The following is a 68,378-nucleotide window of genomic DNA, read 5'->3' as shown; positions in this document are numbered from 1 at the left end:
CAATGAGAAGATTTATAGTTTCCAGCAAAGCGGATTTAGTTATCAAATTTTTAAATCTTCCATTTTAATGTAAAGAAACTAAATTCACTCGCAGCAAAATCATCTCCATTAAGATAAGTGACGTATACTCCAAAGAGACAAATTATAAAATGTGCTCAGCTCCTCCTGCTGTATAACATGCTGCCTGCAGATAGGACACTATGTACAATGTGCTCAGCTCCTCCTGCTCTATAACATGCTGCCTGCAGATAGGACACTATGTACAATCCGCTCAGCTCCTCCTGCTCTATAACATGCTGCCTGCAGATAGGACACTATGTACAATGTGCTCAGCTCCTCCTGCTCTATAACATGCTGCCTGCAGATAGGACACTATGTAAAATGAGCTCAGCTCCTCCTGCTCTTTAACATGTTGCCTGCAGATAGGACACTATGTACAATCTGCTCAGCTCCTCCTGCTCTTTAACATGTTGCCTGCAGATAGGACACTATGTACAATGTGCTCAGCTCCTCCTGCTCTATAACATGCTGCCTGCAGATAGAACACTATGTACAATGTGCTCAGCTCCTCCTGCTCTATAACATGCTGCCTGCAGATAGGACACTATGTACAATCTGCTCAGCTCCTCCTGCTCTATAACATGCTGCCTGCAGATAGGACACTATGTACAATGTGCTCAGCTCCTCCTGCTCTATAACATGCTGCCTGCAGATAGGACACTATGTACAATGTGCTCAGCTCCTCCTGCTCTATAACATGTTGCCTGCAGATAGGACACTATGTACAAAAGGCTCAGCTCCTCCTGCTCTATAACATGCTGCCTGCAGATAGGACACCATGTACAATCTGCTCAGCTCCTCCTGCTCAATAACATGCTGCCTGCAGATAGGACACTATGTAAAATAGGTTCAGCTCCTCCTGCTCTATAATATGCTGCCTGCAGATAGGACACCATGTACAATCTGCTCAGCTCCTCCTGCTCTATAACATGCTGCCTACAGATAGGACACTATGTACAATCTGCACAGCTCCTCCTGCTCTATAACATGCTGCCTGCAGATAGGACACTATGTACAATCTGCACAGCTCCTCCTGCTCTTTAACATGCTGCCTGCAGATAGGACACTATGTACAATCTGCTCAGCTCCTCCTGCTCTATAACATGCTGCCTGCAGATAGGACACCATGTACAATCTGCTCAGCTCCTCCTGCTCTATAACATGCTGCCTGCAGATAGGACACTATGTACAATCCGCTCAGCTCCTGCTCTATAACATGCTGCCTGCAGATAGGACACTATGTACAATGTGCTCAGCTCCTCCTGCTCTATAACATGCTGCCTGCAGATAGGACACTATGTACAATGTGCTCAGCTCCTCCTGCTCTATAACATGCTGCCTGCAGATAGGACGCTATGTATAATCTGCTCAGCTCCTCCTGCTCTATAACATGCTGCCTGCAGATAGGACACTATTTAAAATAGGTTCAGCTCCTCCTGCTCTATAATATGCTGCCTGTAGATAGGACACTACGTACAATCTGCTCAGCTCCTCCTGCTCTATAATATGCTGCCTACAGATAGGACACTATATACAATCTGCTCAGCTCCTCCTGCTCTATAACATGCTGCCTGCAGATAGGACATTATGTAAAATAGGTTCAGCTCCTCCTGCTCTATAACATGCTGCCTGCAGATAGGACACTATGTACAATCTGCACAGCTCCTCCTGCTCTTTAACATGCTGCCTGCAGATAGGACACTATGTACAATCTGCTCAGCTCCTCCTGCTCTATAACATGCTGCCTGCAGATAGGACACCATGTACAATCTGCTCAGCTCCTCCTGCTCTATAACATGCTGCCTGCAGATAGGACACTATGTACAATCCGCTCAGCTCCTGCTCTATAACATGCTGCCTGCAGATAGGACACTATGTACAATGTGCTCAGCTCCTCCTGCTCTATAACATGCTGCCTGCAGATAGGACACTATGTACAATGTGCTCAGCTCCTCCTGCTCTATAACATGCTGCCTGCAGATAGGACGCTATGTATAATCTGCTCAGCTCCTCCTGCTCTATAACATGCTGCCTGCAGATAGGACACTATTTAAAATAGGTTCAGCTCCTCCTGCTCTATAATATGCTGCCTGTAGATAGGACACTACGTACAATCTGCTCAGCTCCTCCTGCTCTATAATATGCTGCCTACAGATAGGACACTATATACAATCTGCTCAGCTCCTACTGCTCTATAACATGCTGCCTGCAGATAGGACATTATGTAAAATAGGTTCAGCTCCTCCTGCTCTATAACATGCTGCCTGCAGATAGGACACTATGTACAATCTGCTCAGCTCCTCCTGCTCTATAACATGCTGCCTGCAGATAGGACACTATGTAAAATAGGTTCAGCTCCTCCTGCTCTATAACATGCTGCCTGCAGATAGGACACTATGTACAATCTGCTCAGCTCCTCCTGCTCTATAACATGCTGCCTACAGATAGGACACCATGTACAATCTGCTCAGCTCCTCCTGCTCTATAACATGCTGCCTGCAGATAGGACATTATGTAAAATAGGTTCAGCTCCTCCTGCTCTATAACATGCTGCCTGCAGATAGGACACTATGTACAATGTGCTCAGCTCCTCCTGCTCTATAACATGCTGCCTGCAGATAGGACACTATGTAAAATAGGTTCAGCTCCTCCTGCTCTATAACATGTGCCTGCAGATAGGACACTACGTACAATCTGCTCAGCTCCTCCTGCTCTATAACATGCTGCCTACAGATAGGACACTATGTACAATCTGCACAGCTCCTCCTGCTCTATAACATGCTGCCTGCAGATAGGACACTATGTACAATCTGCACAGCTCCTCCTGCTCTTTAACATGCTGCCTGCAGATAGGACACTATGTACAATCTGCTCAGCTCCTCCTGCTCTATAACATGCTGCCTGCAGATAGGACACCATGTACAATCTGCTCAGCTCCTCCTGCTCTATAACATGCTGCCTGCAGATAGGACACTATGTACAATCCGCTCAGCTCCTTCTCTATAACATGCTGCCTGCAGATAGGACACTATGTACAATGTGCTCAGCTCCTCCTGCTCTATAACATGCTGCCTGCAGATAGGACACTATGTACAATGTGCTCAGCTCCTCCTGCTCTATAACATGCTGCCTGCAGATAGGACACCATGTACAATCTGCTCAGCTCCTCCTGCTCTATAACATGCTGCCTGCAGATAGGACATTATGTAAAATAGGTTCAGCTCCTCCTGCTCTATAACATGCTGCCTGCAGATAGGACACTATGTACAATGTACTCAGCTCCTCCTGCTCTATAACATGCTGCCTGCAGATAGGACACTATGTAAAATAGGTTCAGCTCCTCCTGCTCTATAACATGTGCCTGCAGATAGGACACTATGTACAATGTGCTCAGCTCCTCCTGCTCTATAACATGCTGCCTACAGATAGGACACTATGTAAAATAGGTTCAGCTCCTCCTGCTCTATAACATGCTGCCTGCAGGTAGGACACTACGTACAATCTGCTCAGCTCCTCCTGCTCTATAACATGCTGCCTGCAGGTAGGACACTATGTACAATCTGCTCAGCTCCTCCTGCTCTATAACATGCTGCCTGCAGATAGGACACTATGTACAATGTGCTCAGCTCATCCTGCTCTATAACATGCTGCCTGCAGATAGGACACTATGTACAATCTGCTCAGCTCCTCCTGCTCTATAACATGCTGCCTGCATCAAGAACTACAATGTATCTCTATCATGAATTTAAAAACATCTCTTAAAAGAAAACAAAAATGGAAACATTTTTTGGCAGAATTTCTCTATTTTAATTGGTAACAATCCTGAAAATAAATATAACAATTGTGCAAGAAAGAAAGAAGAAGCAAAATGTCCCCCGATCACCACGGCCCCTCGTCATTATCTACATAATATCTGTCCAATAAAGATTACACGAGACCCCTCCCCCTCCGTGACATCACAGCGCTGCCGCAGATTGGCGAGTGGTGACCCCTCCCCCTCCGTGACATCACAGCGGGTAGTAGAGAAAGGCTTTATATAGGGTAAATCTATAGAATTATACGCGCCTTGTATGGAGGAACCACAAGTCCCAGCATGCCCCATCGCTTACCGCTGCAGTCTATATACACTATTTATACATCTCATAAACTATCGATCCAGACGTAACGCCCGAGCGGATCCATGGAAGGCGAAAATAAAGCGGAACATAAAACTGGGAAAATAATGAGGGGGCGGAGCCTCCGGTGCCACCGTGTAGTGGAACCCCCCAATATTCTGGATATCGATTGGATACAAGATTAGATTCGATTGGTCGTCTTAATCCAAAAACAGCTCCACCTCCTCGCGAGGCCGTGCCTGGTACTGCAGGCTGACGTGTACAGGGCTCGCTGTAATACCATCCACAGCCTGGGAATACGTGGGGCGCTGTTTCTGGGGAAATCAAATAAAAATCCTCCCTGCATCTTAAATCTACTAAAACGTAGCGCCCCCGCTGTCTGCAGGTTGTGTGCGGTACTGCAGCTTTTGTACCGTTCACTCCAGAGCTGCAGAACCAAACAGAACCCGTGGAGCAGAGGGAAGCGGCGATCCGGCACCAGACACTTTCAGGACATTCGGTTTTCCATAAGGTGCAATTTGTTTTACTTCACACCGACGCTCCCACATTCATCCAATACGTACGCAAAATATAAATCAGGCAGAGCAGGTCCCGGACCAGAACCAGAACCAGAACCATGACAGAGAATGTCCGGAGAGCACAAAACAATCACTCAACAATCAAAGTACAAAAATTATGGGATACAAACAGCGCCCCCCGCTGGCTAAAAAAGATTCAAAAAGTTGTGGGCGGATACATCACAGTCCAGTGATTCAGTGGGGGTGGAGCCATAGACATCAGGGGGAGGAGCCACGGTCGTCCTCAGCCCTTGTTTATGGCAGAATCCCCGTCCACCCAACATGTCTCACGACGCCTCCTTATGTATCAGCTCCTTAAAAAGCTTGTCCCCGATAACTATATAGCGCCCCCCTGACCCATATTCTGTGCCGGGTATTACAGCTCTGTCCCAACAAAACCAAGGAAAGACCTGGACAATGATGATAAATCTGGAGTCCAGTGTCCCCCCGGAATGAATCATTCCACAAGCTCCGGCAGAGCAGCGCTGCATTCACACTGCAGGACCCGGGGCCCCGGGGTGCAGGGGCCCATCCAAACACTTCTCAGCTATTCCATGGAAAGTACCTTGAAGGATGCAGTACCCCAAACAGACCACTGGGGCGACCTACATGGAGATTATTCCCATCCTTTATCATCTACATTCAACAAATTCAGGAAATTATGGAGTTTGTTTGTGTAATGAAAAGTTATACAATTTTCCAATATACTTTGTGTCAATCCCTCCGTTTTCTACATCTCTGCTCCTCGTGCACCTGTGTGACATCACATGACCAGGGATATAACTAGCCCTGCATCTGTGTGACATCACATGACCAGGAATATAAGAAGCCGTGCACCTGTGTGACATCACATGACCAGGGATATAAGGAGCCGTGCACCTGTGTGACATCACATGACCAGGGATATAACGAACTGTGCACCTGTGTGACATCACATGACCAGGGATATAACGAGCCGTGCACCTGTGTGACGTCACATGACAGGGATATAATGAGCCGTGCACCTGTGTGACATCACATGACCAGGGAGATATAATGAGCCGTGCACCTGTGTGACATCACATGACCAGGGATATATAATGAGCCGTGCACCTGTGTGACATCACATGACCAGGGATATAATGAGCCGTGCACCTGTGTGACATCACATGACCAGGGATATAACGAGCCGAGCACCTGTGTGACATCACATGACCAGGGATATAACAAGCCGTGCACCTGTGTGACATCACATGACCAGGGATATAACGAGCCGAGCACCTGTGTGACATCACATGACTAGGTATATAACGAGCCGTGCACCTGTGTGACATCACATGACCAGGGATATAATGAGCCGTGCACCTGTGTGACCTCACATGACCAGGGATATAACGAGCCGTGCACCTGTGTGACCTCACATGACCAGGGATATATAACGAGCTCTGCACCTGTGTGACATCACATGACCAGGGATATAACGAGCCGTGCACCTGTGTGACATCACATGACCAGGGCTATAACGAGCCGTGCACCTGTGTGACATCACATGACCAGGGATATAAGGAGCCCTGCACCTGTGTGACATCACATGACCAGGGATATAAGGAGCCCTGCACCTGTGTGACATCACATGACCAGGGATATAAGGAGCCCTGCACCTGTGTGACATCACATGACCAGGGATATATCAAGTAATGATGGGGGGGGGGGGGGGGGGGTCCAACACCTGCTCCCCCACACATCCACTGGTAATATTTTAACCTGGAAAACAACTCCCGGTTTTGGGTCTTAGTCATAGTATCGGCAGAATAAGTCACGTCACACAGATATAGCTCCCTCCCCCGTGTAGTGGCCATGAGCGGTAACGCAGCCTTTTCTCTCTATTTGTTCCTTGGATTTTGCTCCTCATTTATTCAGCAGAAATGTCGCGGCTTCCGGCAATAAGAGTCTGACTCCTCCTTCTTCTGCCCCCTCATTGTACATCCCTGCAATAACATCTCAGAAACACATAGAAATACACAGCGAGTCACAAGAAGCTGCCCCTTATGCTGCAAGACACTTTGTAATGTTTCCTTCTCCACTTACTTGGCTCTTATTCTCCAACTTTACAGTCTAACCTGATACTCACTCTGCTGAATTTCATCCTCTAGCAACAGGCGTCAGATTACATAGAAGTCTATGCAGAGGGGAGGGGAAGGGGAGCCATGAGTCACGGCAGCCGGGAGGGAGGAGCCATGAGTCACGGCAGCCGGGAGGGAGGAGCCATGAGTCACGGCAGCCGGGAGGGAGGAGCCATGAGTCACGGCAGCCGGGAGGGAGGAGCCATGAGTCACGGCAGCCGGGAGGGAGGAGCCATGAGTCACGGCAGCCGGGAGGGGGCAGCCATGAGTCACGGAAGCCGGGAGGGGGCAGCCATGAGTCACGGAAGCCGGGAGGGGGCAGCCATGAGTCACGGCAGCCGGGAGGGGGCAGCCATGAGTCACGGCAGCCGGGAGGGGGCAGCCATGAGTCACAGCAGCCAGGAGGGGGCAGCCATGAGTCACAGCAGCCAGGAGGGGGCAGCCATGAGTCACAGCAGCCAGGAGGGGGCAGCCATGAGTCACAGCAGCCAGGAGGGGGCAGCCATGAGTCACAGCAGCCAGGAGGGGGCAGCCATGAGTCACAGCAGCCAGGAGGGGGCAGCCATGAGTCACAGCAGCCAGGAGGGGGCAGCCATGAGTCACAGCAGCTAGGAGGGGGCAGCCATGAGTCACAGCAGCTAGGAGGGGGCAGCCATGAGTCACAGCAGCCAGGAGGGGGCAGCCATGAGTCACAGCAGCTAGGAGGGGGCAGCCATGAGTCACAGCAGCTAGGAGGGGGCAGCCATGAGTCACAGCAGCCAGGAGGGGGCAGCCATGAGTCACAGCAGCTAGGAGGGGGTAGCCATGAATCATAGCAGCTAGGAGGGGGCAGCCACGAGTCACAGCAGCTAGGAGGGGGCAGCCACGAGTCACAGCAGCTAGGAGGGGGCAGCCATGAGTCACAGCAGGTGGGACTTTATTATGGTCCAAACAAATTACGGATTCCATTAAAAAGGGAACGATTTCAAAAGTGCAGGGGATTATTTCATAGGTAAAGAGGGTAAGGAGCAAGAATTCATGTCACTTTATGTTCAGATGAATAACTAGCAGGACCCATATGTAGGGTCATAGTAATAATAAGGTAGTCCAAGGCCTCTATGACACCTACCTGGCTCCCGTTACATATATATTCCATACTATGAGAGAGAATAACCCGGCACAGACTACGCGTTACCAGGGGAATAAGAACCGGATCCACCTCTCCCGCCTTGTAGCTTTTATAGCGCGATACATAAAAGCTCAGCTATTTATAAGTCGTCTTAACTGAACCAGTTGTTAAAATTCTGCTCAGGTAATTACTACGTAAACCTTCTGCAGCTGGAACCGACAGTCAGCATTGTATCGGGCCCATAGTCACGGGAAGCGCTGCAGATTATCGGATACGCCCCAGCGCCTGCAGGAGAAAGCGCAATGCACACGGAATGCTGGAGTCTCAGGCTGGATTGTGGCTGATTCTACAAAGTGATATCCTGATCCACTGGGGGGCTGGGACTTAAAGGGGGTCATTATCAATTATCACATATGCACAGGATTGGTGCTAGACACGGTGGGGGCAACCTTTGGGACCCCCACTGAGCGGATAACCGGACTACCCACTTAGAGTGCGCTCTGCCTCTCTCGGGTATAATGAGATGAGTAACTTTGCAAATGCCTGGTTTTGCTTATTCTGCACCGATCCCCCTTCCTGCAGTCATGTGACCTGTGTCGTTTTTTAATCGGTGGAATAAATAAGAAGCGATGCATTTGCAAAGTTACTTTTTTGTGAGTAACTAAACTGCGGAATGTAGTAAAACGTCAGAACGTTTGCCTTTAAGAGACTGATGCACACAACAATCAGATGCACAGAGGTCTTTAAAGGGTCACAGTCTCAGAGCAGGGGCTGCTGGTAGTAATTTGGGGCCTGTTGGGGGATAGCGTGTAAAGGGGCGGCCATTGTGTAGCCAGGTCCTGGAGGCAAAGAAGTCGTAGTGTTCTGATAGGCTGACATGTCTGCGGACATTCCCATTGGCTGGCCGTAATTTGAATATGGGGGGTTGGAACCTGCGTCGTGTCCGGTGCTGAAAATAGAAGAAAAAACATTCTTACAGGGGCGCAGATGAATAAAAGGGGTTGTCCAGGCCTTCTCTCCCACTGCACCCCTGGGAGGGACATATGGAGGCCCCGATATGCTGCAGCTCAGGGAATGTCCCAGATTGGGAGTCAGGAGGGGCCTGGACAACCCCTGTAAGGTGATACATTCAGGGATACACGACCGGTGACTTACCTGAGATATGGCGTATGAGCGGACTGGGTGGTGACTGTGGAGTTGATGTGGGGGGGTAGAGATCGCAGGGGGCCGATCTGATCAGGGGTCATGCTGTAGGATGGAGGATGCACCTGGGGCAGCCCCTGCACCATATAGCTGCTGGCCTGAGGCTGACCGGGATAGCCCTAGGAAGAGAACGGGAGACAGTCACATGACATCATCATCATCACGTATTCCATATAGTCTTACATCCATCAGTACAGAGACTTATACCTACCCACAGGGTCAGGGGGGCCTGGATATTATAATTCTACTACCGTTTTGTGCATACAGCTCCTATGCCGAGCCTTGTGTCTTCATGGCAACAAACTAACCCTAAGGTAAGTCTGAGGTATACCGGGGGTGGTACATTACCATTTATTGGGTCGTACCAAGACCCATCCTGATAACCAGGGACATTACTCATAGATCCAGGAGGCACCAGGACTGTGGGATCTTCTTATATGTGTTTTCCATGACCTACTTTCTCCTAAAATCAACGTTTATAATTATGCTAAGTGTTTCCAGAGCAACCTCCATGCTTCTGTGCAGGAGCACTTCCCCCTCCCACTGTATGAGATTACAGCAGGCAGATGGAGGGGGAGACCGTGTAGCAGCCTGTGAAGACTGAGCATGGAGGGGCTCTGGTAACATCCCCCTCCAGCAATCAGACCTGGTTTATCCCCTTTGATATCAGTGCTGCATTGCTATTTGATGGGGTAGGACCAGGTGTCTCTTGTTAACCAGCGCGGCGCCAGAGTCACCGTCACCTGTTGCTTTAAAACTGCAGAACAAGATGAAAGCAGCCGTCACCCGTCAGGTGTATGAAAGGGTCGGGCTCTTTCGGGTCGGCGCTGGAGCCGCCGTGAGAATTCTCCTTTATTATTCATCTGGCTCATGACCTACACGGGTCAAATCTTCCGAGACTTACCTTGGGAAAGGGAGTGGTGAGGGCAGATACTGCCCCATGTACCTGGACTGGGGTGTAGCAGGATAAAGAAGGGTCATGAGAACTTACCCCAAATATGCTGGTGAATTATAGCTCAGAGGCAGGAGCTGTGCACAATGATTAACCCCTGTGCTCTCATTGGGGGAAGCCTCACAAGTTATAAAAGACACAGTTTAGGATCCGGCACCAGGTTTTTGTTTTTTTAATAAAAATAACAGTTGAATGAATTATTCTAATGTTCTCCAGCAGTGAAAGAATCAGAATCAGCCCCTCCCCCCTGCGGGTGCCTGACAGCGGGAACAGCTCCGCATGCAAAAACTCCTCCAATCCTCCAAATACATCGGAGAAGCCAATCCAGAGACCTGGGAATGTGCGAGGACTGGACTTCTAGAGCTAAAAATAATGTGAGTGACGTCCCTCCTGCAAATGCTGCAGAAAACAATTCTGTTTCCAGCGCTGACAATGAAGGTGAAGGCTACGCCCGGAGGTGGTTACATTGTGTCCATATGGAGCAGAAGGGAAGACAGTGTAACATCATGTGATGCTACAGCAAGGAGGGGCTCTGGTAATCATCAAGACCCCTTCAGACTCATTAGCATAATGTTAAAAGTTGATGTTACATGGCAGGAGGCCACGGATAACAGAAATAAGAAGATCCCACAGTCCCGGTGCCTGGGTCTATGAGTAATGTCTCGGGTTTATCAGGACAGACTTTTCCAGATTTCATTTATTGATCCCTGAACTTAGGACAAGGTATCAATAAGAGATTGGCAGATTCTCAGCCGCACAGCGATCCGGCGTAATACCAAAACCAGCCACTATACTTTATATGGCGCTGTGTTAGGTAGACTGGAAAAAGGCTCCAGGTCTTCGGGTGGTGGTTCCAGGTGTCGGACACCATCATGACACTGACCACTTACCCTAAAGGTAGGTGATCAGTGAAAATCTATGAGAAGACCCTCTACAACGTGAGACAGACCGTGCACCGAACCATTGACACATTCAGCTTCTGGATAAAAGTGAGAAAGTTGCCCAAACCTGCATGGAGACCCCGAGGGATGTGGGGGTGTAATGTGTCTGTGCCGGGGGCTTGCTGTACATAGAATACATCGGAGCTTCATTCACCAGTTTGTTGTAGAGCTCCAGAGCTTCCAGGACCTTCACATTCAGCTCAGAAAGCTCAGAATGTTTCCTGCAGAGAGAAGACAATAACGACCGGAACAATAGAGCTTCTCCGCTGATACCGGACTGTCAGCGGCCTCCAGAGGATCTCATAGCTTAGTGCGCCCCCACCCTTTCACAGGTAGCGTGTAGTACTGCAGATCAGCCCCAGTGAGGCGACAGGGACCCCACGCCCAGGAACTGGCTGTATACAGGTCGTACATAATTCTCACGACAACCCCTTTAAATCTTTATGTGTGCGAATTGATGCCATTTGACGACTCACCTGTCAATCTCCTCTAACTTCTCGTCAATCATCGGGCCCATCTGCTGACAGATGTCTAGAAAGCAAAAGATAAAGCATGTAAATACGTGGCGCGTCCTCGCCAGCACAGAGGGGCTCTGGTAATACATCCCAGAGACCTTCTGACTCCACGGATAACACATACAGGAAAGATCCCACAGTCCCGGTGCCGGGATCTAGGAGTAATGTCCCCGGTTATCAGGATGGGTTGTGATGGGGGATTTCCTATCCACAGAATTAATAGGTAATGGGGGGGGGGGGGGGGGGGGGGGGGTCGCACATTATAAGTGGAGGCAGACAAGTGAATGGTGCCTGTAGCTGCTACATGATGTAGAATCATAGACTGGGATGGAAGTAATGTTGGGGAACAGGGAAGCCCTTCTACCTCATTATTCTGTGTAGGAGACTTCTGTATCCACAGAGCAGCACATCCCCAAGCTCTCCTGCCGGCTAATGTCAAATGACCTCCCCTCCTATGGGGGATCATGGAGCAGCCCCCCCTCTGGGAGTATGTATAGTTGCTTACAGGACAGTTTCACGGGTATAAGCAGCACAGCCAGGAGACACAGCTACCGCAGGGGCCGGCTAAACCGAGGAGGCCACAGCTACCGCAGGGGCCGGCTAAACCTAAGAGGACACAGCTACCGCAGGGGCCGGCTAAACCTAAGAGGACACAGCTACCGCAGGGGCCGGCTAAACCTAAGAGGACACAGCTACCGCAGGGGCCGGCTAAACCGAGGAGGACACAGCTACAGCAGGGGCCGGCTAAACCTAAGAGGACACAGCTACAGCAGGGGCCGGCTAAACCTAAGAGGACACAGCTACCGCAGGGGGCGGCTAAACCGAGGAGGACACAGCTACCGCAGGGGGCGGCTAAACCGAGGAGGACACAGCTACCGCAGGGGGCGGCTAAACCGAGGAGGACACAGCTACCGCAGGGGGCGGCTAAACCGAGGAGGACACAGCTACCGCAGGGGGCGGCTAAACCGAGGAGGACACAGCTACCGCAGGGGGCGGCTAAACCGAGGAGGACACAGCTACCGCAGGGGGCGGCTAAACCGAGGAGGACACAGCTACCGCAGGGGGCGGCTAAACCGAGGAGGACACAGCTACCGCAGGGGGCGGCTAAACCGAGGAGGACACAGCTACCGCAGGGGGCGGCTAAACCGAGGAGGACACAGCTACAGCAGGGGCAGGCTAAACCGAGGAGGACACAGCTACAGCAGGGGCAGGCTAAACCGAGGAGGACACAGCTACAGCAGGGGCAGCTAAACCGAGGAGGACACAGCTACAGCAGGGGCAGGCTAAACCAAGGAGGACACAGCTACAGCAGGGGCAGGCTAAACCAAGGAGGACACAGCTACAGCAGGGGCAGGCTAAACCAAGGAGGACACAGCTACAGCAGGGGCAGGCTAAACCAAGGAGGACACAGCTACAGCAGGGGCAGGCTAAACCGAGGAGGACACAGCTACAGCAGGGGCCGGCTAAACCAAGGAGGACACAGCTACAGCAGGGGCAGGCTAAACCGAGGAGGACACAGCTACAGCAGGGGCAGGCTAAACCGAGGAGGACACAGCTACAGCAGGGGCAGGCTAAACCGAGGAGGACACAGCTACAGCAGGGGCAGGCTAAACCGAGGAGGACACAGCTACAGCAGGGGCAGGCTAAACCAAGGAGGACACAGCTACTGCAGGGGCCAGCTAAACCAAAGAGGACACAGCTACAGCAGGGGCAGGCTAAACCGAGGAGGACACAGCTACAGCAGGGGCAGGCTAAACCGAGGAGGACACAGCTACTGCAGGGGCAGGCTAAACTGAGGAGGATAGCAAAGAAACTGCTGCACATAGGTAATCAAGATAATAGACAAAGTTGCTCTACATCCCTAGAGGTTTTGATCTGTGGAAATAACCGAACCACTATATCTGCATAGAGGACAATACCTTCTAAATCAAGGAGATGGATGGAATCTGGCTTGGGGTCTGTTGGATCGATGCTCTGAAGTAAATGTAGAGTCTGGTCCATTTTTTCCTGTAAAAGAGGATCTGTTATTTCAGAATAGACTTTCCTGTACCCACGCCTCGTGTTCTGGTGTTGTCCGTGGGCACCAGGCTAGTGGCTGAATTGCGGCCACGTTTATTTCTATGGACTTGGGACTTGTGTAATGCTGTGCATGTAATGATGCGCTCGGCTGCTGCGCCACTGCCAAGGACAATGTATGACTCTATAGATCAGCTATAGATTAGATAGATCAGCTATAGATCAGCTATAGATTAGATAGATCAGCTATAGATTAGATAGATCAGCTATAGATCAGCTATAGATCGCTCTATCGCTTCTTACAGACTACACAACACACTAATAGTGAACCTACTTCATCGATGCAGACGGGCTCAGGCTCAGATTTTGTGGCAGCTTCAGGGGCCTCTTCAGAGGAGGAGGAAATGTCAGCAACTACAAGAGAAATGGAAAAATGAATGAAGATGATAAACGCCATCATGTATCATATACAAGCCGTGAGGCATAGGAGCTTGCAATCTAAAATGAAGTTTGGACAAATAAGCCTCCTGTGGCAGACCTCCCGCACCCTGTCAGGGGGGATGCGGCAGACCTCTTGCACCCTGTCAGGGGGGGGGTGCGGCAGACCTCCTGCACCCTGTCAGGGGGGGGGTGCGGCAGACCTCCTGCACCCTGTCAGGGGGGGGGTGCGGCAGACCTCCTGCACCCTGTCAGGGGGGGGGTGCGGCAGACCTCCTGCACCCTGTCAGGGGGGGGGGGTGCGGCAGACCTCCTGCACCCTGTCAGGGGGGATGCGGCAGACCTCCTGCACCCTGTCAGGGGGGATGCGGCAGACCTCTTGCACCCTGTCAGGGGGGATGCGGCAGACCTCTTGCACCCTGTCAGGGGGGATGCGGCAGACCTCTTGCACCCTGTCAGGGGGGATGCGGCAGACCTCTTGCACCCTGTCAGGGGGGATGCGGCAGACCTCTTGCACCCTGTCAGGGGGGGGTGCGGCAGACCTCTTGCACCCTGTCAGGGGGGGGTGCGGCAGACCTCCTGCACCCTGTCAGGGGGGGGGTGCGGCAGACCTCCTGCACCCTGTCAGGGGGGGGGTGCGGCAGACCTCCTGCACCCTGTCAGGGGGGGGGTGCGGCAGACCTCCTGCACCCTGTCAGGGGGGGGGGGGTGCGGCAGACCTCCTGCACCCTGTCAGGGGGGGTGTGGCAGACCTCCCGCACTGTATTAGGGGGTGCGGCAGACCTCCTGCACCCTGTCAGGAGGGGGGGTGCGGCAGACCTCCTGCACCCTGTCAGGGGGGGTGTGGCAGACCTCCCGCACTGTATTAGGGGGTGCGGCAGACCTCCTGCACCCTGTCAGGGGGTTGCGGCAGACCTCCCGCACTGTATTAGGGGGTGCGGCAGACCTCCCACACTGTATTAGGGGGTGCGGCAGACCTCCCACACTGTATTAGGGGGTGCGGCAGACCTCCCACACTGTATTAGGGGGTGCGGCAGACCTCCCACACTGTATTAGGGGGTGCGGCAGACCTCCCACACTGTATTAGGGGGTGCGGCAGACCTCCCACACTGTATTAGGGGGTGCGGCAGACCTCCCACACTGTATTAGGGGCTGCGGCAGACCTCCCACACTGTATTAGGGGCTGCGGCAGACCTCCCACACTGTATTAGGGGCTGCGGCAGACCTCCTGCACCCTGTCAGGGGGGGTGTGGCAGACCTCCCGCACTGTATTAGGGGGTGCGGCAGACCTCCTGCACCCTGTCAGGGGGTTGCGGCAGACCTCCCGCACTGTATTAGGGGGTGCGGCAGACCTCCCACACTGTATTAGGGGGTGCGGCAGACCTCCCGCACTGTATTAGGGGGTGCGGCAGACCTCCCACACTGTATTAGGGGCTGCGGCAGACCTCCCACACTGTATTAGGGGGTGCGGCAGACCTCCCACACTGTATTAGGGGGTGCGGCAGACCTCCCACACTGTATTAGGGGGTGCGGCAGACCTCCCACACTGTATTAGGGGGTGCGGCAGACCTCCCACACTGTATTAGGGGGTGCGGCAGACCTCCCACACTGTATTAGGGGGTGCGGCAGACCTCCCACACTGTATTAGGGGCTGCAGCAGACCTCCCGCACTGTATTAGGGGCTGCGGCAGACCTCCCGCACTGTATTAGGGGGTGCGGCAGACCTCCTGCACCCTGTCAGGGGGTTGCGGCAGACCTCCCACACTGTATTAGGGGGTGCGGCAGACCTCCCACACTGTATTAGGGGGTGCGGCAGACCTCCCACACTGTATTAGGGGGTGCGGCAGACCTCCCACACTGTATTAGGGGGTGCGGCAGACCTCCCACACTGTATTAGGGGGTGCGGCAGACCTCCCACACTGTATTAGGGGGTGCGGCAGACCTCCCACACTGTATTAGGGGGTGCGGCAGACCTCCCACACTGTATTAGGGGGTGCGGCAGACCTCCCACACTGTATTAGGGGGTGCGGCAGACCTCCCACACTGTATTAGGGGCTGCGGCAGACCTCCCGCACTGTATTAGGGGGTGCGGCAGACCTCCCGCACTGTATTAGGGGGTGCGGCAGACCTCCTGCACCCTGTCAGAGGGTTGCGGCAGACCTCCCGCACTGTATTAGGGGGTGCGGCAGACCTCCTGCACCCTGTCAGGGGGGGAGGGGTGCGGCAGACCTCCCGAACTGTATTAGGGGCTGCGGCAGACCTCCTGCACCCTGTCAGGGGGGGTGCGGCAGACCTCCCGCACTGTATTAGGGGGTGCGGCAGACCTCCTGCACCCTGTCAGGGGGGGGTGCGGCAGACCTCCCGCACCCTGTCAGGGGGGGAGGGGTGCGGCAGACCTCCCGCACTGTATTAGGGGCTGCGGCAGACCTCTGCACAGGCGTGAAGCCCCCGTTATAAGATGCGGCACTTTGCAGGGTTGTAGGATGTTCTCCTTAGAATAGCAGCTCATTAAGCAAACATCAATTAACATTTTGTGCTCAGGAAGCGGAGAGAACGGAGAACACAGCAGCCATCTGTCGGGCGCTGCTCACGCTCCTATTTGCATTGTCACAGACTGCAGCTACTGGGGACATTTATAAAGCTAATTATGTCCCATAAGGCTTCCTAGAACAAATCCACAAGATGAGCCCCCAACGTCTCATGAGGGACCCGTCCGCATAATCCCGCATGATAAACCAGGGACACTCAGGCCCCATTCACACAACCATCAGGGCAACGAGTGCTGACCGTACCGAGCCGTGGCAGATGAAAAGATAGAGCATGCTCCATCTCCGGATGTAGGAGCGCCGTGCGGCTCTATTTTCTACGGAGAGAGGAGGGGTGAGCAGCGTAGGGTATATGTCCGTGTGAATTCACCCTTAAGTCTTATATCCAGGTACAGTAACTGACGTAATCTTCTTATGTTTGTTATCCATGGCCTCGTTCCTTAACAAAATCTACTTTTATAACTATGCTAATGCTGTGCTGTAGCTTCACAAGCTGTTACACTGTGCACGATCACATCTCACGCTTCCATCTGCCTGCTATTGTCTCACACCAGCACAAAGTGGGAGGGAGCAGAGGGAGGGGTAGACAGTGTAACAGCATGTGAAGCTACAGCACGGAGGGACGCTGATAACTGCCCCAGAGCCCATATGGTCCAATAGCATAATTTTAACAGTTGTTTTTAGAAGGAAGGAGGCGATGGATAACAAATATAGGAAGATACCACAGTCAGGGTGCCTGGATCTAGGAGTAATGTCCCTGGTTTATTTCCTTAAAAGGGGTTGGCCACCCAAGTATACGACCCCAGGGTCACCCAAATCATACTTCCCCAGGTAATGTTGGTTGGTAGCCACAGGGAGCCGTAGGTTACACAACCCCTGGGCAGCAAGGCTTGGGACCTCCTGTGTCCTGCTAGCTTCTGGCAGATGGAGGGGTCTTACAGACATTGTTGAGTAATGCCTGCACACTCCCGGGGCAAGTATGATATGGACGACCCCTTCACCATTCTGACATCAACCCAATGCTGAGCCCAAGCCATAACATACATAAGCCTGAGCCGAGGAGGCAGAGCGGCCCAACCATCATGTAGACCCCCGTTACCTGCATCAGGCTCCACATTTAAGGCTGAAGAGACAAAATTAGACGGGAACAATCCGATGCCTCTGTGATTTTCTCCCTTCCACCAGTTTGTGTCACTACAAATGAATGGAAGATAAAACCTCTTACATAAAGAATGAAAGGCGAATCCTACATCAGCAAACTGACATTTTATAAAACATTATTTATGGGCGATTACAATCCATTCCATCAGGAGGCGCTAGCACGGAGCACACGGTCAGGAGACACCAGTATGGAGCACACGGTCAGGAGACACCAGTATGGAGCACACGGTCAGGAGACACTAGTACGGAGCACACGGTCAGGAGACACTAGTACGGAGCACACGGTCAGGAGACACCAGTACGGAGCACACGGTCAGGAGACACTAGTCCGGAGCACACGGTCAGGAGACACTAGTCCGGAGCACACGGTCAGGAGACACTAGTCTGGAGCACATGGTCAGGAGACACTAGTATGGAGCACATGGTCAGGAGACACCAGTATGGAGCACATGGTCAGGAGACACTAGTACGGAGCACACGGTCAGGAGACACTAGTACGGAGCACATGGTCAGGAGACACTAGTACGGAGCACATGGTCAGGAGACACTAGTACGGAGCACATGGTCAGGAGACACTAGTACGGAGCACATGGTCAGGAGACACTAGTACGGAGCGCATGGTCAGGAGACACTAGTACGGAGCGCATGGTCAGGAGACACTAGTATGGAGCACATGGTCAGGAGACACTAGTCTGGAGCACATGGTCAGGAGACACCAGTACGGAGCACACGGTCAGGAGACACTAGTCTGGAGCACATGGTCAGGAGACACCAGTACGGAGCACATGGTCAGGAGACACTAGTATGGAGCACATGGTCAGGAGACACCAGTACGGAGCACATGGTCAGGAGACACTAGTATGGAGCACATGGTCAGGAGACACTAGTATGGAGCACATGGTCAGGAGACACCAGTATGGAGCACATGGTCAGGAGACACTAGTACGGAGCACATGGTCAGGAGACACCAGTACGGAGCGCATGGTCAGGAGACACCAGTATGGAGCACATGGTCAGGAGACACTAGTCTGGAGCACATGGTCAGGAGACACTAGTATGGAGCACATGGTCAGGAGACACCAGTATGGAGCACATGGTCAGGAGACACTAGTATGGAGCACATGGTCAGGAGACACCAGTACGGAGCACATGGTCAGGAGACACTAGTATGGAGCACATGGTCAGGAGACACCAGTACGGAGCACATGGTCAGGAGACACTAGTCTGGAGCACATGGTCAGGAGACACTAGTATGGAGCACATGGTCAGGAGACACCAGTATGGAGCACATGGTCAGGAGACACTAGTACGGAGCACATGGTCAGGAGACACCAGTACGGAGCGCATGGTCAGGAGACACCAGTATGGAGCACATGGTCAGGAGACACTAGTACGGAGCACATGGTCAGGAGACACTAGTCTGGAGCACATGGTCAGGAGACACTAGTCTGGAGCACATGGTCAGGAGACACTAGTATGGAGCACATGGTAATGGCCTCGCACCTGTCATCCAGCACCAGGATGATTTCTCCGCTCTTGAACGTCAGCTCATTGTCCTCCACGGCTTCAAAGTCATAGAGGGCTCGCACTTTCCTGGCCGTCTTCTGACTGTCGTGCTGCGCGTCCACGGTCGGGTACAAGGTTTTGATCTCTGATGGTTGCGTCTTTTGTTCTTGAAGAGATAACTCGATTGCTGTGATATGGATGCAGAAAGATCTTACATTTATACTGACTTCATGACCCCCCCCCCCAATAACCCAAATATAAGATGCACCCAGATATCAGCCACAGCCCCCAATCTACAATGCCCACACCAACATCTGGCACCCACAGAATATGGGACCTACTTCTATCAGGTATTGGGACCCCCTGACAGCTCTCCTCATAGATTGGGAGCTTTTGTGTTATTTTGTCTGTATTTGTACCCCGCGGTTAGTAAAGTGCTAGTAATCCATCATCCTTATGCAGTTACCATAGACAAGGTTTAGGCTCTTAGAAGATCAGGCAGGATATACAGGCAGTCCCCGGGCTACGTACAGGAGACCTTCTGTAGGTTTGTTCTTAAGTTGAATTTGTATGCAAGTTGGATCTGTATATTTTATAATTGTAACCCCAGAGAATTTTTTGGGTGTCTGTGACAATTTGATTTTAAAACTTTTGGAATGTCATTAGAACGAGGAGTAACAATAAATCTTCATTGCAGACGCCTGTGATAACGGTTACGGCTGATCATTGTAGCCTGGGACTAAAGTACAGGAAATTACCAACATCCAGAGGTCCCTTTGTAACTAGGGGTTGACTGTAAGTCGGGTGTTCTTAAGTCGGGGACCGTCTGTACTGTGAATAGAAATATGCCGTGGAATCCTGGATTACAAGCGAAATCTGCTGCGGGAACATGCTTGTAATCCACATCACTCGTATATCAAAGCAAGTTTTTCCATAGGAAATCACTGAAATGCAGTCGATTCGTTCCAGACGCTGAAAATATTTACTCAAGTGTAGTGAGAAATGGAGGGCGGGGGGCGCACATGATGATTGTGTTATGACATGACAAAGTCAGTTTTTGTAAAATACAATCTGCAAAACACTTGCAGACCAAATTACTGGTAATCCCAGGGGTCCGTGTATTATGTGTCCACCAGTCCCACGCCATAGGTGACAATACGGCATAACTTATTCCTGTACACAGCTCCATCAGCCAGTAATGCCCGACATAGGACCTACCTTTAGCCAGATCTTCATCCTCTTTGCTTTTGGGGTTCCCGGTCCCATTCTTGGGCGTGTTTGAAGCGCCCTGAGGAATTACGAGAAGATTTTGTGTTATCAGCAGTAAAGTTCCAGCAGCTCATCGCCCGGACACAAGATAAGATCACAACGTCACCTGTACCTGAGGGGCGGCTGCGGGGAAAGATACTCCTTCCTCCTTCAGAGATTTTATGGTGGCCGATATTAAGCTGAACTGCGGATCCTTCTGAAATTCTTCAGACCATTCCGTCATCATGGCTTTAAGCTTCTCCGATACTTTTGGGTGCGCCTACAATTAGCAATCCATTTTATTCCATTGTAGAGACATAGACTATGAAATATGCAGGGCATTGGGATGGTGAGACTGTTGCTATATGCGGGGGCACTGGGATGGTGAGACTGTTGCTATATGCGGGGGCACTGGGATGGTGAGACTGCTGCTATATGCGGGGGCACTGGGATGGTGAGACTGTTGCTATATGCGGGGGCACTGGGATGGTGAGACTGCTGCTATATGCGGGGGCACTGGGATGGTGAGACTGCTGCTATATGCGGGGGCACTGGGATGGTGAGACTGTTGCTATATGCGGGGGCACTGGGATGGTGAGACTGTTGCTATATGCGGGGGCACTGGGATGGTGAGACTGCTGCTATATGCGGGGGCACTGGGATGGTGAGACTGCTGCTATATGCGGGGCACTGGGATGGTGAGACTGTTGCTATATGCGGGGGCACTGGGATGGTGAGACTGTTGCTATATGCGGGGGCACTGGGATGGTGAGACTGTTGCTATATGCGGGGGCACTGGGATGGTGAGACTGCTGCTATATGCGGGGGCACTGGGATGGTGAGACTGTTGCTATATGCGGGGCACTGGGATGGTGAGACTGTTGCTATATGCGGGGGCACTGGGATGGTGAGACTGCTGCTATATGCGGGGGCACTGGGATGGTGAGACTGCTGCTATATGCGGGGGCACTGGGATGGTGAGACTGCTGCTATATGCGGGGGCACTGGGATGGTGAGACTGTTGCTATATGCGGGGGCACTGGGATGGTGAGACTGTTGCTATATGCGGGGGCACTGGGATGGTGAGACTGTTGCTATATGCGGGGGCACTGGGATGGTGAGACTGTTGCTATATGCTATAAGTCGGGGACCGTCTGTACTGTGACTAGAAATATGCCGTGGATATAATGTCCCCGGTGCCGGGATCTGCGGGTAATGTCCCCGGTGCCTGGATCTATGGGTAATGTCCCCGGTGCCGGATCTATGGGTAATGTCCCCGGTGCCGGGATCTATGGGTAATGTCCCCGGTGCCGGGATCTGTGGGTAATGTCCCCGGTGCCGGGATCTGCGAGTAATGTCCCCGGTGCCGGGATCTGTGAGTAATGTCCCCGGTGCCGGGATCTGTGAGTAATGTCCCCGGTGCCGGGATCTGTGGGTAATGTCCCCGGTGCCGGGATCTGTGGGTAATGTCCCCGGTGCCGGGATCTGTGGGTAATGTCCCCGGTGCCGGGATCTGTGGGTAATGTCCCCGGTGCCGGGATCTGTGGGTAATGTCCCCGGTGCCGGATCTATGAGTAATGTCCCCGGTGCCGGGATCTATGAGTAATGTCCCCGGTGCCGGGATCTGTGAGTAATGTCCCCGGTGCCGGGATCTGTGGGTAATGTCCCCGGTGCCGGGATCTATGAGTAATGTCCCCGGTGCCGGGATCTGTGAGTAATGTCCCCGGTGCCGGGATCTGTGGGTAATGTCCCCGGTGCCGGGATCTGTGGGTAATGTCCCCGGTGCCGGGATCTGTGAGTAATGTCCCCGGTGCCGGGATCTGTGGGTAATGTCCCCGGTGCCGGGATCTGTGGGTAATGTCCCCGGTGCCTGGATCTGTGGGTAATGTCCCCGGTGCCGGGATCTGTGAGTAATGTCCCCGGTGCCGGGATCTGTGGGTAATGTCCCCGGTGCCGGGATCTATGAGTAATGTCCCCGGTGCCGGGATCTGTGAGTAATGTCCCCGGTGCCGGGATCTGTGGGTAATGTCCCCGGTGCCTGGATCTGTGGGTAATGTCCCCGGTTATCAGGATGGATTCTAACCTTTTGATGCTTTGTTATAATTTATATCCAGGACATTATACAGCCCGAGCTATCGTGTACATAATGTGGACTCATGGTCTTTATCGCCAGTGTCCAGAGTTCAGTATAAATCAATAACTTCATTGTAAGAAGTGGAGGCCACGTGTGGACGCACCTTACTGATCACTCCGCGCACCTCGCTGGCGAAATCTCTGGAACATATTTCTAGATGAAACGCCTTCCCGCAGTTGGAGACGCAGGCCCCTAATAACTGAGGAGGCGCAGGAGAAAGAGGCGACACGTGAGACACATCTCATAGCGCAGAACGGTAAGTAACTGCCGTGTATGGCGGATGGTGGAAGCTACTTACAGTCAGGGCGTGCAGCGCCACGTGGGGAACCTTGTGATTAACCCTTTTCATGATCGCCTTCAGGCCGTCCTTCGCTCTAGAAGACAAAATACAACAGTCCAGGTCACTGATGGCCGACTAAAGCGTACACCCCGTGTCTTCTATATACACACCCAACTCCACCCGGTGTGATCTGTCCCCATCCCTCCTCTGCAGACTCTGCCATAGCCACTTCCCTCTCTGTACACATATACACAACCCGTGTGACCTACCCCATCCGGTGTGATCTGTCCCCATCCCTCCTCTGCAGACTCTGCCATAGCCGCTTCCCTCTCTGTACACATATACACAACCCGTGTGACCTACTCCATCCGGTGTGATCTGTCCCCATCCCTCCTCTGCAGACTCTGCCATAGCCGCTTCCCTCTCTGTACACATATACACAACCCGTGTGACCTACTCCATCCGGTGTGACCTGTCCCCATCCCTCCTCTGCAGACTCTGCCATAGCCGCTTCCCTCTCTGTACACATATACACAACCCATGTGACCTACTCCATCCGGTGTGATCTGTCCCCATCCCTCCTCTGCAGACTCTGCCATAGCCGCTTCCCTCTCTGTACATATATACACAACCCGTGTGACCTACTCCATCCGGTGTGACCTGTCCCCATCCCTCCTCTGCAGACTCTGCCATAGCCGCTTCCCTCTCTGTACACATATACACAACCCGTGTGACCTGTCCCCATCCCTCCTCTGCAGACTCTGCCATAGCCGCTTCCCTCTCTGTACACATATACACAACCCGTGTGACCTACTCCATCCGGTGTGATCTGTCCCCATCCCTCCTCTGCAGACTCTGCCATAGCCACTTCCCTCTCTGTACACATATACACAACCCGTGTGACCTACTACATCCGGTGTGACCTGTCCCCATCCCTCCTCTGCAGACTCTGCCATAGCCACTTCCCTCTCTGTACACATATACACAACCCGTGTGACCTACTCCATCCGGTGTGATCTGTCCCCATCCCTCCTCTGCAGACTCTGCCATAGCCACTTCCCTCTCTGTACACATATACACAACCCGTGTGACCTACTACATCCGGTGTGATCTGTCCCCATCCCTCCTCTGCAGACTCTGCCATAGCCGCTTCCCTCTCTGTACACATATACACAACCCGTGTGACCTACCCCATCCGGTGTGATCTGTCCCCATCCCTCCTCTGCAGACTCTGCCTTAGCCGCTTCCCTCTCTGTACACATATACACAACCCGTGTGACCTACTCCATCCGGTGTGATCTGTCCCCATCCCTCCTCTGCAGACTCTGCCATAGCCGCTTCCCTCTCTGTACACATATACACAACCCGTGTGACCTACTCCATCTGGTGTGACCTGTCCCCATCCCTCCTCTGCAGACTCTGCCATAGCCACTTCCCTCTCTGTACACATATACACAACCCGTGTGACCTACTCCATCCGGTGTGATCTGTCCCCATCCCTCCTCTGCAGACTCTGCCATAGCCGCTTCCCTCTCTGTACACATATACACAACCCGTGTGTTCTACTCCATCCGGTGTGATCTGTCCCCATCCCTCCTCTGCAGACTCTGCCATAGCCACTTCCCTCTCTGTACACATATACACAACCCGTGTGACCTACTCCATCCGGTGTGATCTGTCCCCATCCCTCCTCTGCAGACTCTGCCATAGCCGCTTCCCTCTCTGTACACATATACACAACCCGTGTGACCTACTCCATCCGGTGTGATCTGTCCCCATCCCTCCTCTGCAGACTCTGCCATAGCCACTTCCCTCTCTGTACACATATACACAACCCGTGTGACCTACTCCATCCGGTGTGATCTGTCCCCATCCCTCCTCTGCAGACTCTGCCATAGCCACTTCCCTCTCTGTACACATATACATAACCCGTGTGACCTACTCCATCCGGTGTGATCTGTCCCCATCCCTCCTCTGCAGACTCTGCCATAGCCACTTCCCTCTCTGTACACATATACACAACCCGTGTGATCTACTCCATCCGGTGTGATCTGTCCCCATCCCTCCTCTGCAGACTCTGCCATAGCCGCTTCCCTCTCTGTACACATATACACAACCCGTGTGATCTACTCCATCCGGTGTGATCTGTCCCCATCCCTCCTCTGCAGACTCTGCCATAGCCGCTTCCCTCTCTGTACACATATACACAACCCGTGTGACCTACTCCATCTGGTGTGACCTGTCCCCATCCCTCCTCTGCAGACTCTGCCATAGCCACTTCCCTCTCTGTACACATATACACAACCCGTGTGACCTACTCCATCCGGTGTGATTGGTCCCCATCCCTCCTCTGCAGACTCTGCCATAGCCGCTTCCCTCTCTGTACACATATACACAACCCGTGTGACCTACTCCATCCGGTGTGATCTGTCCCCATCCCTCCTCTGCAGACTCTGCCATAGCCACTTCCCTCTCTGTACACATATACACAACCCGTGTGACCTACTCCATCCGGTGTGATCTGTCCCCATCCCTCCTCTGCAGACTCTGCCATAGCCACTTCCCTCTCTGTACACATATACACAACCCGTGTGACCTACTCCATCCGGTGTGATCTGTCCCCATCCCTCCTCTGCAGACTCTGCCATAGCCGCTTCCCTCTCTGTACACATATACACAACCCGTGTGACCTACTCCATCCGGTGTGATCTGTCCCCATCCCTCCTCTGCAGACTCTGCCATTGCCGCTTCCCTCTCTGTACACATATACACAACCCGTGTGTTCTACTCCATCCGGTGTGATCTGTCCCCATCCCTCCTCTGCAGACTCTGCCATAGCCACTTCCCTCTCTGTACACATATACACAACCCGTGTGACCTACTCCATCCGGTGTGACCTGTCCCCATCCCTCCTCTGCAGACTCTGCCATAGCCGCTTCCCTCTCTGTACACATATACACAACCCGTGTGACCTACTCCATCCGGTGTGATCTGTCCCCATCCCTCCTCTGCAGACTCTGCCATTGCCGCTTCCCTCTCTGTACACATATACACAACCCGTGTGTTCTACTCCATCCGGTGTGATCTGTCCCCATCCCTCCTCTGCAGACTCTGCCATAGCCACTTCCCTCTCTGTACACATATACACAACCCGTGTGACCTACTCCATCCGGTGTGACCTGTCCCCATCCCTCCTCTGCAGACTCTGCCATAGCCGCTTCCCTCTCTGTACACATATACACAACCCGTGTGACCTACTCCATCCGGTGTGATCTGTCCCCATCCCTCCTCTGCAGACTCTGCCATAGCCGCTTCCCTCTCTGTACACATATACACAACCCGTGTGACCTACTCCATCCGGTGTGACCTGTCCCCATCCCTCCTCTGCAGACTCTGCCATAGCCACTTCCCTCTCTGTACACATATACACAACCCGTGTGACCTACTCCATCCGGTGTGACCTGTCCCCATCCCTCCTCTGCAGACTCTGCCATAGCCGCTTCCCTCTCTCCCAGTGTTTGGCTGCTTAGAAAGCATTTTCTTCCATTGCTAGTAGTGTAAGCAGGTGTGAACATGTAAACACAGCAGCTTACACTTCCATCAATGAAGAAAAAGGCTTTAAAAGCAGCCAAACACCATGGAAACAGGAAAAACATATGGTGGGGTAACAGGATGGGGCTAAAGAGGCCGTAGGGAGGCATAGCAAAGGGGCCCACTGAGGCACTGGCGCCCAGGGGCTACTTATACCTGGAGCCGGCCCTGACCATGGTCATGGGGGGGGGGGAGGATATGGAAACAACCAATGATAATACATCCATCCAAATATTCTGGAAATGTGTAGAATAGTAATACAATTATCTGATAAGAGCTGGGACCATACAATGAGGATTATTCTGTTCCCGTGGTGACGGATCTCTCACCCGTTGGGAGTGTTCACGATTTTGTCGCAGATGTCCATGATGAGGCCCCAATCCTCCGACGTGTTATATTCATTTGTCGCTTTCTCTGAGGAAAGACGGAAACCAGAAAGAAATCAGAACTAAAACCTGAAAAACTGGGACCAGAAGGTGAAAGTGGAGTCTGCAGAACCTGGTCATACACCGGACAGATCCGGTAACATCCTGCACCCGCTGCTGCTGCGGATTGTACAGCCCAGTCACATGAGGAGGATTCATGGAAAATCCCTTCAACTGGCGAGGGTTAAGTGTGAGAATCTTTGCTACAGACCTTATCGTAGGAAAATGCTTCACAGACATGGCACAGAGGCTGCTGCTGCTGCTAGTAGTAGGTTTTCTATGTCACTGTATGTGCTTATTTACAGAGGTACAAGTCAGTACTGCTCTATAATGTCCTCCATGCTGCTCCTTTACTTTCTGTGTGCAGTGTACACCAGTCTCCAACCACCAAGTGTCAGACAATGTAGAATTGGAGACTGAGGTTTCTGTAGGGAAAACTGCTAGAAAACGCAGCACAAAAGTCAGATCATTGTGTAAATCCCTGGGTCATGAACCTCCAATCCACACCATTAATTTGATTAATTGTTTCTTTAAAGTGAACCTGTCAACAGGATTTCACATTTTCACCCAATGACAGGTTCCCACAGCCATAGAAAATTTACCATCAAAATCCGTCATGATAAACCAGGGACACTTACCTATAGCTCCGGGCACCGCTCTCCTTATATTTCTTACCCGGGGTCTCCTTCCTACCACAAACAACTTTTACCAATAAGCCAGAAGGGCCTGGGGGCGTTACCAAAACCCCTCCGTGCGGCAGCTTCACAGGCTGATATACTGTGTAGGAGCACTTCCCCCCTCCCACTGTGTGAGATTACAGGAGTCAGATTGAGAGGGAGCAGGGGGAGAGGTGGAGACAGAGACTCCCAAGAGCCCTTTTGGCTAATTCACATAATTAGAATTGAAGAAGAACAACTATAAGAAGATCCCACAGTCCTGGTGCCTGGATCTATGAGTGATGTCCCCGGTGCCCGGATCTATGAGTAATGTCCCCGGTGCCTGGATCTATGAGTAATGTCCCGGATTTATCAGGATGGATATTCATGGAAGATTTCCTTTAATAATAATAAATTACCAATTCCAAATCTGCTTTTATAATTGACATTACTGGTTCCTCCCAGTTTTACAAGCTGATAACAGATTACTCGACTCCCAGCAAACTGCACTGAGTCAAGGAGTCATCATCATTATCTCCTCCCTGCTCTTCCTGCTCCTCGTCTCATGCAGACCTAAGATGACAAGAGATTTGCTTGCAGCTCGCAGTCAGTTCAGATTTGCATGAGGGATGGGGAGTAGGAGGAAGCAGGAAGTAGTGAGAGCAGCGAGGAGATAATGATGAAGACTCTGGGCAGTTTTCTGCCAGGGATCCAGGTAACATTGTCCATTTGTGTAATGTTATAAAAGCCGATTGGAAACGTGTCAGGTAGTCAAACCGTGAAATACTGACGACAGGTTCCCTCATGTACAGTGTATGGTGAACGTAGTGTGTGAGTCACTGACAACATGGATGGGCAGGTTAAAATACAATGTTGGTGTTACATAGGTAACGATAATTACAAATTCACTGTTTAACCCCTTCCCGCTTTCGGACGTTCCTGAAGCAGGGGGAGTATAAAGAGGGCTCAGATCATGGGCTGCAGAAAGCAGCAAACACCGGTCGCTAACAACCACGATCAATGCTGCCACTGATCGTGGGTGCTTACTATTTAAATGTCTGCCGCACGTGGGCGCTGCCCCATAATGTCATTGGGCCATGACAATCGGTTGCCATGACAGCTGGGAACTTGTATTAAACTCCAAGGCCTGTCTTTAGGTAGAATCTGTACTCACAGACGCTGCAAAATTGCCATATACAAGCAGTTTGTTCTTAAGTTGAATTTGTATGTAAGTAGAAACTGTATATTTTAGAATTGTAGCTCCAGACAAATTTTATTTGCCCCTGAAATTTCAATTTTTTTTTCTGTATTGGGACCAAGGATAAATAAAGGAATAAAAAAGATTGTAAATCCCCAAAATGGCAGAAATTGTGACTTTCACACGTCAATAGTGGAACCAGGAGAGTGAACTCTGCAGAGCATCGCAGCTCGTCTCTGTGTCCTTGTCTGGTCCGGAACATGCTGAATACATAATAATCCTTCTCTGACAGGACAATGTGCGCCATCATTACATGCACGGGATAAACCGCAGCGGTCCTGATGGGGGCTCCAGGAAGACCTGGGCTGCAATAGCCACCAAAGCCACTATACACCGCACGGCAGAAGAGAGCGCAGAGCTTCATCTCCGGGTACACCACTAAGACATGTGCGCTCAGCACTGCACCTAATGGGAACCGACTAAACTACTACTCCCATCAGGTCAGGTATTTACATGTTTTCCTATAAATTGTCTCCTCCAAAGTCAGGCAAATACGACTCTTCTGACCTCATTTTCACATGAAAAGAGTCAAGTTTAGCCCCGATCTTCTGTTCTGTAGCACCTAGAAACAAGCTGCTGGTGTCATATTAAAGATAAACATCTCATCTTTCAGACCACACAAGGTTTGATTCTGTGATCTACAGAACTGGACATACTAAGCAGGAACGGAATCTTTAGCTGCAGATTGTGCGCCCTTCCCATTATTTCGCAGCCAGTACGTCCAGTTCTGTAGCTCACGGAAGCATAAGCCCAATGTGATCTGAGAGAGGAGATTCTTATCTCTATTATGATACCAAACAAATACTTGTATCGCGTTGCTATAGCACAGAAGATCGGGACATCCCCCGCAGACACTACACGGTGCGCGGAGAAGAGTCGTATTTGTCTGACTTTGGAGTGGATTTTATTTTCGGTAAACAGGTGAAATTTCACATAAATGAGGGAATTCTATAAAGGACATTTCATCCCTGGGCCGGGAGTTTAGAGGGGTAACACCTGCTGACAGGTTCCCTATGGCATCCCGGGGCCACCACAGGGGGCAAGGGGTCACCACATTCTTAGAGTTACCCCCCCCCCCCCTCTGACAGATAATAATGTAGAAGCCGAGGAGATCGGGGCAGGACAGGGGGCAGGACAGGGGGCAGGACAGGGGGCAGGACAGGGGGCAGGACAGGGGGCAGGACAGGGGGCAGGACAGGGGGCAGGACAGGGGGCAGGACAGGGGGCAGGACAGGGGGCAGGACAGGGGGCAGGACAGGGGGCAGGACAGGGGGCAGGACAGGGGGCAGGACAGGGGGCAGGACAGGGGGCAGGACAGGGGGCAGGACAGGGGGCCCCCAATCACCTTCGGCAAGTACTGAGGGTTCAGAGGTGTAAATAACCTTCTGAGGTCATAAATCTCTTCTGCACGCACGGAGCCCCTTAAAGGCAGCATTACTCTACGGCACGGAGTACTTAAAGGGGCGGCCTATCCCCAGCAGTTATACCACATACATAGGGAACACATATACCACATACAGCCCAGGCCATAGGGAACACATATACCACATACAGCCCAGGCCATAGGGAACACTACGGGGGACACATATACCACATACAGCCCAGGCCATAGGGAACACTACGGGGGACACATATACCACATACAGCCCAGGCCATAGGGAACACTACGGGGGACACAATATACCACATACAGCCCAGGCCATAGGGAACACTACGGGGGACACATATACCACATACAGCCCAGGCCATAGGGAACACTACGGGGGACACAATATACCACATACAGCCCAGGCCATAGGGAACACTACGGGGGACACATATACCACATACAGCCCAGGCCATAGGGAACACTACGGGGGACACATATACCACATACAGCCCAGGCCATAGGGAACACTACGGGGGACACAATATACCACATACAGCCCAGGCCATAGGGAACACTACGGGGGACACAATATACCACATACAGCCCAGGCCATAGGGAACACTACGGGGGACACAATATACCACATAGAGCCCAGGCCATAGGGAACACTACGGGGGACACAATATACCACATACAGCCCAGGCCATAGGGAACACTACGGGGGACACATATACCACATACAGCCCAGGCCATAGGGAACACTACGGGGGACACATATACCACATACAGCCCAGGCCATAGGGAACACTACGGGGGACACATATACCACATACAGCCCAGACCATAGGGAACACTACGGGGGACACATATACCACATAGAGCCCAGGCCATAGGGAACACTACGGGGGACACAATATACCACATACAGCCCAGGCCATAGGGAACACTACGGGGGACACATATACCACATACAGCCCAGGCCATAGGGAACACTACGGGGGACACAATATACCACATACAGCCCAGGCCATAGGGAACACTACGGGGGACACATATACCACATACAGCCCAGGCCATAGGGAACACTACGGGGGACACATATACCACATACAGCCCAGGCCATAGGGAACACTACGGGGGACACATATACCACATACAGCCCAGGCCATAGGGAACACTACGGGGGACACATATACCACATACAGCCCAGGCCATAGGGAACACTACGGGGGACACAATATACCACATAGAGCCCAGGCCATAGGGAACACTACGGGGGACACATATACCACATACAGCCCAGGCCATAGGGAACACTACGGGGGACACATATACCACATACAGCCCAGGCCATAGGGAACACTACGGGGGACACATATACCACATACAGCCCAGGCCATAGGGAACACTACGGGGGACACATATACCACATACAGCCCAGGCCATAGGGAACACTACGGGGGACACAATATACCACATACAGCCCAGGCCATAGGGAACACTACGGGGGACACATATACCACATACAGCCCAGGCCATAGGGAACACTACGGGGGACACAATATACCACATAGAGCCCAGGCCATAGGGAACACTACGGGGGACACATATACCACATACAGCCCAGGCCATAGGGAACACTACGGGGGACACATATACCACATAGAGCCCAGGCCATAGGGAACACTACGGGGGACACAATATACCACATACAGCCCAGGCCATAGGGAACACTACGGGGGACACATATACCACATACAGCCCAGGCCATAGGGAACACTACGGGGGACACAATATACCACATACAGCCCAGGCCATAGGGAACACTACGGGGGACACATATACCACATACAGCCCAGGCCATAGGGAACACATATACCACATACAGCCCAGGCCATAGGGAACACTACGGGGGACACATATACCACATACAGCCCAGGCCATAGGGAACACTACGGGGGACACATATACCACATACAGCCCAGGCCATAGGGAACACTACGGGGGACACAATATACCACATACAGCCCAGGCCATAGGGAACACTACGGGGGACACATATACCACATACAGCCCAGGCCATAGGGAACACATATACCACATACAGCCCAGGCCATAGGGAACACTACGGGGGACACATATACCACATACAGCCCAGGCCATAGGGAACACTACGGGGGACACATATACCACATACAGCCCAGGCCATAGGGAACACATATACCACATACAGCCCAGGCCATAGGGAACACTACGGGGGACACATATACCACATACAGCCCAGGCCATAGGGAACACTACGGGGGACACATATACCACATACAGCCCAGACCATAGGGAACACTACGGGGGACACATATACCACATACAGCCCAGGCCATAGGGAACACTACGGGGGACACATATACCACATACAGCCCAGGCCATAGGGAACACTACGGGGGACACATATACCACATACAGCCCAGGCCATAGGGAACACTACGGGGGACACATATACCACATACAGCCCAGGCCATAGGGAACACTACGGGGGACACATATACCACATACAGCCCAGGCCATAGGGAACACTACGGGGGACACATATACCACATACAGCCCAGGCCATAGGGAACACTACGGGGGACACATATACCACATACAGCCCAGGCCATAGGGAACACTACGGGGGACACAATATACCACATACAGCCCAGGCCATAGGGAACACTACGGGGGACACATATACCACATACAGCCCAGGCCATAGGGAACACTACGGGGGACACATATACCACATACAGCCCAGGCCATAGGGAACACTACGGGGGACACAATATACCACATACAGCCCAGGCCATAGGGAACACTACGGGGGACACATATACCACATACAGCCCAGGCCATAGGGAACACTACGGGGGACACATATACCACATACAGCCCAGGCCATAGGGAACACTACGGGGGACACATATACCACATACAGCCCAGGCCATAGGGAACACTACGGGGGACACAATATACCACATACAGCCCAGGCCATAGGGAACACATATACCACATACAGCCCAGGCCATAGGGAACACTACGGGGGACACATATACCACATACAGCCCAGGCCATAGGGAACACTACGGGGGACACATATACCACATACAGCCCAGGCCATAGGGAACACTACGGGGGACACAATATACCACATACAGCCCAGGCCATAGGGAACACTACGGGGGACACATATACCACATACAGCCCAGGCCATAGGGAACACTACGGGGGACACATATACCACATACAGCCCAGGCCATAGGGAACACTACGGGGGACACATATACCACATACAGCCCAGGCCATAGGGAACACTACGGGGGACACATACCACATACAGCCCAGGCCATAGGGAACACTACGGGGGACACATATACCACATACAGCCCAGGCCATAGGGAACACTACGGGGGACACATATACCACATACAGCCCAGGCCATAGGGAACACTACGGGGGACACAATATACCACATACAGCCCAGGCCATAGGGAACACTACGGGGGACACATATACCACATACAGCCCAGGCCATAGGGAACACTACGGGGGACACATATACCACATACAGCCCAGGCCATAGGGAACACTACGGGGGACACAATATACCACATACAGCCCAGGCCATAGGGAACACTACGGGGGACACATATACCACATACAGCCCAGGCCATAGGGAACACTACGGGGGACACATATACCACATACAGCCCAGGCCACAGGGAACACTACGGGGGACACATATACCACATAGAGCCCAGGCCATAGGGAACACTACGGGGGACACATATACCACATAGAGCCCAGGCCATAGGGAACACTACGGGGGACACATATACCACATACAGCCCAGGCCATAGGGAACACTACGGGGGACACAATATACCACATACAGCCCAGGCCATAGGGAACACTACGGGGGACACATATACCACATACAGCCCAGGCCATAGGGAACACTACGGGGGACACATATACCACATACAGCCCAGGCCATAGGGAACACTACGGGGGACACATATACCACATACAGCCCAGGCCATAGGGAACACTACGGGGGACACATATACCACATACAGCCCAGGCCACAGGGAACACTACGGGGGACACATATACCACATAGAGCCCAGGCCATAGGGAACACTACGGGGGACACATATACCACATAGAGCCCAGGCCATAGGGAACACTACGGGGGACACAATATACCACATACAGCCCAGGCCATAGGGAACACTACGGGGGACACATATACCACATACAGCCCAGGCCATAGGGGACACTACGGGGGACACATATACCACATACAGCCCAGACCATAGGGAACACTACGGGGGACACATATACCACATAGAGCCCAGGCCATAGGGAACACTGCGGGGGACACATATACCACATACAGCCAAGGCCATAGGGAACACTACGGGGGACACATATACCACATACAGCCCAGGCCACAGGGAACACTACGGGGGACACATATACCACATAGAGCCCAGGCCATAGGGAACACTACGGGGGACACATATACCACATACAGCCCAGGCCATAGGGAACACTACGGGGGACACATATACCACATAGAGCCCAGGCCATAGGGAACACTACGGGGGACACATATACCACATACAGCCCAGGCCATAGGGAACACTACGGGGGACACATATACCACATACAGCCCAGGCCATAGGGAACACTACGGGGGACACATATACCACATAGAGCCCAGGCCATAGGGAACACTACGGGGGACACAATATACCACATACAGCCCAGGCCATAGGGAACACTACGGGGGACACAATATACCACATACAGCCCAGGCCATAGGGAACACTACGGGGGACACATATACCACATACAGCCCAGGCCATAGGGAACACTACGGGGGACACATATACCACATACAGCCCAGGCCATAGGGAACACTACGGGGGACACATATACCACATACAGCCCAGGCCATAGGGAACACTACGGGGGACACATATACCACATACAGCCCAGGCCATAGGGAACACTACGGGGGACACATATACCACATGCAGCCCAGGCCATAGGGAACACTACGGGGGACACATATACCACATACAGCCCAGGCCATAGGGAACACTACGGGGGACACATATACCACATACAGCCCAGGCCATAGGGAACACTACGGGGGACACATATACCACATACAGCCCAGGCCATAGGGAACACTACGGGGGACACATATACCACATAGAGCCCAGGCCATAGGGAACACTACGGGGGACACATATACCACATACAGCCCAGGCCATAGGGAACACTACGGGGGACACATATACCACATAGAGCCCAGGCCATAGGGAACACTACGGGGGACACATATACCACATACAGCCCAGGCCATAGGGAACACTACGGGGGACACATATACCACATACAGCCCAGGCCATAGGGAACACTACGGGGGACACATATACCACATACAGCCCAGGCCATAGGGAACACTACGGGGGACACATATACCACATACAGCCCAGGCCATAGGGAACACTACGGGGGACACATATACCACATAGAGCCCAGGCCATAGGGAACACTACGGGGGACACAATATACCACATACAGCCCAGGCCATAGGGAACACTACGGGGGACACATATACCACATACAGCCCAGGCCATAGGGAACACTACGGGGGACACATATACCACATACAGCCCAGGCCATAGGGAACACTACGGGGACACATATACCACATACAGCCCAGGCCATAGGGAACACTACGGGGGACACATATACCACATACAGCCCAGGCCATAGGGAACACTACGGGGGACACATATACCACATACAGCCCAGGCCATAGGGAACACTACGGGGGACACAATATACCACATACAGCCCAGGCCATAGGGAACACTACGGGGGACACATATACCACATAGAGCCAAGGCCATAGGGAACACTACGGGGGACACATATACCACATACAGCCCAGGCCATAGGGAACACTACGGGGACACATATACCACATACAGCCCAGGCCATAGGGAACACTACGGGGGACACATATACCACATACAGCCCAGGCCATAGGGAACACTACGGGGGACACATATACCACATACAGCCCAGGCCATAGGGAACACTACGGGGGACACATATACCACATACAGCCCAGGCCATAGGGAACACTACGGGGGACACAATATACCACATACAGCCCAGGCCATAGGGAACACTACGGGGGACACATATACCACATACAGCCCAGGCCATAGGGAACACTACGGGGGACACAATATACCACATACAGCCCAGGCCATAGGGAACACTACGGGGGACACATATACCACATACAGCCCAGGCCATAGGGAACACTACGGGGGACACATATACCACATACAGCCCAGGCCATAGGGAACACTACGGGGACACATATACCACATAGAGCCCAGGCCATAGGGAACACTACGGGGACACATATACCACATACAGCCCAGGCCATAGGGAACACTACGGGGGACACATATACCACATACAGCCCAGGCCATAGGGAACACTACGGGGGACACATATACCACATACAGCCCAGGCCATAGGGAACACTACGGGGGACACATATACCACATACAGCCCAGGCCATAGGGAACACTACGGGGGACACATATACCACATACAGCCCAGGCCATAGGGAACACTACGGGGGACACAATATGGACGCTTCTCCAGGACACACAATCACCGGAGGAGATGGGTGACAACCAATCAGAATGCCGCTTCTGGCTCCCACAAAATGAGAGCAGCGCCCTGATTGGTTGGTACAGACAACATCTCCACAATGCTATTTCGCTGGTCTCTGTGTCCAGGATATCGGGAGGATATTAGGGCGATATTAGGGCGATATCGGCGCGATCGATCCCTCCTCTAACTCACCAACATCTTGGTCGAAGGGGTTGGAGCTGAAGAGCGGCATGACCGGGGAGGGTGCCGGTGGAGACGTCTCGGTGTAGGAGGTTTCTGTCAGACTCTTCCTCGTCCGGCTTCTCCCGTCACAACATCCAACACCAGCGGCTTCCGTGTGCCCGGGGCTGCCCCGCCGCCGCCTGACAGCATGTATTATTACCCCCTCCGTCTCTTACCGGGTATTTACCCTCCTAACATTCCTCATTCAGTCTATAAATGGAGACGCGTCGCTCAGAAAGCGGCGGTTCTCTTATTACCGCTTCATATCCGCGCGCTCTGGTGACAGGCAGCGCCACGGACAGCCCTGCCCTCGGGTCCTCGGTGATCGCGAGGTCCTCAGCAGTAGGCGGGGCAGCGACGCCGCGACCTGGAATGTCACGTGGATGACGTCACCGGGGTGAGGGCACGGAAGTGTCGGGGCGGGTCGTGACGTCACCATTTAAAGGGGCCGTTTCAGGACGGAGTTATAAAGTTGTTCTTCTGAGGTGGGAGCTTTTATTTACCTGCTCACTTCGTGTGGATTTGGCGAACTTTATGACTAGAGGTTTTTTTTTTGGCTGCCGGATTGTGTTCACATGAGAAGAAAAGATGATGTCACTGATGATGTCACTGATGATGTCACTGATGGGCAGAAAAACTGGATGGAAATTGCGTGTCGTGCATTCCTCTGAGCGGGATCCATGTCGCCTCCTACATCTCAGTCTGGGGAAAGTCGTGTCCCAATGCAGTGAGTTTTTATAAAAATAGTTTTTATGTGTTTTGAAGAAATAACAGAAACATGAACCTGGTGTCGCTATAAGTGATGGGTCATCGGGATTTTGCCGGTTCCTTCCAGTGACTGAGATCCGGCGTCCACCTGAGAGCGGATCCGGTAATGAGGGCGGAGCCGGGAGGAGGAGCGGACATGTGGCGGTTATGGTGGAATCCCCCGTCCCACCCTCTATCTCTCATATATTTACCCTGCACTAGTTACCCTGGACTCCCTGACCGCAGACTCCCCATCTCATATATATAACAGGGGCCCGATCGCTGGTAACACCCGCCCCTTCATGTCTGACCGCAGACTCCCCATCTCATATATATAACAGGGGCCCGATCGCTGGTAACACCCGCCCCTTCATGTCTGACCGCAGACTCCCCATCTCATATATATAACAGGGCCCGATCACTGGGTAACACCCGCCCCTTCATGTCTGACCGCAGACTCCCCATCTCATATATATAACAGGGCCCGATCACTGGGTAACACCCGCCCCTTCATGTCTGACCGCAGACTCCCCATCTCATATATATAACAGGGGCCCGATCGCTGGTAACACCCGCCCCTTCATGTCTGACCGCAGACTCCCCATCTCATATATATAACAGGGGCCCGATCGCTGGTAACACCCGCCCCTTCATGTCTGACCGCAGACTCCCCATCTCATATATATAACAGGGCCCGATCACTGGGTAACACCCGCCCCTTCATGTCTGACCGCAGACTCCCCATCTCATATATATAACAGGGCCCGATCACTGGGTAACACCCGCCCCTTCATGTCTGACCGCAGACTCCCCATCTCATATATATAACAGGGGCCCGATCGCTGGTAACACCCGCCCCTTCATGTCTGACCGCAGACTCCCCATCTCATATATATATAACAGGGGCCCGATCGCTGGTAACACCCGCCCCTTCATGTCTGACCGCAGACTCCCCATCTCATATATATAACAGGGCCCGATCACTGGTAACACCCGCCCCTTCATGTCTGACCGCAGACTCCCCATCTCATATATATAACAGGGGCCCGATCACTGGGTAACACCCGCCCCTTCATGTCTGACCGCAGACTCCCCATCTCATATATATAACAGGGGCCCGATCGCTGGGTAACACCCGCCCCTTCATGTCTGACCGCAGACTCCCCATCTCATATATATATAACAAGGGCCCGATCGCTGGGTAACACCCGCCCCTTCATGTCTGACCGCAGACTCCCCATCTCATATATATAACAGGGGCCCGATCACTGGGTAACACCCGCCCCTTCATGTCTGACCACAGGGGCCCGATCACTGGGTAACACCCGCCCCTTCATGTCTGACCGCAGACTCCCCATCTCATATATATAACAGGGGCCCGATCACTGGGTAACACCCGCCCCTTCATGTCTGACCGCAGACTCCCCATCTCATATATATAACAGGGGCCCGATCACTGGGTAACACCCGCCCCTTCATGTCTGACCGCAGACTCCCCATCTCATATATATAACAGGGGCCCGATCGCTGGGTAACACCCGCCCCTTCATGTCTGACCGCAGACTCCCCATCTCATATATATAACAGGGGCCGATTGCTGGGTAACACCCGCCCCTTCATGTCTGACCGCAGACTCCCCATCTCATATATATAACAGGGGCCCGATCACTGGGTAACACCCGCCCCTTCATGTCTGACCGCAGACTCCCCATCTCATATATATAACAGGGCCCGATCACTGGGTAACACCCGCCCCTTCATGTCTGACCGCAGACTCCCCATCTCATATATATAACAGGGCCCGATCACTGGGTAACACCCGCCCCTTCATGTCTGACCGCAGACTCCCCATCTCATATATATAACAGGGGCCCGATCGCTGGTAACACCCGCCCCTTCATGTCTGACCGCAGACTCCCCATCTCATATATATATAACAGGGGCCCGATCGCTGGTAACACCCGCCCCTTCATGTCTGACCGCAGACTCCCCATCTCATATATATAACAGGGGCCCGATCGCTGGGTAACACCCGCCCCTTCATGTCTGACCGCAGACTCCCCATCTCATATATATAACAGGGGCCCGATCGCTGGGTAACACCCGCCCCTTCATGTCTGACCGCAGACTCCCCATCTCATATATATATAACAAGGGCCCGATCGCTGGGTAACACCCGCCCCTTCATGGCTGACCGCAGACTCCCCATCTCATATATATAACAGGGGCCCGATCACTGGGTAACACCCGCCCCTTCATGTCTGACCACAGGGGCCCGATCACTGGGTAACACCCGCCCCTTCATGTCTGACCGCAGACTCCCCATCTCATATATATAACAGGGGCCCGATCACTGGGTAACACCCGCCCCTTCATGTCTGACCGCAGACTCCCCATCTCATATATATAACAGGGGCCCGATCACTGGGTAACACCCGCCCCTTCATGTCTGACCGCAGACTCCCCATCTCATATATATAACAGGGGCCCGATCACTGGGTAACACCCGCCCCTTCATGGCTGACCACAGACTCCCCATCTCATATATATAACAGGGGCCGATCACTGGGTAACACCGCCCCTTCATGTCTGACCGCAGACTCCCCATCTCATATATATAACAGGGGCCGATTGCTGGGTAACACCCGCCCCTTCATGTCTGACCGCAGACTCCCCATCTCATATATATAACAGGGGCCCGATCACTGGGTAACACCCGCCCCTTCATGTCTGACCACAAACTCCCCATCTCATATATATAACAGGGGCCCGATCGCTGGGTAACACCTGCCCCTTCATGTCTGACCGCAGACTCCCCATCTCATATATATAACAGGGCCCGATCACTGGGTAACACCTGCCCCTTCATGTCTGACCGCAGACTCCCCATCTCATATATATAACAGGGGCCGATCGCTGGGTAACACCGCCCCTTCATGGCTGACCGCAGACTCCCCATCTCATATATATAACAGGGGCCGATCGCTGGGTAACACCCGCCCCTTCATGTCTGACCGCAGACTCCCCATCTCATATATATAACAGGGCCGATCACTGGGTAACACCCGCCCCTTCATGTCTGACCGCAGACTCCCCATCTCATATATATAACAGGGGCCCGATCGCTGGGTAACACCTGCCCCTTCATGTCTGACCGCAGACTCCCCATCTCATATATATAACAGGGCCGATCGCTGGGTAACACCCGCCCCTTCATGTCTGACCGCAGACTCCCCATCTCATATATATAACAGGGGCCCGATCGCTGGGTAACACCTGCCCCTTCATGTCTGACCGCAGACTCCCCATCTCATATATATAACAGGGCCCGATCACTGGGTAACACCTGCCCCTTCATGTCTGACCGCAGACTCCCCATCTCATATATATAACAGGGGCCGATCGCTGGGTAACACCGCCCCTTCATGGCTGACCGCAGACTCCCCATCTCATATATATAACAGGGGCCCGATCACTGGGTAACACCCGCCCCTTCATGTCTGACCGCAGACTCCCCATCTCATATATATAACAGGGGCCCGATCGCTGGGTAACACCCGCCCCTTCATGGCTGACCGCAGACTCCCCATCTCATATATATAACAGGCGCCCGATCGCTGGGTAACACCCGCCCCTTCATGGCTGACCGCAGACTCCCCATCTCATATATATAACAGGGGCCCGATCGCTGGGTAACACCCGCCCCTTCATGTCTGACCGCAGACTCCCCATCTCATATATATAACAGGGGCCCGATCGCTGGGTAACACCCGCCCCTTCATGGCTGACCGCAGACTCCCCATCTCATATATATAACAGGGGCCCGATCGCTGGGTAACACCCGCCCCTTCATGGCTGACCACAGACTCCCCATCTCATATATATAACAGGGGCCTGATCGCTGGGTAACACCCGCCCCTTCATGGCTGACCGCAGACTCCCCATCTCATATATATAACAGGGGCCCGATCGCTGGGTAACACCTGCCCCTTCATGTCTGACCGCAGACTCCCCATCTCATATATATAACAGGGCCGATCACTGGGTAACACCCGCCCCTTCATGTCTGACCGCAGACTCCCCATCTCATATATATAACAGGGCCGATCACTGGGTAACACCGCCCCTTCATGTCTGACCGCAGACTCCCCATCTCATATATATAACAGGGCCGATCACTGGGTAACACCGCCCCTTCATGTCTGACCGCAGACTCCCCATCTCATATATATAACAGGGGCCCGATCACTGGGTAACACCCGCCCCTTCATGTCTGACCGCAGACTCCCCATCTCATATATATAACAGGGGCCCGATCGCTGGGTAACACCTGCCCCTTCATGTCTGACCGCAGACTCCCCATCTCATATATATAACAGGGGCCCGATCGCTGGGTAACACCCGCCCCTTCATGTCTGACCGCAGACTCCCCATCTCATATATATAACAGGGCCCGATCACTGGGTAACACCCGCCCCTCCATGGCTGACCGCAGACTCCCCATCTCATATATATAACAGGGGCCCGATCGCTGGGTAACACCCGCCCCTTCATGGCTGACCACAGACTCCCCATCTCATATATATAACAGGGGCCCGATCGCTGGGTAACACCCGCCCCTTCTTGTATAGGCTCTTACATAGGGTCATACACATGTCCCCGGGTGTATGTAAGAGCCTATAGATACATTGGGGGTCATTTATTAAGGGCCCGATTCGCGTTTTCCCGACGTGTTACCCGAATATTTCCGTTTTGCGCCGCTTGTACTTAAATTGCCCCGGGATTTTGGCGCACGCGATCGGATTGTGGCGCATCGGCGCTGGCATGCGCGCGACGGAAATCGGGGGGCGTGGCCGAACGAAAACCCGACGTATTCGGAAAAACCGCCGCATTTAAAAACCGAAAATGTGTCGCATAAGGACCGCTTACCTTCACCTGGTCCAGCTCGGTGCATTCCGGCGCGATGAGTTTACTTTCAGCGCAGCAGCGCCACCTGGTGGACGGCGGAAGAACTACCTTATTAAATCCCGGCCGGACCCGAATCCAGAGCGGAGAAGCCGCCGCTGGAACGCGAATGGACCGGGTAAGTAAATTTGCCCCATTGTGTCTCTGCCCCACGATTGCTCCCTTCCCCCAGCACCGTCGTTAGGGGGCACCGATCGTTCCTATGGCAGCCCTGAGGTCCGTTCAGGACCCCAGGGCTGCCTGCCAGAGCCTGTAAGATGGCGTCCATGCATGCACATAGGCTGACACTGCTAATACCCTGCAATACATCAGTATTATACATCAGTATTGCAGAGTATTATCATGAACAAGCAATCAGATGATTTATGTCACATGGTGGAAGTAATAAAAAAGTAAAAAATGTTATTTAATAAAAATGCCCATAAGCCCCATAACATATAAAGAGACATTTAATGCACAAAAAAGTCTAAATCATAACACAGACCTCACATACATAGTATCACCGCGTCCGTAGCAACCCGTGGAATAAAAGTAAATCATTAATGAACGCTGTAAAAAAAAAAATGTTAAAAACCTTCCAAAAATAAGATTTTTACCTATTCAATCCTACAAAAAATGCTATAAAAAGTGATCAAAAAAACCTCTGTACTCCAGAATGATCCTGGATGTCCTACAAAAAACAAGCCACCAACCCGCTCCACAGCCAAAAAAGTAACAATGTTCTGCCACATGGAAGACGCGATGCAAAAATGAGAGATTTTTCCCACATTAGGATTTTATTTGACAAATAATATTCAGGTCCCTGTAATCGTATCGCCCATAGAATAAAGATCACAGGAGAATTAGGCTACACGGGGAACAGCACAAAAAAAAGAGTACAATACCCAGTACAGAAATGATGCCCCCCCCCCTTCCTCAAAAAGTTCTTACATTTTCAACAATAGGAGAAACCGACCCCGACATGGTGACACGGGAGAAGTAACGGCCACATGTGGGGGGTCTCTGCACTCGGGAGAAGTAACGGCCACATGTGGGGGGTCTCTGCACTCGGGAGAAGTAACGGCCACATGTGGGGGGTCTCTGTACTCGGGAGAAGTAGTGGCCACATGTGGGTGGCCTCTGCACTCGGGAGAAGTAACGGCCACATGTGGGGGGTCTCTGTACTCGGGAGAAGTAACGGCCACATGTGGGTGGCCTCTGCACTCGGGAGAAGTAACGGCCACATGTGGGGGGGGCTCTATACTCGGGAGAAGTAACGGCCACATGTGGGGGGGGCTCTATACTCGGGAGAAGTAACGGCCACATGTGGGGGGTCTCTGTACTCGGGAGAAGTAACGGCCACATGTGGGGGGGGCTCTATACTCGGGAGAAGTAACGGCCACATGTGGGGGGGGCTCTATACTCGGGAGAAGTAACGGCCACATGTGGGGGGTCTCTGTACTCGGGAGAAGTAACGGCCACATGTGGGGGGTCTCTGCACTCGGGAGAAGTAACGGCCACATGTGGGGGGGGCTCTATACTCGGGAGAAGTAACGGCCACATGTGGGGGGTCTCTGTACTCGGGAGAAGTAACGGCCACATGTGGGGGGGGCTCTATACTCGGGAGAAGTAACGGCCACATGTGGGGGGTCTCTGTACTCGGGAGAAGTAACGGCCACATGTGGGGGGGGCTCTATACTCGGGAGAAGTAACGGCCACATGTGGGGGGGGCTCTATACTCGGGAGAAGTAACGGCCACATGTGGGGGGGGCTCTATACTCGGGAGAAGTAACGGCCACATGTGGGGGGGGCTCTATACTCGGGAGAAGTAACGGCCACATGTGGGGGGTCTCTGTACTCGGGAGAAGTAACGGCCACATGTGGGGGGTCTCTCCACTCGGGAGAAGTAACGGCCACATGTGGGGGGGGCTCTATACTCGGGAGAAGTAACGGCCACATGTGGGGGGTCTCTATACTCGGGAGAAGTAACGGCCACATGTGGGGGGTCTCTGTACTCGGGAGAAGTAACGGCCACATGTGGGGGGTCTCTGTACTCGGGAGAAGTAACGGCCACATGTGGGGGGTCTCTGCACTCGGGAGAAGTAACGGCCACATGTGGGGGGTCTCTGTACTCGGGAGAAGTAACGGCCACATGTGGGGGGGGCTCTATACTCGGGAGAAGTAACGGCCACATGTGGGGGGTCTCTGTACTCGGGAGAAGTAACGGCCACATGTGGGGGGTCTCTGTACTCGGGAGAAGTAACGGCCACATGTGGGGGGTCTCTGTAGTCGGGAGAAGTAACGGCCACATGTGGGGGGTCTCTGTACTCGGGAGAAGTAACGGCCACATGTGGGGGGGTCTCTGTACTCGGGAGAAGTAACGGCCACATGTGGGGGGTCTCTGTACTCGGGAGAAGTAACGGCCACATGTGGGGGGTCTCTGTACTCGGGAGAAGTAACGGCCACATGTGGGGGGTCTCTGTACTCGGGAGAAGTAACGGCCACATGTGGGGGGGTCTCTGTACTCGGGAGAAGTAACGGCCACATGTGGGGGTCTCTGTACTGGGGAGAAGTAACGGCCACATGTGGGGGTCTCTGTACATTGTACATATTATTATTATTATTATTACGTGTTATACATTAGTAATAGTGAAACCCCCCTAGAAATACAACTAATTGTAACCAATGTGCTGACCGCTCCCGGGGGTGTGACCCTCCCTACATGTGGAAGCCGTTATGTGTTTCCTAATACCGGGGGAGTGACTGCGCCCCTGACCTTATAGAGGAATATGACATTATCCTCCGCGCCATCCCCTCGCCATGCACGCCATACACGCCATACACGCCATAGTGCAGCCTTCATCACTAGACATTTACATTCACAGGAAGAACTTAGTCAAAAGTTTGAGAATATCCAAATGAATAACAATGTAACAATAGGGGTTCAAAGGTCAAGTCCCCACCCAGGGGTGTAACTACACAGCCGGCCCCAATGCAATATCTGTACCAGATAAGATACTGGGGCACATTTACTAAGAACAGTGCAGGGGTGTACTATGTGCAGTGTGCCCTGTGTGCTATGTGCAGTGTGCCCTGTGTGCTATGTGCAGTGTGCCCTGTGTGCTATGTGCAGGGTGCCCTGTGTACTATGTGCAGGGTGCCCTGTGTGCTATGTGCAGGGTGCCCTGTGTGCTATGTGCAGGGTGCCCTGTGTGCCATGTGCAGGGTGCCCTGTGTGCCATGTGCAGGGTGCCCTGTGTGCCATGTGCAGGGTGCCCTGTGTGCCATGTGCAGGGTGCCCTGTGTGCCATGTGCAGGGTGCCCTGTGTGCCATGTGCAGGGTGCCCTGTGTGCCATGTGCAGGGTGCCCTGTGTGCCATGTGCAGGGTGCCCTGTGTGCCATGTGCAGGGTGCCCTGTGTGCTATGTGCAGGGTGCCCTGTGTGCTGTGTGCAGGGTGCCCTGTGTGCAGGGTGCCCTGTGTGCAGGGTGCCCTGTGTGCCATGTGCAGGGTGCCCTGTGTGCCATGTGCAGGGTGCCCTGTGTGCCATGTGCAGGGTGCCCTGTGTGCCATGTGCAGGGTGCCCTGTGTGCCATGTGCAGGGTGCCCTGTGTGCTGTGTGCAGGGTGCCCTGTGTGCAGGGTGCCCTGTGTGCAGGGTGCCCTGTGTGCCGTGTGCAGGGTGCCCTGTGTGCCGTGTGCAGTGTGCCCTGTGTGCCATGTGCAGTGTGCCCTGTGTGCCATGTGCAGTGTGCCCTGTGTGCCATGTGCAGTGTGCCCTGTGTGCTATGTGCAGGGTGCCCTGTGTGCTATGTGCAGGGTGCCCTGTGTGCTGTGTGCAGGGTGCCCTGTGTGCTGTGTGCAGGGTGCCCTGTGTGCTGTGTGCAGGGTGCCCTGTGTGCTGTGTGCAGGGTGCCCTGTGTGCTGTGTGCAGGGTGCCCTGTGTGCTGTGTGCAGGGTGCCCTGTGTGCAGGGTGCCCTGTGTGCAGGGTGCCCTGTGTGCCGTGTGCAGGGTGCCGTGTGCAGGGTGCCCTGTGTGCCGTGTGCAGGGTGCCCTGTGTGCAGGGTGCCCTGTGTGCCGTGTGCCCTGTGTGCCGTGTGCAGGGTGCCCTGTGTGCAGGGTGCCCTGTGTGCAGGGTGCCCTGTGTGCCGGGTGCCCTGTGTGCCGGGTGCCCTGTGTGCCGGGTGCCCTGTGTGCCGGGTGCAGGGTGCCCTGTGTGCCGGGTGCAGGGTGCCCTGTGTGCCGTGTGCAGGGTGCCCTGTGTGCCGTGTGCAGGGTGCCCTGTGTGCCGTGTGCAGGGTGCCCTGTGTGCCGTGTGCAGGGTGCCCTGTGTGCCATGTGCCCTGTGTGCCGTGTGCCCTGTGTGCAGGGTGCCCTGTGTGCCCTGTGTGCAGGGTGCCCTGTGTGCCGTGTGCAGGGTGCCCTGTGTGCAGGGTGCCCTGTGTGCCGTGTGCAGGGTGCCCTGTGTGCAGGGTGCCCTGTGTGCCGTGTGCCCTGTGTGCAGGGTGCCCTGTGTGCAGGGTGCCCTGTGTGCCCTGTGTGCCGTGTGTAGGGTGCCCTGTGTAGGGTGCCCTGTGTGCCGTGTGTAGGGTGTCCTGTGTGCCGTGTGTCCTGTGTGCCGTGTGTCCTGTGTGCCGTGTGTCCTGTGTGCCCTGTGTGCAGGGTGCCCTGTGTGCAGGGTGCCCTGTGTGCAGGGTGCCCTGTGTGCAGGGTGCCCTGTGTGCAGGGTGCCCTGTGTGCAGGGTGCCCTGTGTGCCCTGTGTGCAGGGTGCCCTGTGTGCCCTGTGTGCAGGGTGCCCTGTGTGCAGGGTGCCCTGTGTGCAGGGTGCCCTGTGTGCAGGGTGCCCTGTGTGCAGGGTGCCCTGTGTGCAGGGTGCCCTGTGTGCAGGGTGCCCTGTGTGCCGTGTGCAGGGTGCCCTGTGTGCAGGGTGCCCTGTGTGCAGGGTGCCCTGTGTGCCGTGTGCAGGGTGCCCTGTGTCCTGTGTGTCCTGTGTGCCGTGTGTCCTGTGTGCCGTGTGTCCTGTGTGCCGTGTGTCCTGTGTGCCGTGTGTAGGGTGCCCTGTGTGCCGTGTGTAGGGTGCCCTGTGTGCCGTGTGTAGGGTGCCCTGTGTGCCGTGTGTAGGGTGCCCTGTGTGCCGTGTGTAGGGTGCCGTGTGTAGGGTGCCCTGTGTGTCCTGTGTGCCGTGTGTCCTGTGTGCCGTGTGTCCTGTGTGCCATGTGCCGTGTGTGCCGTGTGCCGTGTGTCCTGTGTGCCGTGTGTCCTGTGTGCCGTGTGTCCTGTGTGCCGTGTGCAGGATTAGGGTACACAGGACCCTGCACATAGCACACACTGAGCTGATTTTGGTTGTGCCCCAATCTATGAACATGACCTCAATGTCAACTTCTCTTTATACAAAAGTCCCAAATGATGCGGCTCCCCACTGACTGCAATGCAGAAGAAATGCTTGAAATCTGCAGCAAAACCTGATGGTGTGAACAGGACTTTATCACTTAGACAAATTATACCACAAGAAAAGCCACAAAAGGACGTCACATTTACATCATCGGAACGTCATGTGGACCACATCACAGCTCTGCCCTCTCTCTCTGCGCTCTGCCCTCTCTCTCTGCGCTCTGCCCCCTCGCTCTCTGCCCCCTCGCTCTCTGCCCCCTCGCTCTCTGCCCCCTCGCTCTCTGCCCCCTCGCTCTCTGCCCCCTCGCTCTCTGCCCCCTCGCTCTCTGCCCTCTCTCTCTCTGCGCTCTGCCCCCTCGCTCTCTGCCCCCTCGCTCTCTGCCCCCTCGCTCTCTGCCCCCTCGCTCTCTGCCCCCTCGCTCTCTGCCCCCTCGCTCTCTGCCCCCTCGCTCTCTGCCCCCTGCCCTCTCGCTCTGCGCTCTGCCCTCTCGCTCTGCGCTCTGCCCTCTCGCTCTGCGCTCTGCCCCCTCGCTCTCTGCCCCCTGTATTATCTATGGATGCGCTTGTGTCGTGTGTAGGGGTGGATTGGCTATAAAGCATCCCATGCAACATTATGGGGCCCCAGAGACCAGGGGGACCCTAAACAGTTGAATGATTCAGGTTTACCCTTATTTGAGGAACTAATTAGATGCAATATCCTCCCTCTGTGCCCCATGGTGTGACACGGCTCTGCCCGGCCCAGTCCCCTGTTCTGCTTCTTGCTTGTTTCCTTGAGGGAGGACATTACTGACAAGATGCAAAGATTCTGAAACAGCACAGTGTAGGGTTAAGCTGAGTGAGAGGCTTCTGACTAGTGTCGGGAAGTAAGAGGTCCCCTTACTGAGACTTTGCTATTTATAGCCGCCTTGCAGGTGTGTGGAGACTTATAGCCATTGATGCTCCACTGGGGGGATTTTGGGAAATTTGCCAATAAATTTTCCAGGATGGGATAAGAATTCCGGGTCCCTACACTTTGCTGACAAGATGCGAAGACCCGGAAACAGCGCTGTCTGCAGCTGGGAGTCTGTTCCTTGTGGAATAGATAATATCATGTCATTAGGCTTCCTGAGAGTCGTGCTTGATGGGGAGGGATCTGCCTTACAAGGTAAATGACTCTGCACATTCCTCTGGATGGTTGGGTTACCTCCTGCTGACCGGTTCTCTTTAGTAAAATATCTGGAAAGTGAAGAAGAGGTGGGAGGTGTCGCGGCTCGTCTCCATTCACACCAGAAGGAGATGTTTGCCGAGACGATTTGTCCCTTCTGTGTTTATTTATGGCGGCTGTGAAAATCTTCCGATTCTTTCACAATTTACTTACAAATAAGACGTCGCGGGGCTTTGCTTTCTCCGTCTCCTGATGAGGACGCGGCAGATTCACGGATCCACTTCATGGGAATTCATTATAACCTGGTACAGAATAACGTAGATGGGTCGCCATTCATTCTCCAGGGTCCAATCGTTGTAAGACCAACAAGAATTGGGCAAAAACTAAAAACCAACAAAACCAGTAATAAAAAAGTGAAAAATGCAGAATCTGCACCAAAAACCTGAACGTGTGAACACAAACCAGACTCTGTATATATCACATTCATCCGGCATTGAGCTGATTGCTTCTTCTCTAATCACACCTAAAACTTCAGCTGTTCCCCAGGATCTGCACGGGGTTTAGGGAGGTTTTACGCTGCTCCATATATTCCCCTGAATCCCCAGCATAGTGAGCAGAGTCACTTCATGTCACATTATGAGACCAAGGACTCCTAGCATCATAGAGAAGTGTGATGCTGGGAGTCTGAGCACAGTGTTAGGACCACCACATTGTAAAAGCTTTTGTGTGAAACCAGTGTTAGGCAGGAACTATAGCTGAGATGTGATACCAGATGCATCCGATGATGTGGCTCTACCTGTGGTTATAACCTTACAGGGAACCCGTCACCAGGGACCTCATATTCCCTACAGACAGGTTGCAGAAGCCCATCACACCTGCCGTGCACATCTGCCTTCTCTGAGCATTTGTATTACAATATAATTTACTTACCTTGCACCCTAACAGAATCCTCTGTGTAGTCCCAGGGGTTGGGCTGCATTTCAAAATACAACACATGACTTGTGTGTGCTGCAGACTCCACCTTTGTGCTCCTGTACAGCTCCTCCCTCCCCCACTGATGTCAGCTCACCAGGCTGGGCTGAGAGCTGACGAGAAATCCATCAAAACCAAAGCCCAACCCCTGGGACTACACAGAGGATTCTGTCAGGGTGCAAGGTAAGTTATAACACACAATAATATTGTAATACAAATGCTTATAAAATGCAGAAAGATGTGAAATGCAGCTGTAAGCGGCTCCTGTAACCTGTGACAGGTTCTCTTTAAAGTGGTTCTACCACCTCCTCATTATAATCTGCTGGCGGCATGCTATAGAAAAATGCTCTGTGATTTCCAACATTCCTGTATTATTTCTCTACATGATGCTGTCGCTGAGTAATTCCCATCTGAATCGATATGCTAATGAGTTGGTGCACCCAGAATGTGTCCTCAGCAGCTGGAGCGCTGCTTTGTTCTGCATGGACCTTAACCTCTCCATCAGATAAGCCAGAATGGCTAATGGGGGGTGTTACCAGAGCCCCTCCGTACTGTATATTTTCACAGGCTGTTTCACTGTCTCCTCATCCCCCTGCTTGACTTCCTCTCTTACTGCTGTAATCTCATGCATTGGGAGGGGAAGGGTCCTTGCACAGTGTAGCAGCCAGTGAAGCTGCAGCACAGAGGGGCTCTGGTTACGGTGCCTGATCTAAGAGTAGGTGCCCCTGGTTTATCATGCTTGATTTTGATGGTAGATTTGCTGCAGATTAGGGGCCTTTGCACGGCAAACATTTTAATTGTAAGTGTGGCCCTGGTGTCAGAGCCCGGGGAATAGATTCTGGCTGCAGACTTCTAAACCAAACCCTGGGCCTCTCTGCTGGAGCTGCTGAGCTGTGTGTGTGCGGTGTCATCTGGATTCTGAACGCGGGGTTTCCAAGGGGGGGGGCAGGATCACCTGAGATATCCAGTTATACACCACCTGTAACATGTTCCTGAGCCTTAGCCCCAACCTGATCCAGAAATCTGTACCTGAACCCAGATCCTGTCTGATCCGGAACCCTGAACCCCATTCTGACCTGGAACCCCAAACCTGAGCCCAGATCCTGTCTGATCCGGAACCCTGAACCCCATTCTGACCTGGAACCCCAAACCTGAGCCCAGATCCTGTCTGATCCGGAACCCTGAACCCCATTCTGACCTGGAACCCCAAACCTGAGCCTGGATCCTGTCTGATCCGGAACCCTGAACCTCAAACCTGAGCCCGGATCCTGTCTGATCCGGAAACCTGAACCCCAAACCTGAGCCCGGATCCTGTCTGATCCTGAACCCCAAACCTGAGCCCGGATCCTGTCTGATCCGGAAACCTGAACCCCAAACCTGAGCCCGGATCCTGTCTGATCCGGAAACCTGAACCCCAAACCTGAGCCCGGATCCTGTGTGATCCGGAAACCTGAACCCCAAACCTGAGCCCGGATCCTGTCTGATCCGGAAACCTGAACCCCAAACCTGAGCCCTATCCTGTCTGATCCAGAAACCTGAACCCCAAACCTGAGCCCGGATCCTGTCTGATCCGGAAACCTGAACCCCAAACCTGAGCCCGGATCCTGTCTGATCCTGAACCCCAAACCTGAGCCAGGATCCTGTCTGATCCGGAAACCTGAACCCCAAACCTGAGCCCGGATCCTGTCTGATCCGGAAACCTGAACCCCAAACCTGAGCCCGGATCCTGTCTGATCCGGAAACCTGAACCCCAAACCTGAGCCCGGATCCTGTCTGATCCAGAAACCTGAACCCCAAACCTGAGCCTGGATCCTGTCTGATCCGGAAACCTGAACCCCAAACTTGAGCCTGGATCCTGTCTGATCCGGAAACCTGAACCCCAAACTTGAGCCTGGATCCTGTCTGATCCGGAAACCTGAACCCCAAACCTGAGCCTGGATCCTGTCTGATCTGGAAACCTGAGCCTGGATCCTGTCTGATCTGGAAACCTGAACCCCAAACCTGAGCCTGGATCCTGTCTGATCTGGAAACCTGAGCCCCAAACCTGAGCCAGGATCCTGTCTGATCCGGAAACCTGAACCCCAAACCTGAGCCTGGATCCTGTCTGATCTGGAAACCTGAGCCCCAAACCTGAGCCAGGATCATGTCTGATCCGGAAACCTGAACCCCAAACCTGAGCCCGGATCCTGTCTGATCCTGAACCCCAAACCTGAGCCCGGATCCTGTCTGATCCTGAACCCCAAACCTGAGCCCGGATCCTGTCTGATCCGGAAACCTGAACCCCAAACCTGAGCCCGGATCCTGTCTGATCCGGAAACCTGAACCCCAAACCTGAGCCCGGATCCTGTCTGATCCGGAAACCTGAACCCCAAACCTGAGCCCGGATCCTGTCTGATCCGGAAACCTGAACCCCAAACCTGAGCCCGGATCCTGTCTGATCCGGAAACCTGAACCCCAAACCTGAGCCCGGATCCTGTCTGATCCGGAAACCTGAACCCCAAACCTGAGCCTGGATCCTGTCTGATCCGGAAACCTGAGCCTGGATCCTGTCTGATCCGGAAACCTGAACCCCAAACCTGAGCCTGGATCCTGTCTGATCTGGAAACCTGAACCCCAAACCTGAGCCTGGATCCTGTCTGATCTGGAAACCTGAGCCTGGATCCTGTCTGATCCGGAACCCTGAACCCCAAACCTGAGCCTGGATCCTGTCTGATCTGGAAACCTGAGCCCCAAACCTGAGCCAGGATCATGTCTGATCCGGAAACCTGAACCCCAAACCTGAGCCCGGATCCTGTCTGATCCTGAACCCCAAACCTGAGCCCGGATCCTGTCTGATCCTGAACCCCAAACCTGAGCCCGGATCCTGTCTGATCCGGAAACCTGAACCCCAAACCTGAGCCCGGATCCTGTCTGATCCGGAAACCTGAACCCCAAACCTGAGCCCGGATCCTGTCTGATCCGGAAACCTGAACCCCAAACCTGAGCCCGGATCCTGTCTGATCCGGAAACCTGAACCCCAAACCTGAGCCCGGATCCTGTCTGATCCGGAAACCTGAACCCCAAACCTGAGCCCGGATCCTGTCTGATCCGGAAACCTGAACCCCAAACCTGAGCCCGGATCCTGTCTGATCCGGAAACCTGAGCCTGGATCCTGTCTGATCCGGAAACCTGAACCCCAAACCTGAGCCTGGATCCTGTCTGATCTGGAAACCTGAACCCCAAACCTGAGCCTGGATCCTGTCTGATCTGGAAACCTGAGCCTGGATCCTGTCTGATCCGGAACCCTGAACCCCAAACCTGAGCCTGGATCCTGTCTGCTCCGGAACCCTGAACCCCAAACCTGAGCCTGGATCCTGTCTGCTCCGGAACCCTGAACCCCAAACCTGAGCCTGGATCCTGTCTGATCCGGAACCCTGAACCCCAAACCTGAGCCTGGATCCTGTCTGATGCGGAACCCTGAACCCCAAACCTGAGCCTGGATCCTGTCTGATCTGGAAACCTGAACCCCAAACCTGAGCCTGGATCCTGTCTGATCTGGAAACCTGAGCCTGGATCCTGTCTGATCTGGAAACCTGAGCCCGGATTCTGTCTGATCCGGAAACCTGAACCCCAAACCTGAGCCTGGATCCTGTCTGATCCGGAAACCTGAACCCCAAACCTGAGCCTGGATCCTGTCTGATCCGGAAACCTGAACCCCAAACCTGAGCCAGGATCCTGCCTGATCCGGAAACCTTAGCCTGGATCCTGTCTGATCTGGAACCCTGAACCCCAAACCTGAGCCCGGATCCTGTCTGATCCGGAACCCCAAACCTGAGCCTGGATCCTGTCTGATCCGGAACCCCAAACCTGAGCCTGGATCCTGTCTGATCCGGAAACCTGAACCCCAAACCTGAGCCTGGATCCTGTCTGATCCGGAACCCTGAACCTAAAACCTGAGCCCGGATCCTGTCTGATCCTGAGCCTGGATCCTGTCTGATCCGGAAACCTGAACCCCAAACCTGAGCCTGGATCCTGTCTGATCTGGAAACCTGAACCCCAAACCTGAGCCTGGGTCCTGTCTGATCTGGAAACCTGAACCCCAAACCTGAGCCTGGATCCTGTCTGATCTGGAAACCTGAACCCCAAACCTGAGCCTGGATCCTGTCTGATCTGGAAACCTGAGCCCGGATCCTGTCTGATCCGGAAACCTGAACCCCAAACCTGAGCCCGGATCCTGTCTGATCCGGAAACCTGAACCCCAAACCTGAGCCCGGATCCTGTCTGATCCGGAAACCTGAACCCCAAACCTGAGCCCGGATCCTGTCTGATCCGGAAACCTGAACCCCAAACCTGAGCCCGGATCCTGTCTGATCCGGAAACCTGAACCCCAAACCTGAGCCCGGATCCTGTCTGATCCGGAAACCTGAACCCCAAACCTGAGCCCGGATCCTGTCTGATCCGGAAACCTGAACCCCAAACCTGAGCCCGGATCCTGTCTGATCCGGAAACCTGAACCCCAAACCTGAGCCCGGATCCTGTCTGATCCGGAAACCTGAACCCCAAACCTGAGCCCGGATCCTGTCTGATCCGGAAACCTGAACCCCAAACCTGAGCCCGGATCCTGTCTGATCCGGAAACCTGAACCCCAAACCTGAGCCCGGATCCTGTCTGATCCGGAAACCTGAACCCCAAACCTGAGCCCGGATCCTGTCTGATCCGGAAACCTGAACCCCAAACCTGAGCCCGGATCCTGTCTGATCCGGAAACCTGAACCCCAAACCTGAGCCCGGATCCTGTCTGATCCGGAAACCTGAACCCCAAACCTGAGCCCGGATCCTGTCTGATCCGGAAACCTGAACCCCAAACCTGAGCCCGGATCCTGTCTGATCCGGAAACCTGAACCCCAAACCTGAGCCCGGATCCTGTCTGATCCGGAAACCTGAACCCCAAACCTGAACCCGGATCCTGTCTGATCCGGAAACCTGAACCCCAAACCTGAGCCCGGATCCTGTCTGATCCGGAAACCTGAACCCCAAACCTGAGCCCGGATCTTGTCTGATCCGGAAACCTGAACTGGTACCTGACCCTAAAGCCTCGCTTGTTCCACGGCCTGCACCTGATCCTGTTCCCCGATTTATCTGTCTGTGTCGCTCTCCTTTCATTTGACTACATATTCATTGTCACCCAGTAGTCTCTTACCACTCTGGCTTGTAAAGGTATTGGGTAGGGATATGGGTCCTGCAACACTTTCTCTCCAATGACGATTGGTTCAAGTTGCAAATTTGGGGCCCAATGGCTGATTGGACACATGATGACGATGACGATGATGATGATGATGATGATGATCCTTTAGCTATAATGCATCATACTACATATTACTATCATGCAGCACATATACAGTACCAGGGAGAATATCATTAGTTGCAGTGTAAGCATTTCCTAGCCACATATATACTGTATGTGTGTATATACTGCAGCAGGCAATCAGCTCAGGCAGAGCTGCAGTGTAAATCATAGGGGATGGATGAAGGAGCCACCTAAAGCCGTACACCTTGATATCACATTCCAGAACTCCTTCTCTCTGAGCATAACTGGGACCTAATGGACCGGATAGTAACATCTCATTATGAATGCTACACCCAGGGCCGCACCATCTATGACGTGAGTTGAGCCTCTTGCCTCAGTCAGCACCATCTGCAGCACGATGGGACGCAGCCACCTGGCAGGACCTGACACCTAAAGATATTGTCTGCTCACACCCGATGTCAGCAGGACACTGCATGGGGAAACATAACCTGATATATCACTACACGACGGGGAAGAGGGGCCGCCATTATGTAGATATACTGGAACATTGGCTGCACGGGATGAGCCCCTTCTCCGGGTAGCAGAGCGCTGTACACCTCTCAGATATGGACCCCATAATGTCAGAATATTGTGTGGCCCTATGGAGGAAAGGCCTCACGCCACGGCACAGCGCTAGCGCCACATGGCGCCAATGTCATTCAATAACGTCATAATCCAGAAGCCAATAAGGTGAGATTCCATATTAATCCGTGACTTAGGAATGACGCGGGGCTGTAGATGTCCGGCTGTCCGTGCTGTCATCTCTGTACACACTGAATCTGCGTCTAATCCGAGCGCCGCAACGTAGTTACAGCCACATAAGTCTAGCAACTAGGAGGAGGTTTACAGAGGTGTCTGGACTCTTAAAGGGGTTTCCCACGACGGTAAGTTAGGCCCTATCCATGGGATACTGATGAGTGCTGAGACCCCCACAGATCAGGAAAAGGAGGGGTCCCACCGCCCCCTCGCCCCTCCTCAGACTAATGGAGAAGACGGAGATCAGACCTGAGACCCCACTGATCAGTACCCCGTGGATAGGACCTAATTTGCCTTTAAATGTTGAAGTGAGCGCCGTGGATAGGACACCGACATTTACTGAGCAGACAGGGTCATATAGGCGTCTACAGCCGGGAGGGAGAGGAAGCTTCTTACCACCATGGGGGTAATGGCCACTGGTAACCCCAACTATAGGAGTCTATATCTCTCCCCATAGTAAATCCAGCACCTCAGGCAGGTCCTCTGCTTTTTGGGTCGTCCTGTGTGTTTTACTTTATTTACAGACGCCATTTGTAATATTTTGTATTTGTGCCGGTCCGGTGGGTTAAAGGCCGTACGATGATGTGGATATGATGCAACTAAATCCTACCCATAGGGAGGCTAAAATGTTATAAACAGTAGGGACTAGAGTATAATATGGGCAAATAGGGCTGCAACCCATGGCACAAGGCTCCAAGGGTCCCACGGTGACCCAAACCACCCCCCAAGCTCAATACTGTCCCGTAGAGATAAGAAGAACCTCCAGTCATGAGGTCCTCATACATGTGCCCCAGCTACAAGAGCCATTCCAGGACCTTTGAAGGTTCTCCAAAGGTCCTCAAACTGCAGAACTGAAAGCCAACATAGGAGACCCATCCGGCCTGCCCAAGACTTGTGTGGGGCCCACAATTTTTATACAGAAAAACAGTTGTGAACCTATGACAGGGGTGCTCAGAGCCCTGTCTGTGGGTACCAGGCCGTCACCCCAGCGTCCCCCAGACAAGACTCAATACCTCTGCCTTCAGTCCTAGGCCCCCCCCGGGATGAGCCATTGTAAGGTGACACATCCAGGAGGAGCAGGGAGGACAGGGCTGGATTCTGATTGGAGCTCCTGCTCCGTGACTCCATGGAGGGAAGCTACAATCACAATCTCTCCTCCCTCTTTCTACTGTATTGGCACCCGGAGGCCACCAATACGATGGAGAGTTGTGATAAAGCAGGAAGCAGTGAGGTTCTTCTTAAACTGCCATCTTAGTACTTTGCAATAAATAAGTTATTTTAGTAGTTTGGGCCCTGGGTCTTGCCATGGCTGGCCTATAGGTGTCTGACCCCGCTCCTGGCTGCAGTATACATCACATCGCTGGCCTATAGGTGTCTGACCCCGCTCCTGGCTGCAGTATACATCACATGGCTGGCCTATAGGTGTCTGACCCCGCTCCTGGCTGCAGTATACATCACATGGCTGGCCTATAGGTGTCTGACCCCGCTCCTGGCTGCAGTATACATCACATCGCTGGCCTATAGGTGTCTGACCCCGCTCCTGGCTGCAGTATACATCACATCGCTGGCCTATAGGTGTCTGACCCCGCTCCTGGCTGCAGTATACATCACATCGCTGGCCTATAGGTGTCTGACCCCGCTCCTGGCTGCAGTATACATCACATGGCTGGCCTATAGGTGTCTGACCCCGCTCCTGGCTGCAGTATACATCACATCGCTGGCCTATAGGTGTCTGACCCCGCTCCTGGCTGCAGTATACATCACATCGCTGGCCTATAGGTGTCTGACCCCGCTCCTGGCTGCAGTATACATCACATCGCTGGCCTATAGGTGTCTGACCCCGCTCCTGGCTGCAGTATACATCACATCGCTGGCCTATAGGTGTCTGACCCCGCTCCTGGCTGCAGTATACATCACATGGCTGGCCTATAGGTGTCTGACCCCGCTCCTGGCTGCAGTATACATCACATCGCTGGCCTATAGGTGTCTGACCCCGCTCCTGGCTGCAGTATACATCACATCGCTGGCCTATAGGTGTCTGACCCCGCTCCTGGCTGCAGTATACATCACATCGCTGGCCTATAGGTGTCTGACCCCGCTCCTGGCTGCAGTATACATCACATCGCTGGCCTATAGGTGTCTGACCCCGCTCCTGGCTGCAGTATACATCACATCGCTGGCCTATAGGTGTCTGACCCCGCTCCTGGCTGCAGTATACATCACATCGCTGGCCTATAGGTGTCTGACCCCGCTCCTGGCTGCAGTATACATCACATCGCTGGCCTATAGGTGTCTGACCCCGCTCCTGGCTGCAGTATACATCACATCGCTGGCCTATAGGTGTCTGACCCCGCTCCTGGCTGCAGTATACATCACATCGCTGGCCTATAGGTGTCTGACCCCGCTCCTGGCTGCAGTATACATCACATCGCTGGCCTATAGGTGTCTGACCCCGCTCCTGGCTGCAGTATACATCACATCGCTGGCCTATAGGTGTCTGACCCCGCTCCTGGCTGCAGTATACATCACATCGCTGGCCTATAGGTGTCTGACCCCGCTCCTGGCTGCAGTATACATCACATCGCTGGCCTATAGGTGTCTGACCCCGCTCCTGGCTGCAGTATACATCACATCGCTGGCCTATAGGTGTCTGACCCCGCTCCTGGCTGCAGTATACATCACATGGCTGGCCTATAGGTGTCTGACCCCGCTCCTGGCTGCAGTATACATCACATCGCTGGCCTATAGGTGTCTGACCCCGCTCCTGGCTGCAGTATACATCACATCGCTGGCCTATAGGTGTCTGACCCCGCTCCTGGCTGCAGTATACATCACATCGCTGGCCTATAGGTGTCTGACCCCGCTCCTGGCTGCAGTATACATCACATCGCTGGCCTATAGGTGTCTGACCCCGCTCCTGGCTGCAGTATACATCACATCGCTGGCCTATAGGTGTCTGACCCCGCTCCTGGCTGCAGTATACATCACATCGCTGGCCTATAGGTGTCTGACCCCGCTCCTGGCTGCAGTATACATCACATCATTGGCCTCAGCCGGGATAAAGGGGAAATAACACCATAAAACCCGCGGTGATATTCAATAAACTCTGCTGTTACTTTACTCTGGATACAATCAGCAAGAGGTCGTCTTGTGTGGACAAGGCCTTAATATGGTGAATACATGTAATATAGAGGGAGGCGCAGCCGTCATTCGGGTCACTGAATACATGTAATATAGAGGGAGGCGCAGCAGTCATCCGGGTCACTGAATACATGTAATATAGAGGGAGGCGCAGCCGTCATCCGGGTCACTGACTACATGTAATATAGAGGGAGGCGCAGCCGTCATCCGGGTCACTGACTACATGTAATATAGAGGGAGGCGCAGCCGTCATCCGGGTCACTGAATACATGTAATATAGAGGGAGGCGCAGCCGTCATCCGGGTCACTGAATACATGTAATATAGAGGGAGGCGCAGCCGTCATCCGGGTCACTGAATACATGTAATATAGAGGGAGGCGCAGCCGTCATCCGGGTCACTGAATACATGTAATATAGAGGGAGGCGCAGCCGTCATCCGGGTCACTGAATACATGTAATATAGAGGGAGGCGCAGCCGTCATCCGGGTCACTGAATACATGTAATATAGAGGGAGGCGCAGCCGTCATCCGGGTCACTGAATACATGTAATATAGAGGGAGGCGCAGCCGTCATCCGGGTCACTGAATACATGTAATATAGAGGGAGGCGCAGCCGTCATCCGGGTCACTGAATACATGTAATATAGAGGGAGGCGCAGCCGTCATCCGGGTCACTGAATACATGTAATATAGAGGGAGGCGCAGCCGTCATCCGGGTCACTGAATACATGTAATATAGAGGGAGGCGCAGCCGTCATCCGGGTCACTGAATACATGTAATATAGAGGGAGGCGCAGCCGTCATCCGGGTCACTGAATACATGTAATATAGAGGGAGGCGCAGCCGTCATCCGGGTCACTGAATACATGTAATAAAGAGGGAGGCGCAGCCGTCATCCGGGTCACTGAATACATGCAATATAGAGGGAGGCGCAGCCGTCATCCGGGTCACTGAATACATGCAATATAGAGGGAGGCGCAGCCGTCATCCGGGTCACTGAATACATGCAATATAGAGGGAGGCGCAGCCGTCATCCGGGTCACTGAATACATGCAATATAGAGGGAGGCGCAGCCGTCATCCGGGTCACTGAATACATGCAATATAGAGGGAGGCGCAGCCGTCATCCGGGTCACTGAATACATGCAATATAGAGGGAGGCGCAGCCGTCATCCGGGTCACTGAATACATGCAATATAGAGGGAGGCGCAGCCGTCATCCGGGTCACTGAATACATGTAATATAGAGGGAGGCGCAGCCGTCATCCGGGTCACTGAATACATGTAATATAGAGGGAGGCGCAGCCGTCATCCGGGTCACTGAATACATGTAATATAGAGGGAGGCGCAGCCGTCATCCGGGTCACTGAATACATGTAATATAGAGGGAGGCGCAGCCGTCATCCGGGTCACTGAATACATGTAATATAGAGGGAGGCGCAGCCGTCATCCGGGTCACTGAATACATGTAATATAGAGGGAGGCGCAGCCGTCATCCGGGTCACTGAATACATGTAATATAGAGGGAGGCGCAGCCGTCATCCGGGTCACTGAATACATGTAATATAGAGGGAGGCGCAGCCGTCATCCGGGTCACTGAATACATGTAATATAGAGGGAGGCGCAGCCGTCATCCGGGTCACTGAATACATGTAATATAGAGGGAGGCGCAGCCGTCATCCGGGTCACTGAATACATGTAATATAGAGGGAGGCGCAGCCGTCATCCGGGTCACTGAATACATGTAATATAGAGGGAGGCGCAGCCGTCATCCGGGTCACTGAATACATGTAATATAGAGGGAGGCGCAGCCGTCATTCGGGTCACTGAATACATGTAATATAGAGGGAGGCGCAGCCGTCATCCGGGTCACTGAATACATGTAATATAGAGGGAGGCGCAGCCGTCATCCGGGTCACTGAATACATGTAATATAGAGGGAGGCGCAGCCGTCATCCGGGTCACTGAATACATGTAATATAGAGGGAGGCGCAGCCGTCATCCGGGTCACTGAATACATGTAATATAGAGGGAGGCGCAGCCGTCATCCGGGTCACTGAATACATGTAATATAGAGGGAGGCGCAGCCGTCATCCGGGTCACTGAATACATGTAATATAGAGGGAGGCGCAGCCGTCATCCGGGTCACTGAATACATGTAATATAGAGGGAGGCGCAGCCGTCATCCGGGTCACTGAATACATGTAATATAGAGGGAGGTGCAGCCGTCATCCGGGTCACTGAATACATGTAATATAGAGGGAGGCACAGCCGTCATCCGGGTCAGGCTGCTTTATTCTTCACTCTCTGCCCTTATAATATATCAAATACAATGAAACTTTGATATATTTTATGACTTTAAGTTATGGAAGTAATGATAATGGACAGAATATATTATTATTATTACTAATTGTAGCGGCATCTTCTATCGCTGGAGGTTTTCTCATCACACGTCTTATTTATTATATTATTCTGATTTATTACTATAATATTATTATTTAGTTGCAGATGTGAGTAATAAATAATAAAGGATGAGATTGTATTATTATAGCTTTATTCTATTTTCTCATCTGCTGTTATTACACAGGTTATTATCACTATCTGAATCCTTTTCCTAGAGTAAAACAATAATAATATTTATTGAAGTCTCACAAAACTCCTATTTCTTGTTGGAAAAGATTAAATTTCTATCTATAGGAAAATCGCAATGATTTTTTTTATTATTATATTTTTATCAGAAGAGGATGAAACCTCATTTACTATTTATTTTTATGGCATTTTTTTGTTTACTGAAGAAGTGATTGGTGTTCTGATTATATGGCAATAATGTGTAATAATATTTTCTCATAGATTGTAAGCTCTTGAGATCAGGGCCCTCCAATTGTTTCATCTGCCCTACAATGATATATTATCATTATTTATTATTATTATAATAATCATCTATTGGAATCAATAATACAGTTATGATTGATTATAATAATACAATATCATAGATTGTAAGCTCTTGGGAGCAGGGCCCTTGTTCCTAATGGTTCATCTGGCCTAAGAAGCTGCTATGCAAATGAAGATATTATAATAATCATATAGTGATATCAATAATATAATTATGCTTTTTAACGATGCTTCTATAATGATAATATTATGATAATACTAATAATAATGGTAAAGTGATAATCAGACAATATTGTATTAAACTATATAAATAATAATAAAGGTGTGATACCAATAATATAATGATAGTAGTATAATAATAATAATGTCATAATGATTATAATTGTAATATAACGATGATTGGGCTTTTCATCAGTCTCCTTGTCCGTGTGGTGGGATGCTGCAGCCATCGCTGTGATACATTGTTGCTATGAGGTTATATAACATGATTACACATGGCTACTATGTATCTGGCTGATGGCAGATCCTCCTATCCAGCAGTAATCTCATAATTCCAGATGGGAGTGAATGATCTAATAATGTGTGTCCTTGCATCCTTCCTGTGCTCTGTCTTCACCTCTCTCCATAGACACAGCTTGCAGGATCACTAGAGGGAGCCTCTGCCTCGTCCCTTGGACAATAAAGGGAGTTTCCATGTTGCATTCAGGCTGCTGCTGCCCTGAGCCTCTTGTGCTCCTCACACAAGCAGCACCAGGCAGGGAGTGGTGTGCAAATTGTGCAACATGCAGATGCCATCTGTGCCTCCAAGCCCCAGTCTAGGTGACAAGCCGGGCTTTTTCTGGAGGTCACGCAGGGCCAGGAAGGTGCAGGAGGCACCTATGTGCTAGAAGGAGCCTTGGATCTATTATTGCCTTGGATCTGTCCCCATCTGTGCTGCGGCTGCTGCTGCGGCTGGGATTGCTGGACGCGGTGGGGAGGTGCAGAGGAGGACAAGCAGCTGTGTGTTGGTGGCTTGTTAATCCCTGTGGCCAGGAGTGAGGTGTGGAGGTGGCCTTCACCCCTCATCATGGGGAATGCAGGCAGCATGGATTCTAACCAGACTGATTTCAAGGCGCACAACATGCCCCTCAAGCTGCCCATGCCTGAGCCAGGTGAACTGGAGGAGAGGTTTGCCGTCGTCTTGGTGAGTGGCTCCTTGCATGTCTTGTCTGTGTTGACATCTGCTATGGTGTCCTCCTTGCAGAAAAGTCTATACATTGCAGCTTCTCGTCAGGTCGAGATATTATTGCTGCTTTCTCTGCGCCTTGGAGAAAAGCCCCATTGTCTGATTGTTTGCAAGGGGGTGGTTCAGCTAAGCACGTTTCTCCTAGATCCTTCAGCCTATTCAATCGAGGGGGACTCCGTCTTTGTAGTAGAAGACATAGGATGATGTCCCATGTGGAGATATTACACTGTAACAACAACGCTCAGTGGTGGGAAAAAGGGAGGAGGAGGGGGGGGTGAGATTAATCTTCATTTCATTAACATTTACAGGGTGTCAGGTCCTGAAAGGGAAAGTCAGTGACTTCTTAGGAACATGTCCTACAGAAAGCCCGGGGAGATATGGAGGGACATGTCCTACAGAAAGCCCCGGGAGATATGGAGTAAGATGTCCTACAGAAAGCTCAGGAGATGTGGACTAACATGTCCTACAGAAAGCTCAGGAGATATGGAGGGACATGTCCTACAGAAAGCTCCGGGAGATATGGAGGGACATGTCCTACAGAAAGCCCCGGGAGATATGGAGGGACATGTCCTACAGAAAGCCCCGGGAGATATGGAGGGACATGTCCTACAGAAAGCTCAGGAGATATGGACTAACATGTCCTACAGAAAGCCAGGGGGAGATATGGAGGGACATGTCCTACAGAAAGCTCAGGAGATATGGACTAACATGTCCTACAGAAAGCTCAGGAGATGTGGACTAACATGTCCTACAGAAAGCTCAGGAGATATGGAGGGACATGTCCTACAGAAAGCTCCGGGAGATATGGAGGGACATGTCCTACAGAAAGCCCCGGGAGATATGGAGGGACATGTCCTACAGAAAGCCCCGGGAGATATGGAGGGACATGTCCTACAGAAAGCTCAGGAGATATGGACTAACATGTCCTACAGAAAGCCCCGGGAGATATGGAGGGACATGTCCTACAGAAAGCCCCGGGAGATATGGACTAACATGTCCTACAGAAAGCCCCGGGAGATATGGAGTAAGATGTCCTACAGAAAGCCAGGGGGAGATATGGAGGGACATGTCCTACAGAAAGCCCGGGGGAGATATGGAGGGACATGTCCTACAGAAAGCTCAGGAGATATGGAGTAAGATGTCCTACAGAAAGCCCCGGGAGATATGGAGTAAGATGTCCTACAGAAAGCCCCGGGAGATATGGAGTAAGATGTCCTACAGAAAGCCCCGGGAGATATGGAGGAACATGTCCTACAGAAAGCCCCGGGAGATATGGAGGAACATGTCCTACAGAAAGCCCCGGGAGATATGGACTAACATGTCCTACAGAAAGCCCCGGGAGATATGGAGGGACATGTCCTACAGAAAGCCCCGGGAGATATGGACTAACATGTCCTACAGAAAGCCCGGGAGATATGGAGGGACATGTCCTACAGAAAGCCCCGGGAGATATGGACTAACATGTCCTACAGAAAGCCCCGGGAGATATGGAGGAACATGTCCTACAGAAAGCCCGGGGAGATATGGAGGGACATGTCCTACAGAAAGCCCGGGAGATATGGAGGGACATGTCCTACAGAAAGCCCGGGGAGATATGGACTAACATGTCCTACAGAAAGCCCCGGGAGATATGGAGGAACATGTCCTACAGAAAGCCCCGGGAGATATGGAGGAACATGTCCTACAGAAAGCCCGGGAGATATGGAGTAACATGTCCTACAGAAAGCCCGTGGGAGATATGGAGGGACATGTCCTACAGAAAACTCAGGAGATATGGACTAACATGTCCCTCCATATCTCCCGGAGCTTTCTGTAGGACATGTCCCTCCATATCTCCCGGAGCTTTCTGTAGGACATGCCCCTCCATATCTCCTGGGGCTTTCTGTAGGACATGTCCCTCCATATCTCCCGGAGCTTTCTGTAGGACATGTCCCTCCATATCTCCCGGGGCTTTCTGTAGGACATGTCCTACAGAAAGCTCCGGGAGATATGGAGGAACATGTCCTACAGAAAGCCAGGGGGAGATATGGAGGGACATGTCCTACAGAAAGCCCCGGGAGATGTGGAGCATCCAGACTTCTGAGGTTAATAGTAGGACCACGCATGGAATAAGATGACACCTTTACTCGCACTGTTTATGTCAGTGGCCAAAAACTGCAACTAATCCCAATTCTTAGATATTAGGTAGATATTTTCAGAAGATCCATCACATCCCCAAATATTTCATGGAGTTTTTGGAGACCGTGCAGCTTTGATGCGTTCATGTAGGACTATAGTGTGTGGGCACATTTAGGTGTAAAGTCCCTTCCAGGCCTGAGATTTAGTTTTATTCACTTTCGCTTTAATTCACGACGACAAGTGCACTTGTTATGTACCCGCTTCCAGGACTGTGAAGTGATTGTAATTCTATACACAAGAGCTTGCGTTTCAGTGTGTGAGTGACAGGGGGACGGTTCTGTAGGGGGATAATAGGGGCCGTGGAACAGGTTCATGTACTACAAGTCCTGCCGAGAGTAGGGATTACACTCCGCACGTCCCTCCTTCCAGTGTAACGGGATTATGCTGTGAGGGGGCTCATTACTGGGGTCACACCTGTACATACAACCAGTAGTGGACTGCACCGGACCCCTAATGGGGAGTCCCCTAAACCTGCCGCTTTCTATGAAATACCAAATGAATGACACTTTTCTACTCTTCTATTATTTTATAATGGGCGCCCATGGGTCCACACCTCCTGGAAAGACCAAATGAATGACACTTTTCTTCTCTTCTATTATTTTATGTATTTGTATCATACTTTCTTTTTTGTCAGATAATTGTAGTAAGAATTGGCCAAAAACATATAAAAATGTAAAAGGAAATGGCCGCAATTGTCATGCGTTGCACGGTGTCAATAAAGTTTATTCAGGAAAAATCCAAGTCCAACACTTCCTTATTATAGCCCTCATCAATATAAACATCTCACAAAAAGTATTTATTGTCATTGTCAAATCCTTCAATAAACTTTATTGAGGCTGTGCGCGGGAATATTTGCTTTCTTTCAGAAACTTTACGAACTTTGTTGACAGAAACCCCTTTAAGTGGTTACCTGCTGACAATGTCAATAAAGTTTCTTGAAGAAAAGGATGGCCTTGGTTTAAGAAGCTGCTGGACATTGTTTGATATGAAAAGGTTTTTTTGAGCTTTCTTTCACTTGAGGAGTTGATATACTGTGAATGGGTTTTTGCTGCGATGTCAATAAAGTTTATTGAAGAAATGGATAGCTTTGGTTTCAGGTGGTGTTTAACATTAAAAGGGTCTTCGTGGACATTGTCAATAAAGTTATCTACAGAGGGCGATCTTCAATTTAGGGAAATTCTGGACTTTAAAGACGTCAATAAAGTTTAGTGCAGAAAGGACGAATTTCTCAGCAGGTGTAAATGTCAATAAAGTTTATTCAAGAGAGAGTTGTCTTTTTAAGGAAGTGTTAAGTGACAAATGGGCGGTTCCCAACAATAACTATAAAGTGTATACGAGAAAGGTATTTTTTTTTTTTTTAATATATTTTCCAACTAAACAAGTTATCCATAGGATAGACCCTAATCGGTGATGAGACCCCCACAGATCACGAGGCCTGAGGTGGTGATGAGACCCCCACAGATCACGAGGTCTGAGGTGGTGATGAGACCCCCACAGATCACGAGGTCTGAGGTGGGGATGAGACCCCCACAGATCACGAGGCCTGAGGTGGGGATGAGACCCCCGCAGATCACGAGGCCTGAGGGGGTTATGAGACCCCCACAGATCACGAGGTCTGAGGCGGGGATGAGACCCCCACAGATCACGAGGTCTGAGGCGGGGATGAGACCCCCACAGATCACGAGCTCTGATCTGGTGATGAGACCCCCACAGATCACGAGGTCTGAGGTGGTGATGAGACCCCCACAGATCACGAGGTCTGAGGTGGTGATGAGACCCCCACAGATCACGAGGTCTGAGGTGCGGATGAGACCCCCACAGATCACGAGGTCTGAGGTGCGGATGAGACCCCCACAGATCACGAGGCCTGAGGTGGGGATGAGACCCCCACAGATCACGAGGCCTGAGGTGGGGATGAGACCCCCGCAGATCACGAGGCCTGAGGGGGTTATGAGACCCCCACAGATCACGAGGTCTGAGGCGGGGATGAGACCCCCACAGATCACGAGGTCTGAGGCGGGGATGAGACCCCCACAGATCACGAGCTCTGAGGTGGTGATGAGACCCCCACAGATCACGAGGTCTGAGGTGGTGATGAGACCCCCACAGATCACGAGGTCTGAGGTGGTGATGAGACCCCCACAGATCACGAGGTCTGAGGTGCGGATGAGACCCCCACAGATCACGAGGTCTGAGGTGCGGATGAGACCCCCACAGATCACGAGGTCTGAAGCGGGGATGAGACCCCCACAGATCACGAGGTCTGAGGCGGTGATGAGACCCCCGCAGATCACGAGGCCTGAGGTGGGGATGAGACCCCCGCAGATCACGAGGTCTGAGGCGGGGATGAGACCCCCGCAGATCACGAGGTCTGAGGCGGGGATGAGACCCCCGCAGATCACGAGGTCTGAGGCGGGGATGAGACCCCCACAGATCACGAGGTCTGAGGCGGGGATGAGACCCCCACAGATCACGAGGTCTGAGGCGGGGATGAGACCCCCACAGAT

The 68,378-nt window shown here is 52.6% G+C and overlaps 2 protein-coding genes across 13 annotated transcripts in view; one reads left to right on the top strand and one right to left on the bottom strand.

The window, feature by feature from the left end:
* Positions 1-7,732: 7,732 nt before the first annotated feature.
* On the bottom strand, positions 7,733-37,532 carry STAM2 (signal transducing adaptor molecule 2). Of its 3 annotated transcripts, none has more exons than XM_072122514.1 (14): positions 37,414-37,532; positions 26,803-26,887; positions 22,901-22,976; positions 22,706-22,801; positions 20,602-20,748; positions 20,439-20,508; positions 19,218-19,407; positions 17,653-17,747; positions 13,904-13,983; positions 13,473-13,560; positions 11,515-11,569; positions 11,106-11,259; positions 9,098-9,264; positions 7,733-8,891 (listed from the first exon to the last, which is right to left on the bottom strand). In XM_072122514.1, exons 2-14 carry the CDS (start codon positions 26,838-26,840, stop codon positions 8,702-8,704), a joined length of 1,446 nt encoding a protein of 481 aa, XP_071978615.1. In that variant the 5' UTR covers positions 26,841-26,887; positions 37,414-37,532; the 3' UTR covers positions 7,733-8,701. The 3 variants fall into 3 exon arrangements, with proteins under 3 accessions (XP_071978615.1, XP_071978614.1, XP_071978613.1); XM_072122513.1 differs by lacking the exon at positions 37,414-37,532 and adding an exon at positions 37,127-37,405 and having other exon boundaries at positions 19,218-19,386; XM_072122512.1 differs by lacking the exon at positions 37,414-37,532 and adding an exon at positions 37,127-37,404.
* Positions 37,533-63,118: 25,586 nt separating this feature from the next.
* Positions 63,119-68,378, top strand: part of FMNL2 (formin like 2) — a 344,928-nt gene continuing 339,668 nt past the window's right edge. For 4 of the 10 annotated variants that reach the window (XM_072122510.1, XM_072122509.1, XM_072122506.1 and 1 more), the window contains exon 1: positions 63,120-63,651. In XM_072122510.1, coding sequence (XP_071978611.1) covers positions 63,535-63,651 — 117 coding nt within the window. In that variant the 5' untranslated portion in view covers positions 63,120-63,534. Of the gene's footprint in view, positions 63,652-68,378 lie in introns of all 10 variants that reach the window. The other 6 variants (XM_072122505.1, XM_072122503.1, XM_072122504.1 and 3 more) reach the window with 3 other exon arrangements.

The sequence above is a fragment of the Engystomops pustulosus genome, chromosome 8, assembly GCF_040894005.1.
Source record: "Engystomops pustulosus chromosome 8, aEngPut4.maternal, whole genome shotgun sequence".
NCBI lineage: Eukaryota > Metazoa > Chordata > Amphibia > Anura > Leptodactylidae > Engystomops > Engystomops pustulosus.
Note: the sequence above shows the minus strand (reverse complement) of the source record. Positions and strands in the feature narration are given on the sequence as shown.

What these genes read in the sequence shown, in the direction of transcription:
- STAM2 (XM_072122512.1), bottom strand. Translation starts at nt 37,166, where the DNA reads ATGCCGCTCTTCAGCTCCAACCCCTTCGACCAAGATGTTG. An exon ending in AAATGTGGAGCCTGATGCAG is followed by an intron (nt 13,984 to 17,652) that starts GTAACGGGGGTC and finishes TTTCTCTTGTAG; the next exon opens with TTGCTGACATTTCCTCCTCC. An exon ending in CCATCTCCTTGATTTAGAAG is followed by an intron (nt 11,570 to 13,472) that starts GTATTGTCCTCT and finishes TTTGCTTTCTAG; the next exon opens with ACATCTGTCAGCAGATGGGC.